Source organism: Phoenix dactylifera, chromosome 7, assembly GCF_051530095.1.
Source record: "Phoenix dactylifera cultivar Ajwa chromosome 7, Ajwa_hap1_PhDact_Kaust_v1.1, whole genome shotgun sequence".
Taxonomy (NCBI): Eukaryota; Viridiplantae; Streptophyta; class Magnoliopsida; order Arecales; family Arecaceae; genus Phoenix; species Phoenix dactylifera.
Window position 1 is genome coordinate 4,339,774 of NC_143196.1, and position 60,948 is coordinate 4,400,721.

Consider the following 60,948-nt stretch of genomic DNA (forward strand, 5'->3'; position numbering starts at 1 on the left):
CAAACCAGGGGCAGGGGGTGGTGGCGCTTTTGCAGCAGGAAGTGCAGCATGAAAAAAAAGGCGTATATAGCACCTATTTCCTTTTTTTCTTTCCATCCCTTCCCTTTTCGAGTACTTTGAGCAGCAAAAGACGTTGCATTCTTCTTCTTCTCACTCTAAAGAGACTTCCTTTATCACTGGAATTAGCGCCAGTGTCTTCTGGGAATGCTCTGTTTTCCTCTCACCAGTAGTAGCAAAAGAAGAGAACAATGAGCGGAACCAGAGCACGTAGCAAAGAGAAAAAGAGAGGCAGGGAATAACTCGGGATGCTGAGCTAGGAACCAGAGCCCGACCTGCTAAAAGAAAGTAAAAGAGAAGATCAGAAGTATTGTACTCTGGGTCAGCGTTCGCAAGACTACCCAATGGATTCTTTGCAGTACTCCCAAGAATGGCCTGGTCCGAGGCTCCTGGTAATAGATTTTCACCAGGAATCTATCAACTCTATCACGTTGGCCAGGGCAAGTAGGCTAGGAGATACCGGCCTACGAGTAGGTTGACTTGGGGAGCGTCCAATTCTTGTAGATTCAAGAGCTTTTGGAAGGATTGGATGAAATTATCTAGGCGTATGGTGCTAATCCAAAGCCGCTTTAAAGCTTACAAATTCATCAAGTTCAAATGTTTCTTACTAATTTAACATGATCAATTATGAGAGATCAGTAGTGTAATTTCAAGTACATCGGACTCCCCATAACACATTATAATAGGTATTTTTAGACATCAAACCCACGAATTGTGGTCTATGATCTATCATAGTGTTTGTCTTCTGCTTTCAAACTATTGGTTAGTGTATAGTGTGCTGCCATAAGAAATGTGACACCTAATTAAGCATATGAAAGGAGGCTACCTAGATGGTTCTGACTTCTGAGAGGCAGCGCAGGTAGTAGATTTATTGCCATAATAGTAGTTTCTATACGTGCATCCTAAAAGTATCATTATCTAATTCCATGCAATGCTTTACAAGAAAGGTTTGAGGATGAGTGACTTCAGATGACTGTAAAGGTTGAAATCTATAGGTTCCACTGTCCCAGCAAATTTGCACCATCAAACTCCAGCAGAACATTACATATACGTCAAGACTGAGAGCTAAGAAATGTAAAATTACATAGCAATGTACTTTTAGAATCCAACTAACAATATCATTTCCATCATGTGATTGATAATGAGTTCAGGTTTCTTTTCTTTTCTTTTTTTTTCCTCAAGTACAAGAGTGTGAAATTAAAAAAAAAACTATATGCATGTCCTTGTTTAAGTTTCTTATGAGCCAAATTTGCTGAACGCTTGTCTTTTTTTTTTTTTTTTTCCTATACATATATGATATACATATATCTAACAAAGTCAAAAAATAAAAGATTCGAAAGGCTTTAAGCAACTCCCCCTTTTCAACTCACAAAATACCTTTACATTAGATATCATCTAATCTATGGCTCCATTGGCTGAATACATACTTGGGGCATGAAAGGCCACATCAGGTCCGAATATTTCCAAACAGAAGGTGGCCCCACAGTGGAAACAAAAAAGAAAAGAGAGTATCATGACAAATATGTTATGATGTCTTATAATACTATGAGCTCACGTCCGGGTACTTTCACCTCCGGCAACCAGAGGCAACTCCACCTCCTCCCCCCACTCGACATATCTAGTCTCATAGTAACTCGTCTTCACCTCATTGGGAAAATAGCTCACCCACACCCTCCCCCCAATCCTCCACCTCACCACCCTCCCCTCCATCTCCCTCCCCACTCTCCAACTCACCCCCTCCGCCAGCTCGTCGCCGGCCACCACCACACCGCCGGCCTTACTAAACGCTCTCCCCGCCCCGCTGTACCTCCTCCGCATCCCCCCTCTCGGATCCCCTCCTCCTCCGCCGCCGCCCGCCGGCCTCCACGCCGCCACCTCCGCCCCTGTCGACAAGTCGCACAGCACCCCATCGAACACCCCGGCTCCCCCCTCCACCTCCTGCTCCCACCGCCAGCTCCGCCCCCGAGACCTCACCGAAGCCCGCGCCTTGGCGTTAATTCCCGGCGCTTTCGACCCACCGCCACCGAGCCGCCCTACAACGGTCCGGACCGTCTCCACCTCCCGCTCCGGGTTCCCGCTCGACCGGCCCAGGCTGGGACCGGTCGCGTAGGCCGAACCGGCCTCCGGTCCGACCCAAAGCCGGACCCTCGACGGAAAGTGCCTCTCGTCCTCCACGTCAGCGCTTTCATCCACTTCGTCCTTCCTCCCGAACCGGAGCCTCACCACGTGGAGCCTAATATTATCGACACGTACTCCAATCTTGATAAAACGTGGGTCCCGCATGCAGACCGTGTATTCTAGCTGGACCACAGCTTCCAGTTGCTGGTGGGCCAACGCATATCGGAGGACCGACCCCTTCGGCTCGAGATGGGTGCTAGAAGAACCGGTGCCAACCCGGGCCATGGCGGGGACCGGGGCGAAGCCCTTGAGGACCCAGAGACCGTGGGCTTCCGCCGCATAGGAGGGGCAGCAGGCGGCGGGGAGGCGGTGGCCGGCGGCGGGCTGGAGCTCGCGGAGGAGGCACCACTTGGCGAGCATATAGCCGAGTGAGCGCATGAAGCGCTCCTCGGCATCTGGCCCGGCGGCGAGGAGGAACTTGCGGAGGGCCCGGCGGCAGTCGAGCGCGCGCTCGAGGACCGGGCCGAGGGCCCGGAAGAAGAGGAAGCCGGCATCGGCCGGGGCGTCGCAGGCGCAGAGCCAGAATAGCCGGAGGAGGAGCGCAAGGGCGAAGAAGACCGCCGCCTCGTCTTCGGCGCCGTCGAGGGCGTCGGAGATGCGCTCCATGTCTAGCTTTATAGCGGAGTTGTCGAAGTGGAGGGAGGAGGTGGAGGGGGAGAGGGACATGACCTCGTGGAGGAGTTGGAGGAGGAAGAGGAGGCGGGAGGAGGAGGGAGAGGAGAGGGGGAAGGGATCGGAGACCCAGAGGGTGTGGACGGGGTTGGAGGGGTGGGGAAAGCCATGGAGGGTGATGGAGAAGGTGGCAAGGGCCTCAGTGTTGGAGCCGGCGGTGCGGTCGGCGGAGAGGAGGATGGAGCGGTCGGCGGAGGCTGCGAGGAGTAGGGAGGGAGGGGAGGAGGGCCAGTCGGAAGGGCTTGGGAGAAGAGTGAGCCACGACCACACGTCGTCCATCTTTTGGGCTTGCGGAGGAGAAGGCTTCGTTTGGAGTTTGGGAGTCCGGGTGATATAAAGGTGGTGAACCCCGGCCACAGGAGGAGGATGAGTGGATATAAGTTTGGCGTCGTCGTTGGTTTCTGTCTTTCTTGATTTAGAAGATAGATGCCACGTACCCAGAAAAGAGGAATTTACGAGCAATTCTACGGTAACTCAGAAACACACGCAAAAAAGTCACCCAGGTGCCTTGCACCAATCACTTCGCTTCATTTCATGGAACACTGCTTGAACCATTTCAAGGGGAACAATGAGAATGAACCGCGCCAGATGAGTAACTTTTTTAGTTACCATGTTGAGTAACATAAACAGTCAAGCATTTTTCCAGTTATTAAGTATAAACCAAGGGCTGGGGACTGAGGAGAGGTCTCGTGACTTCGGCTACGTGGCTCGTGCCGCCTACGCGTGTGGGTTTGTGGCTGCAGGTTGGGACACTTGAGCCGGGTGGAGGAGCCGGGGCATTCGGTTCACACCATGCCACGTCAAGCTACGTACCGTTACAAGATTTGCCTCGGGCCAGTGGCAACGAGATGTCCCAATCTTGCATTGTCGGCTGGTTCTTGGAATAATTACTGTTGGTGGAAAAATGGACCATCCCACAAATGCAATTATAGCACCCAAATCCGTCAGCAAGATCGAGCTCATCCAGGCCGAGCTTATGTGAGCTCATCTAAGTGATCGGGCTCTTCCGCTCTCGAGCTCATCCAAGTGCTCGGGCTCTTCCGCTCTCGAGCTCATCTAAGTGCTCGAGCTCATAGGCCGAGCCGAGCACAGCAGGCCGAGACCAGAAGGCCGAGCACAGAAGGCCGAGCACAGAAGGCTGTCGAGCACAGCAGGCCGAGACCAGAAAGCCGAGCACAGAAGGCCAAGCACAGCAGGCCGAGCACAGAAGGCCGAGCTTATGCAAGCTCATCTAAGTGCTCGGGCTCTTCCGCTCTCGAGCTCATCTAAGTGATCGGGCTCTTCCACTCTTGAGCTCATCCAAGTGCTCGGGCTCTTCCGCTCTCGAGCTCATCCAAGTGCTCGAGCTCATAGGCCGAGCCGAGCACAGCAGGCCGAGACCAGCAGGCCGAGCACAGAAGGCCGAGCACAGCAGGCCGAGACCAGAAGGCCAAGCACAGAAGGCCGAGCACAGCAGGCCGAGCACAGAAGGCCGAGCACAGCAGGCCGAGACCAGAAGGCCGAGCACAGAAGGCTAAGACCAGCAGGACGAGACCAGAAGGCTGAGCTGACCTCAGAAGGCCGACCTCGTCGTCTATATGTTGCGGCCATGCCCTGCAACTGCCTTACCGCACCATGTTTTACTTGCCGGCCACGCCACGACATATTAATCGGGAACCATACTCTGCTACGACTGTCAACGCCTCATCATTCCCAAGAATGTACTGCACTGCGCGCCTCAAGCAAGCTCTGGCTGCACGCCATCTCCTCCCATGATGGGAACGGGCCATCCACGGCAACTCATTACTTCCACGCCCACGTCCAATCGTGACGGTAACCCATTAATTCGCCTAGTCACATCACAGGTAACCCTGCCACTCTCCCTATAAAAGGGGAGCTTCTCCCTTTAAAAGAGAAGGGGGCCTCTTCCTCCCAAGGAGATTTTTCGGACTTCACATACAGTCCCTCTCTCTTCTCCAAAATTAAGCCCCCCTCTGACTTAGGCATCGGAGGGCCGGCGCCGGAAAAGCCCGGCCACCGGCTTCTTGCAGGTCCCCCGGAGGACGCCGCTCGCCGACGGATCGCCGTCCGCCAGTGTTCGCCGGAGCTCCTCCTCCTCGGTTCGCGGCCGCCCCCGGGTCCAATTTCCAGCAATAGTTGGCGCTAGAGGAAGGGCCCGAGTTGCGGCCATGAAACTAAGGAGCAGAGGAGTCTTTAACGCCTCTCAGCATCATGCTCCAAGTTCCAAACGCTCAGTCCAGAATTCACCACCAAGATCTCCGGTAGATCAAGTTCCACAAGTCCAACTCGAGCACTTCGATGCGCTAGTGCAGCAAGTCCGAGCGCTAGCCATTGCAGCCCAAAGCCTGCAACAAGTGGAGGCCCCTCCTGTGCCGCCTCCACGGGATCATGTTAAGCAGAGGAAGAAACTTTCTCCCGACTCCCGAGCCATCTCGAATCAGGCATGGCTCCCGCTGCAACGACGTATGTGAGGGCAACCAGTGAGAAGTAGTAGTCTAAGTCTCACGTCAACGAGTTGGGGGGAAAGAGAAATAAAAGCTGAGGTCTGGAGAAGGAGAGTTATGGAGCTTTAAAATGGGATTGTAAGCCTCTGTGACAAAGGGTACAGCCCCATTAAATCCCATTGTCTTTCTAAGTCTTCTGTCTTCCGGCAGCAAGCAAGAAACCAGCATGTACTCCCTCCTCACGGGCGTAAGTTCTTAGGATAGCGCCCGCGACGTTGCTCCCCTTCAGAGCGTCGCCATCACAGAAGCCCCCGCCGAGCTCATACAGGCCGAGCTCATGCAGACCGAGCTCAGAAGACCGAGCTCATGCAGGTTGCTAAGCTCAGAAGGCCGCCGAGCTCATCCAGGCCGAGCTCATGCAGGCTGCCGAGGTCAGAATGCCGAGCTCAGAAGGCCGCCGAGCACAGAAGGCCAAGCTCAACAGGCCGTCGAGCTCAGAAGCCCGAGCGCAGAACACCTCCCAGAAAATCGAGCCAAAGAAGGCCGGTGCTGAGCCAAGTCCTGAGAGACTTTGGAGCTCATGAGCCATCAATATATTTCCAAAAGGTACAGGACGCCACTTTGGCTTCAAATAATTTCAATATTTTATCTATTTTCAGGTCGGAGAATCCAAAAAACGACCTACGGGTATCTCTATCTCCAACGTCGCCCCGCTCCAAATAAGGGCGCACGATCGCCAACGAATGAAGTCCATCTCCCGTATGTCTCCAAGATCGGATTCCCGACCAAGCTCGGATCCCCTAGTTAAAGGATTAACGTCATGCTACATCAACTATCGAGCTCGGCTCGATCTCCATCGACTATCGAGCTCGGGTCGATCTCCATCGACTAATCGAGCTCGGCTCGATCTCCATCCACTATCGAGCTCGGCTCGATCTCCATCGACTATCGAGCTCGGCTCGATCTCCATCGACTAATCGAGCTCGGCTCGATCTCCATCGACTAATCGAGCTCGGCTCGATCTCCATCGACTATCGAGCTCGGCTCGATCTCCATCGACTATTCGAGCTCGGCTCGATCTCCATCGACTATTCGAGCTCGGCTCGATCTCCATCGACTATCGAGCTCGGCTCGATTTCGGCTTGATCGCCAACAGACAAGGCCAAAGAAGGCCGCTGAGTCAACCTGGAGCACTTAACTCCAACTGCATGAGAGGTACACCCTACTTGGCACGTACATCTCTATACATATTTGGCTATATTACAGGATGATCGACGACTGGACTACTTCCTTCGTCCGAGCCAAAAAGCAGCTCGAACTCGGAAGTCGGGGGGTAGTGTTGGTGGAAAAATGGACCACCCCACAAATGCAATTATAGCATCCAAATCCGTCAGCAAGATCGAGCTCATCCAGGCCGAGCTTATGTGAGCTCATCTAAGTGATCGGGCTCTTCCGCTCTCGAGCTCATCTAAGTGATCGGGCTCTTCCACTCTCGAGCTCATCTAAGTGCTCGGGCTCTTCCGCTCTCGAGCTCATCCAAGTGCTCGGGCTCTTCCGCTCTCGAGCTCATCTAAGTGCTCGAGCTCATAGGCCGAGCCGAGCACAACAGGCCGAGACCAGAAGGCCGAGCACAGAAGGCCGAGCACAGCAGGCCGAGCACAGAAGGCTGTCGAGCACAGCAGGCCGAGACCAGAAAGCCAAGCACAGAAGGCCGAGCACAGCAGGCCGAGCACAGAAGGTCGAGCTTATGCAAGCTCATCTAAGTGCTCGGGCTCTTCCGCTCTCGAGCTCATCTAAGTGATCGGGCTCTTCCACTCTCGAGCTCATCTAAGTGCTCGGGCTCTTCCGCTCTCGAGCTCATCCAAGTGCTCGGGCTCTTCCGCTCTCGAGCTCATCCAAGTGCTCGAGCTCATAGGCCGAGCCGAGCACAGCAGGCCGAGCACAGCAGGCCGAGACCAGAAGGCCGAGCACAGCAGGCCGAGCACAGAAGGCCGAGCACAGCAGGCCGAGCACAGCAGGCCGAGACCAGAAGGCCGAGCACAGAAGGCCGAGCACAGAAGGCTAAGACCAGCAGGACGAGACCAGAAGGCTGAGCTGACCTCAGAAGGCCGACCTCGTCGTCTATATGCTGCGGCCATGCCCTGCAACCGCCTTACCGCACCATGTTTTACTTGCCGGCCACGCCACGACATATTAATCGGAAACCATACTCTGCTACGACTGTCAACGCCTCATCATTCCCAAGAATGTACTGCACTGCGCGCCTCAAGCAAGCTCTGGCTGCACGCCATCTCCTCCTATGATGGGAACGGGCCATCCACGGCAACTCATTACTTCCGCGCCCACGTCCAATCGTGACGGTAACCCATTAATTCGCCCAGTCACATCACAGGTAACCCTGCCACTCTCCCTATAAAAGGGGAGCTTCTCCCTCTAAAAGAGAAGAGGCTTCTTCCTCCCAAGGGGATTTTTCGGACTTCACATACAGTCCCTCTCTCTTCTCCAAAATTAAGCCCTCCTCTGACTTAGGCATTGGAGGGCCGGCGCCGGAAAAGCCCGGCCACCGGCTTCTTGCAGGTCCCCAGGAGGACGCCGCTCGCCGACGGATCGCCGTCCGCCAGTGTTCGCCGGAGCTCCTCCTCCTCGGTTCGCGGCCGCCCCCGGGTCCAATTTCCAGCAACAATTACCATCCCCGAAACTGCCGACCGGGTCCGAACTTGGGCTCCGAACTTGGATCATGGATATGGATATGAGACTCCATCATCTAATTCAATATATATATATATATATATATATACAGGAGATATTATGAATATTTGTATAGAATTAAAAAATTCAAATAATAATTTTTAGTTAGACTTTTTAGATAATATTTGGAGATATTAAAAGTAATATCAATGCAGACTCAATCCAAAGCTCATGTAGACTAAGAAATAATGTAGCATGGAAATTTTTAGGATTGACAATAGACCAATCATGGTATTTGTAATTAGATTTGATAGAATTTTGATACTTCGGCTGCAAAAAATATTGAGACTTAAATGAAATCGTGCAAGCATTTGTGATTGGATTTAATTAGAATTAGATGCTTAGACATGCATTGATTGCATATGGGTCCTTAACTTGGCAAGGATGCTAAGCTTAAATAGACCTATGAGAGTATTTGTTTAATTCCATAGGGTTTTAATTTGATTTAAATCTTTAGCTTAGCGAAGACACCGGATTTGAAAAGCACTTATGCGAGTAACGGCTTAGGCCCTGTTTGGGGGAGCTTTTGGAGGGCCAAAAAGCACTTTCTGGCCCTCCAAAAGTACTTTTAGATAAAAAATTGTGTTTGGTAAAATTTTTGGAAAGCTGTTTCAGCTTTTGAAGGAAGCTGAAAACAGCTTTTGGGGAGAAGTTTCAATTTGGAGCTTTCCGAAAACGTTGTTTTCAGCTTTGTCGGAAAGCTGTTTTTTGCACCAAAATACCCCCATTTAAATCACACTTTTTTCCTCCAAAACCCTCATCCCGCCTCTTCCTCTCTCACCCATCCTCTCCCTCTCCCTCTCCCTCTCCCTCTCTATCTTCTTCTTTCTCTCAAAGCCGCCGCCTGTGTTCCTTCTTCCTCTTTTTTTTTTTCTTTTTTGTTTTTGTTTTGGGAGCTCATGGCTGCCCACGGTGGCAGCCACCATGCCGGTCACCACCCATGGCCGGCGACCCCTCTATATTTCAATAAAATAAAATAATAAATAAATAAAAGAAAAAGAAAATAATGAGTGAGTGGCAAATAATTTGATCTAAATAAATAAATAAATAAATAAATAAAAATATTAGTAAATATTTAACCAATTTTATCACCTAGCTAGAAAATTTGTTAGAAAGATAAATGGTCAATAAAAGGATGAAAAATTAGTTTACACTAATAAATATAATATTTTATATATTTATTATTGTATTATACTATAAATATAATATTATATTACATTATATCATAATACATTGATATGTTATGTTAAATAATTTAATATTATATTAAATTATTATTCTATAATACATAATGTTATAGTACTATATTATAATAATATTATATTATATTACATTAATATTATACTATATCATATATTTATGTATTAATACATATTATATTTTATTATGCTCTGTTATATAATACTGGTAATGTCCTTTATGGTCATTTTGTCACACAAAAGTACTTTCTCAATTTGTTTACCAAATACATATTAAAGTGTCACAGTACTTTAGAAATGTAGTTACCAAACAGCAAACAGCTTTTTATAAACACTCTGCTTCAGACTGCTCTACTTCCAACATCTCTACTTCCAAAAGCTCTACTACTAACAGCTCCCCCAAACAGGGTTTTAGTCCTGTAGGTATTTATTGGATTTGGAGTCTTAACTTGGAGAGCATGCCGAGGCTTATGTGGAGCCATACAAGAGTGAACTCTTAACCTAATGGATGCCTAGTATATGGACCTTTAACCTGATAAGGATATCTAGGCCCAAACATGTTTGATTGAAACTAGACTCTTAACCTAAGGGTGATCTTGATTCCAATGAATTTGTTGATTGAATTTGGAATCATGACAAGGCGCCCCAAATCTCAACTTTGTCAAGGATGACAAGGTGTAAGCATGTTGATTGAACCTGGATTGCTAACCTGATGTGAATGCCCTAAATATGGACTTCAACTCTTTAACATGATAGGAATGCCCTGGACTCTTAACCTGACTAGGTGTTCGTTCAATCACGCATATGTTGATTGAATCTTGACTCTTAACTTGATGATGATGCCAGACTTAAACGTGTCAATTGAATATGATCTTGACCTGATGAGGATGCCTTGAAAATGGATTCTTAACATGAGGAGGATTTTTAGTCCCACATTGGTTGGTTGTGCAGATCTTGAGCTCCCCCCCCCCCCCCCCCAAATAAAAAAAAAGAAGAAAAAAGCAGAGAGAGATCCCTCCAGCTCCCGTTTGTAAAACAGAGTAAGAAAACCATGCCTCTCAAAACCGTCGGTGCGACCGTCTCCAATTTCGAGGAAGTGTTCGAGCGACTCAAATCGGAGAACTTGCGAAATCAACTGAAATTCCTGCGCTTTTCTTGGCGAACAAAGACCCTCCAGCTCTCGTAGCTGGTACCCTGGTACTCTCTTTTGCTCCAATCCCCTTTTATCCATGTATTTAATCCTTCAGTTTGTGCCTTTTTCATGGATTTAGATCTTGTTTCTGCATGAAAGAGAGTCTGCAATTGTTTGATAGGAGTTTTCATGTCATATTTTGCTCGAGCATTGTATAACATGGGCTCGTGGCCATCTTTGCATGATGTGTGCAAATTGTTGTAAAGCACAATGTGGATTAATTGAATAAATTCACTGTCAATTTTTTTTTATGGAGGTTCTTAAATTAGCACTGGGGTAATAATAGTGATTACTCTAAACAATAGAATCTGTGCATAGTTTAAATTGCTCTTAAAATTAGCACTGTGGTATATGGCTTTGGTTGGGAAGGAGCCAATATCTCTAAGGGCTCGTTTGGTTCGCGGGAAAAGAAGGGGGGAAAGTGTGGTCAACGGGAAAGTAATGAAATGCCTCTTGTTTGGTTGGAGTTTTCAAAGGAGAGAGAAGGAAAATTTATATTTCCATGGGAATGTGATTCCCATATTTCATGGGAAAGTCTTTCCCATGAGAAACATGGGAAAGTTACTTTCCCATGAGGCAGGAATCGCTCCATTTTTACTTTTTCCCAAAAAGTCCCTTCAGCATTAAAGAAGCATTAAAGAGGCATTAAAAACTTAATTTTTATTAAGGGCATAATAGGAATTATATATAACTTTCCTAGGAAAGTGGATGGCCAACCAAACATAAGCATCTTGGAAATTTGTCACTTTCCCATGGTCAACCAAACATGCCAAAAGTATTTTCCTAGGCATCCTCTTCCTAGGAATTTGTTTTCCAGGAATCATATTCCTAGGAAGGAAAATGCTTCCTGCGAATCAAACGAGCCCTAAATCATGCATTGGCCTATTTTGATAGGAACGGAAATAAAAATTAAGTTCAGATCAAATTGATGGCCACAGAAAAGTCGGTATGATAATTGCCTCTTAATTGGATCTGTTGTATAGAATAATGAACAGATAGACAAAGGAATCACAGTATAGTTGGACTAATGTGGATGAAGTGGAGAGTTGCCTCTGCTCACTAGATGTTATGAGAACACCACAAAACCTTAAAAGACTTTGTGTAATATAAATAGTAAGTTATGTAATGTTGCCAAGTTTTAGATGACAAGGGTCTAGCCATATAGAATGCATCATGTAGAACTTTGAAGAGGTGGATGCATGGTAAAATTAGGACAATTACAAAAATAATCACCTTTATCATTGTTGGGGGAAAAGTGTTGCCGCGTCCTCGGCCGAGCGCCTTCCCCGAGCAGGAGCGAGTTCCGCCGAGCAGAGGCCAGCCGAGCAGGCAAACCCCCGCGCAGGAGCCGGCCGAGCGCCTCCCTCCGAGCGGGAACCGCCCGAGCGCATGCCTCCGAGCAGGAGCCGGCCGAGCGCCTCCCTCCGAGCGGGAACCACCCGAGCGCGTTCCTCCGAGCAGGAGCCGGCTGAGCGTGTTCCTCTGAGGAGGGGCTAGCCGAGCGGACCCTCTGGGCGGGGACCGACCAAGCAATACTTAGCCTGGCCAACCCAAGAACGCCCAAACCACATCCTGAGGCCACGTCCTCCCGCAGCTTAGTTGGGAGATTACGTGTTGACTTCACCAACAGCCGATGAATACGAGTCGTGCAGACTCCCGTTTCACTCGACAATCAAAGCGCATGGCATTTGCAGGCCCTCAGCTTACTCAACAATTAAGGCGTATGGCTTCCATCGCCTACGGACACCAAGCCTTTCACGGCAAACTCACATGACGGCATGGCTCCATGACGACTTGGGCTCCGGCCTAATCTCCTGCAATGATGGCATTGACTTACATGATCGGGCATTAAAAGATTGATCGTACGACAGGTTCTGTCACATCACAGGTGAACTAGCCCCTCCTATAAAAGGAGTACTCCTCCACCTAAAGGGGGGCTCTCCCCTCTGGCTCTAATCTCTCTCTCGCTCCCCCCCTCCTTCCTCATATAGACTTCTTGCTGACTTAAGCATCGGAGGGCCGGTGCCGGACGGCCCGGCCACCGGCTTCTTGCAGGCCTCTGGGAAGACGCAGCTCGCCGACAAGCCGCCGTCCGCCACTCAGGCACCGGAGCCTCCCCCTTCCAGCCGACGGTCGCCCCCGGGTCCAATTTCCAGCAACAGTTGGCGCTAGAGGAAGGGCCCGAGTCGCGACCATGAAACTGAGAAGCAAGGGAGCTTCCAATGCCTCCCGGCGTCCTCCACCAAGCCCTGGACACTCTGTCCAGAACTCGCCGCCTCCGGAAGACCCGGCTCCCCAAGTTCGGCCGGAGCAGTTCGATGCCCTGGTGCAGCAGGTTCAGGCTTTGGCCGCCGCTATCCAGGGCCTGCAACCCAGGGGCGTCCCGACAGTGCCGCCCCCTCCGGCCCTAGTTCAACCGGTGCTCCCCGCGAGTGGACCGCCTCTCCCAAGCCAAGATCACCGTATTCCGGCCTCCCCCTGGGGGGAACACCCGGTGAGGGGTCCTGGAGACTGGCCACAGCCGTCAGAAGCCAAGTTAGTCCCAGGACAACTTGCGCCGGGGCGGACCGCCGCAGCGGTCCCTCCAAGTGATGAGCTCGACAAAAAGGTCGAGAACCTGGAGCGTCAGATTGAGGCGCTCCGTGGCAGGAAGACGGGACGCGATGGTGACTTCGAGTTCACCACGAGATCCCCCTTCTCCCAGCAAATCGAAGACGAGCCGGTCCCGCCAAGGTTCAAGATGCCCCAGGTGGAGCCCTACAACGGCAGGACCGACCCCCTCGACCACCTGGAAAGCTATCGGGCTTTAATGGCCCTGCAGGGAGCCTCGGAGGCTCTGCTTTGTAAAGCCTTCCCAGCAACCCTCCGAGGAGCAGCCCGGCTCTGGTTCACTGGGCTAAGGCCTAGCACCGTCTCCTCCTTCGAACAGCTTGGCAGGCAGTTTGCCAGCACCTTTGCTGCCAGCTGACCCCAGCGGCGGACCTCCGACTCCCTCCTCGACATAAAGCAAAAGGAGGGAGAATCTCTCAGGGACTACCTGGACCGTTTCATTGCTGCAACATGGGAGGTCTGGGAGCTCGACCAGTCAATCGCCATGTCGGCACTAAAGACTGGGGCCCGATCTTATAGATTCCTCTTCTCCATCGAGAAGAATTTCCCCGCTGACTTCACGGAGATGTTGGTTCGGGCGCGAAAGTACGCAAAAGCCGAGGAAGCGGTGGCCTTTAGGCGGAGCGGGGTCGAGCAGACTTCTAAGAAACAGAAAAGGCGTCGCGAGGACCGCGGCCGCCCCAGAAGCCCGTCCCCGCACCGAGCTGAGCGCCCGCCTCGCCTGAAGCACCTACCCCGGCTGCAAGGACCGCCTCGGCAGAGATCCCCTTCTCGCTTGAGGCCACCACAACGGCCCCGCACACCCAACGGGAGGTACGAAAATTACACTCCCCTCACTGCTCTCCGGACCGAGATCCTTATGGAGATCAAGGGCCGGGACTACTTCCGACTCCCGCCCCCGAGGCGGGATCCCGGGGCCTGGCGGAACCCCCGGAAGTACTGCCGCTTCCACCGGGACCACGGCCATGATACGGAGGAGTGCTTCCAGCTCCGGGACGAGATTGAAGCACTCATTCGCCGAGGAGTGCTTGACCGGTTCGTGCGGAACCGGCCCGCAGAAAGGCCAGTGGAGAATCCCCCACAGTCCGAAGATCCAAATGCCAACAGGCCCATCGCCGGCACCATCAACACCATCCGAGGCAGGGCCTCGGCTGGAGGAGCTCCAGAGGGACCCACCCCAAAATGCTTGTGCGCCTCGGAGGCCATCTCATTCTCAAATGAGGACCTGGAGGGAGTTGAAACTCCCCATGACGATGCTGTGGTCGTCTCCATGGTTGTGAACAAATTTGATGCAAAGCGTGTTTTGATTGATAATGGAAGCTCGGCGAACGTTTTGTATTTTGATGCCTATTCCAGAATGGGAATGACGGGAAATCAACTGCGGAGGATGAACGCCCCGCTGGTCGGCTTCACTGGGGACTCGGTCCCAGTGGAGGGTGAGGTCAACCTTCTGGTCACGGTCGGACTCGCCCCCCGAGAGAGCACCGTGAAGATGAATTTCCTCGTGGTGCGCCTGCCCTCGGCTTACAATGCCATTCTCGGGCGACCAGGACTCAACGCTCTCCGAGCCATAGTCTCAACCCGCCACTTGCTCATGCGGTTCCCCACCAGCCAAGGGATCGGCGAAGTTCGTGGAGACTAGATGGTAGCCAGACGGTGCTACATGGCGACCCATGAGGAAAGGCAGCCGGCAGAGGCGTCGACCACGACGAAAGACGAACTCCTGGCCGAAACCTTAGAGGCGCGGGTCGGCCCGCAGAAGAATCGGGTGGAGCCTGGTGAGCTGCTCATTCGAGTTCCCCTCCAAGAAAATTTTCCCGAGCTAACCATGCAGGTCGGCTCCGGCCTTGACGCCCGCGAGAGGGATCGCCTCATTAACTTCCTGCGGGGCAACGCGGACGTCTTCGCCTGGTCGCCAGCAGACATGCCGGGGATAGATCCGGAGGTCGCGGTCCACCGACTCCAAGTGAACCCCAGCAAGCCCGTGCGGCAAAAAAAGCGAAGTGCCGCTCCAGAGCGACAACGAGCGATAGCCGAGGAGGTTGACAAACTCCTCGAGGCTGGCTTCATCTGGGAGATATCCTATCTGGAGTGGCTCGCCAACGTGGTCCTCGTCAAAAAGGCCAGCGGGAAATGGTGCATGTGCGTGAACTACACCGACCTGAACAAGGCCTGCCCGAAGGATAGCTTTCCACTCCCTAGCATCGACCGGCTCGTGGACTCCACCTCGGGACACGAGCTGCTGACATTCATGGACGCCTTTTCCGGATACAACCAAATCCGGATGGCGCTGGAGGATGAGGAAAAGACGGCCTTCATCACTGATGGGGGCACCTATTGTTACAAGGTGATGCCCTTCGGCTTAAAGAATGCTGGTGCGACTTATCAGAGGCTGGTCAGTCGAATCTTCAAAGATCAAATAGGTCGAAACATGGAGGTCTATGTAGACGACATGTTAGTAAAGAGCAAAATGGCGCAAGACCATGTGACCGACCTCAGCGAAGCATTCTCCATACTCCGAAGGTACCAAATGAAACTCAACCCGGCCAAATGTGCATTCGGAGTCACCTCGGGCAAGTTCCTTGGCTTCGTGATCTCTCAGCGGGGAATCGAGGCCAACCCCGAGAAAATCCGAGCGCTCCAGGAGATGACACCGCCAAGGACAGTGAAGGAAGTGCAGCGGCTTACGGGCCGGGTCGCAGCCCTCGGAAGATTCGTCTCCCGATCGGCCGAGCGCTGCCTCCCGTTCTTTGCAGCCCTCAAGAAGCCGAAAGACTTCCTATGGTCGGCCCAATGTCAGCAAGCCTTTGAGGAGCTCAAGCATCTCCTCGCCTCTCCTCCCCTGCTCACAAAGCCTCAGCAGGGTGAGCTCCTCTACTTGTACTTAGCTGTTTCTCCTGTAGCAGTGAGCTCGGTCCTGGTCCGGGAGGAGAGCAAGCTCCAGAAGCCGGTATATTATACAAGCCGGGTCTTGAGGGGTGCTGAGACCCGATATTCCAAGCTGGAGAAGACCGCCTACGCCTTGGTCGTCTCAGCCCGGAGGCTTCGGCCCTATTTTCAAGCTCACACGGTGGTCGTGCTGACCGACCAACCGGTGAAGCAGATCCTGCAGCGATCAGATCGAGCCGGACGAGTCACCAAGTGGGCTATCGAGCTTGGGGAGTTCGACCTCGAGTATCGACCCAGGCAGGCGATCAAGGCACAGGCACTCGCCGACTTCATAGTCGAGTGCACCGTGCCGGACGAGCCTGAGCTCGAGCCAGCGCCGGCGGAGCAGATTCCGAGCCGACATGGACCTTGCATGTTGACGGCTCTTCGAACTCGGGGGGTAGCAGAGCAGGCCTCGTCCTCACCAGTCCAGATGGAGTGGTCGCCGAGCAGGCCTTGCGCTTCGAATTCCCCACCTCCAACAATGCAGCAGAGTATGAAGCACTTGTCGCTGGGCTCAAGTTGGCCAACGAGCTGGGAGTGAAGGACCTAAGGGCCTTCAGTGACTCCCAGTTGGTCGTGAACCAAATCTTGGGTGATTTTGAGGCCAGAGAGCCCACTATACAGGAATATTTTCGGAAGGTGCGGGATCTCGCCTCGGCTCTGAACTCCTTCCACATCCAACACATCGCCAGAACGGTGAACTTCAGAGCAGATCAACTATCGAAGCTGGCGTCCTCCCGCATGAGCGAACTTCCGAAGGCAGCAACGCTGGAGTACCTACAAAGACCCAGCACGGAGGAGCCCGAGCCGGCCCTTTGCATCGAGATTGAGCCGAGCTGGATGGATGAGCTCGTCAACTATTTGCGAGATGAAGTCCTCCCCAGCGACGAACGCGAGGCTCGCCGGGTCAAGCGCTTGGCCGCCCGGTACACATTGTACGAAGGTAAACTCTATCGGAGATCTTTTACCTCTCCCCTCCTCAGGTGCCTCCGTCCGTCCGAGGCGGAATATGCAATGCGCGAAGTCCACGAGGGAATTTGTGGAAGCCATATGGGGGGACGAGCATTGGCACACAAGATTCTGCGCCAAGGATACTACAGGCCGACGCTCCAGAAGGATACCCTGGGCTTCGTCCAGAGGTGCGACCGGTGTCAGAGGAACGCCAACATCCAACGACGACCCTCGGCCCTGCTAACCTCGATCAGTTCCCCCTGGCCATTTGCCCAGTGGGGAATCGACATCTTGGGACCGTTCCCTTTGGCGACCGGACAAAGGAAGTTTATAGTTGTCACCATCGACTATTTTACGAAGTGGGTGGAGGCCGAGCCGCTTGCCCGGATCACCGAGCAGAAGATGCGGGACTTCGTCTGGAAGTCGATCATTTGTAGGTTCGGGCTCCCCCGCATCCTTATATCAGATAACGGTCGCCAGTTCGACAACGCCCGTTTTAGGGAATTCTGCTCCGAACTTGGCATCGACCATCGCTTCACCTCGGTTGCACATCCACAAAAAAATGGAGAAACCGAGGTAACAAATCGAACCATCTTGCAGGGGCTCAAGGCCAGGCTCGATCGGTCCAAAGGACAGTGGGTCGAAGACCTGTACCACGTCCTCTGGGCCTACCGGACCACGTTCCGGGTGCCCACTGGCGAAACTCCCTTCAATTTGACGTACGGGACAGAAGCCGTCATTCCTCTGGAGATCGGACTCCCTTCTTCGAGGGTAGAACATTTTGACGCCAGCTCCAGCTCGTCGCAGCTCAGAAATAATCTTGACTTAGTCGAGGAAGTAAGAGAAGCCGCCCGAGTTCGCATGGCAAAGTACCAGCAAAGGACGGCGCAGTACTACAACGCCAGAGTCAAGATCAAATCCTTCAAAGAGGGGGACCTTGTTCTCAGAAAGGCGGAAGCCTCCCAGCCGACCGAGCAAGGGAAGTTGGCCCCGAATTGGGAAGGACCCTACCGGATCGCACGTGTCCAGCGACCCGGAGCTTACAAGCTAAAATCTCTTGACGGGACTCCCATTCCACGGAGTTGGAGCTCCAAAAACCTTCGGGTGTACTACCAATAATGCCCCGAAGGGTCCTCCACGCCCTTTGTAAATCTTATTTGCAGTTATTTTAACTCTGCTAAATTTCTCCTGGTGTCCACATACTCCCAGATGACCCGGCTCAGCTCGTATATACGACCCTGCTCGGATGCAAATAGAGTCGGGCAAAGCCGGGCGCCGCAGCGAGAAACTCGAAACGCCGATGCCTCCATCGATCCCCGTTGACCAACGAGCTCGGCTCGATCTCCATCGACCATTGAGCTCGGCTCGATCTCCATCAGGCATCGAGCTCGGCTCGATCTCCATCGACCATCGAGCTCGGCTCGATCTCCATCAGGCATCGAGCTCGGCTCGATCTCCATCGACCATCGAGCTCGGCTCGATCTCCATCAGGCATCGAGCTCGGCTCGATCTCCATCGACCATCGAGCTCGGCTCGATCTCCATCGACCATCGATCTCGGCTCGATCTCCATCAGGCATCGAGCTCGGCTCGATCTCCATCGACCATCGAGCTCGGCTCGATCCCCATCAGGCATCGAGCTCGGCTCGATCCCCATCGACCATCGAGCTCGGCTCGATCTCCATCGACCATCGAGCTCGGCTCGATCTCCATCAGGCATCGAGCTCGGCTCGATCTCCATCGACCATCGAGCTCGGCTCGATCTCCATCGACCATCGAGCTCGGCTCGATCTCCATCAGGCATCGAGCTCGGCTCGATCTCCATCGACCATCGAGCTCGGCTCGATCTCCATCAGGCATCGAGCTCGGCTTGATCCCCATCGACGATCGAGCTCGGCTCGATCCCCATCGACCATCGAGCTCGGCTCGATCCCCATCAGGCATCGAGCTCGGCTCGATCTCCATCGACCATCGAGCTCGGCTCGATCTCCATCAGGCATCGAGCTCGGCTCGATCTCCATCGACCATCGAGCTCGGCTCGATCTCCATCAGGCATCGAGCTCGGCTCGATCTCCATCGACCATCGAGCTCGGCTCGATCTCCATCACCTATCGAGCTCGGCTCGATCCCCATCGACCATCGAGCTCGTCTCTCCGTCAGCCTTCGGGCTCAGTTCATCCTTGCCGGCCATCAACACTTTGGTCCCGGTGTCAGATTCAAGCGATCCAGGTGTCCTGAATCCTGTGGTCGCTCCGTGCGCGAGCTCAAAAGCTACGCCATCGTGTCCCGGATTAAGCTCGGGGACGCCCTCTATGAACATTCGCGGCACGGGGCACATGGCCCCGAAAAGGTACGACCTGATAGCGCCCGCTCTGTTCGATACACATGCTCCGTACATCTTCATATTCTTATGAATGCCTCGACTGATATCGGGGTCTCCGGCCTGAAGTTCGGCCGAACGCGTCTACTTAAACCTTAGCTCGGTTCTATAGCCGCTCACTAAGGTTTGATCCTGAGCTCGGGGCTCGGTGATTAGAGCAAGGCGCTCCCTAGCTACGATTGTGAAACATCTCAGGAGCTCGGCAAGTCCGAGTCCGATCTAAAATGCCTTAGTGGCTTAGACTAAAACGTCTAAGAAGCAAAAGAAACATGTTGGAAGAAGTATATTCATTAAAAAAGACCCAGAGGCCAAGTACAAAATTGGGGATCGGCCGTGCGACAGGCGCGGACCGACCCCGAATTACAAAAAGGAAAAAATTATTATTACAAGTCAGGGCGCGGTGTGCGCGGCATCTTCAACCGGGATCTCCCCAGGCTCGACTCCAGCGCCCTCGGCCTCGGCCCTCTCGGCGGTAGCTCCGGGCTCGCCGACCTCGTTGCCTTCAGGCGCAATCTCGGGGATGGATTCCCGAGCCGCTTCTTCTCCGCGGACCTCCGGGGTCGCCTCGGCAGGCTCTGACCCGAGGCCCTCGACTCCAGCTCCGGGCTGCAGTAGATCCAGGTCGAACTCGGGGCAGAGCTGGCGCGGCTGGTTGCGGAAGTCGTCGAACCCTTGGACAAGGCCGTTCACGGCTTCCTCCTCCAGCAGCTCTTGAAACTCATCCGACTCTTTGAAGAGCCGGACAGCGTCGAAGGCCCGCTTCTGGGCCTCCTCCTCCCGGGCTCCGAGTTGAGCCTGGAGCTCCTTGATCTTGAGCTCCGCCTCTCTTATTGCTTGCTCACGCACGGCGAGCAAGGACCGCGCCTCGGCCAGGCGAGCCTCGGAGGCCCGCAGCTCCGACCTGGCCAAAGAATGGGCAGCCTTCTCCTCGTCAAGCCCCATCGTCAGGAGCTTGGCTTCATCCTCGGCAGCACCCACTCTAAGCAAGAGCTCCTCCTTTTGGAGCCCTAGTTCTCGTGCTCTCTTCTCGGCCTCTTCTTGGGCTCGCATGCACCGGCGAGCCCGTTCCTTGTAATCGGCACCCAGAGTGATCAGGGTGTCGACCTCGAGGAGATGCTGTAAGCGAAACAGGGGTCAGGTCAAGGACAAGTAAAGGGCTAGGTACAAGGAGTCGCTAAAGAAAAACTTATCCGAACGGCCGAGAGGCGGGCCGAATCCAGAAATTGATTCAGGCTCATAGCCTGAATCTTCGCCCTATCGGCGGGAAGGATTGCGACACGGAAGAGTTGCCGCGCCGTCTCGATGTTTTCGAGGGCGGAGTCGCCCTCGGATAGCCTCCACTCGACGGTGTAGGTCCGCTCCCCTCGTTCTTCCTCCTCTGGCGGGGCGGGAGAGCCGGGCCTCGCCGCCACCGGGGAAGGCGGCCTCGCAGCCCTTCTGCTGCTGCTCGGCTCGGATGCCGAGCCCCCGGGCCGGGTTGAAGGCCGGTCCGGTACTTGTGAAATAGGCGCAGGGCACGCCAGCGCCAAGACCTCACTCCCCGAGCCTCCGGGATCGGAGCTTCGACCTCCCCTCGCGCCTTCGGAAGGGCCGACTCGGGGAGCGGCGATCTTCGCCTTTTTCTTCGGCTCCAGCGGCTCCCCCGAGAGCTCGGCGGCCCTCTTACGGAACCGAGCATATATGACCTCGCTCTTTGTCACCATCTTTGCGATGTCTGCAAGGACGAGCAGAATGTGTTAGACAAAAAGAGGAGAGAGGAAAAAATAAACTTCCTACTATTACCCTTACCCTGAGGGCGCGCCGAGCTCAGGCCTACATTCACTAAAGCGTCCTCGCTTATGAGGCCGCTTAGGAGGATACCGTCCCCGAGGCTGCGAATGTCGTCGAGGATCCCCTGCTCGCGCGCAGTAAGCTTGGGAATTTTATTGGCACTGCTGAGTCGGCTCGGCCTCCACCTAGGGTCAAACCCCCATGTTCGCTCCGAGCCCAAAAAGAGGAATTTCTTCTTCCAGTCATGGATGGACGACGGAGCGCCCTGGAAGAGTGGCCGACCCGCCCGAAGGGCGATGTAGAGCCACTCCCCGTCTCCCGGATTCGACTTTAACATAAAAAGTCGCCGGAAGACGTTCACAGAGGACGGGATCCCGTACGCCAGACATAGCGATAGGAACCCGATGATGGTCCTCCATACGTTTGGAGCGAGCTGCGCCGGGACTAACTGGTACTCCGCGAGCAGCTCGTTCACAAACCCATGAAGCGGGAACCGTAGGCCGGCCCAGAGTGCCTCCAAATACACTCCGATCCGGCCTACCGGGGGATTCGTAACACGGTCCCCCAACCCGGCGGGTTCCAAACGGAACCCGTGAAGAGGGAAGAACCACTCTTCGACCATTTCCACCTCCACCTCGCTCATGACGGACGCAACGTCATTTGGACCAGAACCCATTGGAAAGGAGGGAAAGAAGGAAGGAGACTCCAGACGAAAAAAGAAAAAAGAAGAAAAGAACCTGTCAGAAGTTCGCCGAGAATCGGTTACTCCGGACTGAGAAGAAAGTAGGAGGAAGAAGAAAGGAGGTGGGAGGTGGCCCGAGAGGGACTTATATATATACACCCCTCCAACGGCCCGGATCTGCGGGACGGAACGCTGCTCGCCGATCAGATCGTGACACGTGCCAACCCTAGCAATTAAGACACCGCATTCAACCCGAACCGGCACCTCGAGTACGGGAGCGTCGCGTCGGATCGTGTGGTCTCATCATGAGCCCACGACGCGAGGACGCTTCGAGAAGCGAAAAGGGGCTGACGAAGCGACTGCCCATTATTAGCGCCTTGGAGCGCGCGGAAATTCGAAAATCCCCCTAAGCCACAATTAACACGGTCGAAACTACTTCCCGCGCTCGAACTCCCGAGTAGCTCGAGCTCGGAAGTCGGGAGGTAGTGTTGGGGAAAAAGTGTTGCCGCGTCCTCGGCCGAGCGCCTTCCCCGAGCAGGAGCGAGTTCCGCCGAGCAGAGGCCAGCCGAGCAGGCAAACCCCCGCGTAGGAGCCGGCCGAGCGCCTCCCTCCGAGCGGGAACCGCCTGAGCGCATGCCTCCGAGCAGGAGCCGGCCGAGCGCCTCCCACCGAGCGGGAACCACCCGAGCGCGTTCCTCCGAGCAGGAGCCGGCTGAGCGTGTTCCTCTGAGGAGGGGCCAGTCGAGCGGACCCTCTGGGCGGGGACCGACCAAGCAATACTTAGCCTGGCCAACCCAAGAACGCCCAAACCACATCCTGAGGCCACATCCTCCCGCAGCTTAGTCGGGAGATTACGTGTTGACTTCACCAACAGCCGATGAATACGAGTCGTGCAGACTCCCGTTTCACTCGACAATCAAAGCGCATGGCATTTGCAGGCCCTCAGCTTACTCAACAATTAAGGCGTATGGCTTCCATCGCCTACGGACACCAAGCCTTTCACGGCAAACTCACATGACGGCATGGCTCCATGACGACTTGGGCTCCGGCCTAATCTCCTGCAATGATGGCATTGACTTACATGATCGGGCATTAAAAGATTGATCGTACGACAGGTTCTGTCACATCACAGGTGAACTAGCCCCTCCTATAAAAGGAGTATTCCTCCACCTAAAGGGGGGCTCTCCCCTCTGGCTCTAATCTCTCTCTCGCTCCCCCCCTCCTTCCTCATATAGACTTCTTGCTGACTTAAGCATCGGAGGGCCGGTGCCGGACTGCCCGGCCACCGGCTTCTTGCAGGCCTCTGGGAAGATGCAGCTCGCCGACAAGCCGCCGTCCGCCACTCAGGCACCGGAGCCTCCCCCTTCCAGCCGACGGTCGCCCCCGGGTCCAATTTCCAGCAAAAATCATGATTTTCCACAATTGTGCGTGTGCGCGCAAGCCAGAGAGAGAGAGAGGACAATTTCAAAATGACCATATCTTCTGCTTCTTCTTAGGTCTGCTTATTGAGAAAACTTGTAGTTATCGACATTGTGCCACTATTCTAGATTTTCAGATTTACCTATAAATGAGTTGTAGTATGCCTTTTAAAGTTCAGCCTGCTCCAATAACTTTTTCAGTGGGCATTGCACATCAAGGAGAACGAGGATATTATCTCTGCTTAAAATTAAAGAGGACTCCCTGACCTTAGATGCATGAGACATTTTTTGAAGAATGGGGCACAATTTTCTTGTATTTGTATTGTTAGGTTTGTTCTGAAATTCTGATAGCTTAGTTGTGTGTTGTTTTTGAAAGGTCTAAGTGGCACCACTACAACCTTGTATATTACTCTGTGTGCATGTATGCACATATGGTGACTTGTTGCCAACTGAATCTATGATCCTCTGTCTATAGAAGCAACAAGCATTTGCTAGAGCTCTACAGGTCACAATGGTCTCATTCTATTATGGGGATGAACAATCCTATGACAATTCCTAATATTCTCAACTCGGAAGGCTCGAGTTAGTTTGTATAAATGTTTGGAAAAATCTGAGCATATTTGATAGCTTTGCCCATTATATGCTTTGCTACCTGCTATGATTAAGAAGTGGGTCCTTGGCAATTGGATCAAGCAACCTAGGATCAAATGCTGTCTTCATCAGTGTTTGAGGGGTTAGGGATACTTGGGAGAGTGCTATCCCCATTGTATGGCTCACTTCCTTCAGGCCCTTGTATGAAAAAAAGTAGTACGCATGCACAGATTTTACTGCCATTTCATGCTCGTTGGTAGGAAAAGCAAGTATATGAATGTCAACTGCAAATTTTCCTTACCTTATATATTTATGTATTTATTTGTTAATTGAATTTTTATTAGAATTTTTACTCAGCAAGCGTACTAGGTAATGATAACAATAGCTTGCAAATCATATTAATAATGATAACGATAATGATGACAGCTATTGTACATTGTTTTAATCAAAGGTTATTGTACTTGTTTTTGCAAGCAAATATAATATTAGATAACATTAAAAAAATAGTGATATTTTGATTTGTCACTTTCACAAATAATTACTGCAATTTAAATTATTATGGATATTTTGAATTCAAAAATATTGTTGTAGTGGTTAAAGGGCAGGAGTGACAGGATAATAAATTTCCAACTACATAAAAAAATTTTAAAACAAGAATAATAGCATTTTTTTTTGGTTTTTTAGCTGGTCGATCTTCAAAAGCATGAAACCTCGCCATCCGTTTTAGGCTCCACATCAAAGAGAGAAAAACAAAAAATTTATATGGAATTGATGTGCCTCAAGATTTTCAACATATGATCATAAGTATTTCTTGAATATGTTTTCTTTTTTAAAAAAAAATCACATGCATATTATGCAAAGACTTTGTAGCCATACTCCCTAACCCTTTTTTCATTTTTGTAGTGAGAACATGGTGCTGGGTAGATTTGATCGCATATAATATGAAAATATAATTTTTGCCATAATAATTATTATTTCACTCCCAAATATTTTAATTCTAGAAAATAAATAAATGATATATAACAACTGATATATCCTTTCAAGAGAAGACTACTTTTATGAGATCATGGTATTACTGAAATTTAAACGAAAAGTATTGTGACAATTGTTTTGGCAAATATCCAATAAGATATGCTCGAAATCGGACATACTTGTAGCAGGAGCGGCCCAATATATTTGGGAGCCTAAAACCGTTTTGTCTTTGAGGCCTTTCCTATAGTGGGCCGGCCTAAGGCGAATTCACAGGGAGCCTTTTTTTTTCATTTTGTCTTTGAGGCATTTTCTGCGGTGGGCCTTTTTTAGGCCGAGGCCTTAGACGACCGCCTCAGTTGCCTAAGGATTGGGCCGGCGCTGACTTGTAGCGTATCTTAAATATAGATCTAAGAATCTCCGAATCATGGCATGAAAATCCAAGATATATATTTAATATCTTCATTTGGGTGACACACCCAACTGCTCCCGCTTAATTTCTAGTTGGCGGCTGGTGCACGTCACGTCTTCCGCCATGCAGAGTTACCTTACAGCTCCTTACGTGGGACTCATCTTATTTAAATTTAAAAAATATAGGATAAGAAGGAAACCGCTGCTTACGTAGGTGAGGTAATGGCGAAGAAACCAACCGGTGAGTCCGTGAGTCTACATGATCAATTTTATTATAATTTGACTATAATTTTAGTATATTATTTTTGACAGCTACAGATTGAACGAATTTTTTAAAATTTTTCTTTGTTAACTATTTAAAACATTAATGCTTAGATACCTTCTCTATTTTAATATTTATTGTTGAAATCTGCCAAACTTAAATCTTATTAATATTTGTGCAGTTTCTAGTTAAATTAGAAAAAAAATATTATAATCTCATTATTCTAAATAGTGGAAGTTTTTGGCTGGACTAGGTTCTATAAATTTTTTTTTTACATTGAAAAATTTTTCATGTTAAAAAAATTGTGTTGCCTCTTAAATTGTTTGATTATTTTGTTTGTTAATTACTTGATTAAATTGTAAAAATTATTGTTGCTTAGTGAGTAATATAATTTTTTTTTTGTGGTATCATGATTATATTTTTCTAATATATAATGTAGTTCATATTGCAACCAATAATAACTATTATATTTGATGGGCCAAAATAAGACTAGTGCAGGTTCTTCTGTCTCTCTCATGAGAATTTGTCAGAATTCATTTGGTTTGCAAAAAATAAAAAGAAAAATTTATCAACAAAAAAATAAAAAAAAACTTTTTATTTAATTAGAGTTTCCAAAAGAAAAAAAAAAACCTACGAGGAACCGGTTGGAAATTAGATTTTTTTCTAAAACTATTTTTAAGCCACCAAAATTTATGGATAAAATATTTCTCTCTATTAAAAATATAACAGATAATTTATATATTTTTTTAAAAAAAGTGGTGCTCAACTAAATATAAATTATTCTGAAATATTTTTTTTATCTTTCAAAAATATCAAAACTATTTTTTAAATATTTTATTTTTGTGAATAGGCTTTTTTTTAAAAATATATTTTGATGATTTTTTTTCAGCGAATCAAATATCATATACGTGATCCCATCATAAGGCTTCCAATTGAGTAATGTCGACATCTTTTTCTTCTCATTCGTCAGCAACCACTCCATTTTCACCTCTCATTACTTCTAAACTAGCAAAAAACATGTGCGAAAAAAAAAAATATTCAAAGAAGTGAGGTATGGGAGAGATAAAAGGGCGTGGATCAGATAAAAGGTGCCATTGTTTCTATTATTCTATATCTTTTGAGGGTTTTGTCAGCCTCCACACAATGCAGTGGCCCATCAATTACGTCACCCCCTACGTATCCGTGGATGGGATCGATATGAACAAAAATCATGCAAGGCGGGCCCTATTTGGGGTGGAACGGTTCCTCTGGAGCACTTGTTAAAAAAAATCCAAAAATTAAATAAAAATATCACTCCTTCCAGCAACAGAATTCATTAATTTTATAATTTCAAAAATAAAATAAAAAAATATTATACATGCTCAAAGAGATCGCCCATGAAAAGTGACTATTTACGAAAAAAAAAACTACATGCATTTTTTTTTTCTTCTTATTAAGCGTCTCAATCTATCCTCTTCCATATCAAGTTGTCTATTCTGTTCATAAAATCCTTCTTCTCTTTTTTAATCCCTTTTTCTTCCTCCAAATTCTTCTTCTTTTTTTTTCTAGAATTTTTGCACGTAGGAGTTTGTTATCTAAAGAATCGTATGTATATAATTTCTTATTTTAAACAAAATTAGAAAACTGCATACCAATACTCATGAATAATATTTTGAAAACTATGTATTGATTTATATAAAAATATATATTGGCTTGCTAAATGATTAATTTGCTTGGTGTGTATCACCTGATTATGTAATATGTCAAGGTAAAAAATATAGTCTAAAAATTGTGTATTGATTTACCTAGAGGTATGTATTGGATTATTGTTGGGTATGAACACTACAAGAAAATGGTCAATCAACAACAAAATATTTTGTTACGAATAACAAGTTGTCGCTAATAATTAAGTACCATATATAAGGCAACAAAATAAGATATTTATCTTGAAATATCATTTAAGTAGTATTTTTAGCAATGAAATTATACTGTCGTGGCAAAAAATAATGCACATGATTCTTAGATCAAACTTTTCGCGATAAAATAGATGTTTAGGCAACGTCATTTACGCACTTTTAGCGATGAATTATTTTGTCATAAATTATGTATGTGTTAACGACAATATTTATTTCGTCACAAAATATTGAATATTTGGTGATGAATTACTAGATGACTTTTAGCCATGGAGCATTGGCCACGAATCTAGCGGCGAATTTTTTTTTGTCGCCAAATACTTTAAGCGACGAAATTATTTTTTAGCAAGAAATATTTTTTTATAGCTAAACGCATAAATTTTTATAGTGGTATCAAATATGCTTATAGTGTGTACAAGAAAATCGACCAGTATGTATCACCGACCGTGTAATGTGGATCAATTTATTTGAAGGTATATATTGAGTTGCTAGATGACTAATTTGCTAATTATGTATTATTTAATTATATATTGTGTACTAGTAAATATCATGTTCTAAAAACTTTGTATCAATTTAAATGCATATATTAGCTTACTAGATGACTAATTTGCTTGGTATATATTACTTGCCTATGTAGTATATATCAGTAAAAAGTATACAATAGAAATAAGAAAAAAAAAAGCCTTGTATGATTTTTTTTTACTTTTTAAATTATGGACTAACCACTCTATTATTAGAAAGAATCTACCATTTTTTATTTTTTTGAAAAATAGATAAAAAATAGCAAAATAAATTATTTTTTGTTTTGTTTTTAGTGTCTTTTTTTTTTTTTGATATAATAGTAACTTATATACTTAGCATGAGTACAGCCAAGCCTGCGCCGTTCCTTTTGAGGAGAATGGGAGGAAAAGTTTCTCCATAGAATTATAAAGTAATTTCCAAAAGAAAAATCTGACTACATCCACAACCACCCACGACCATATAATATAAGAAATCATTCTGATAATAATAAATGGATCCCCTCTGCCCTTCTCCCTCTCCATCCAAAACCATACCCATGGAGTCCATATGTTCCTACCTCGCCCTCTCCGTTTCGTTCCTCCTCCTTCTCCTTGTCAAAGTCTTCCTCTTCCCCTCCCCTTCTTCAAAGAAGAACCTATCACCCCCAAGCCCTCCCTCTCTTCCAATCATCGGCCATCTCCACCTCTTCAAGAAGCCCCTCCACCGCACCCTCGCCGGCCTCTCCGCCCGGTACGGCCCCGCCCTCCTCCTCCGCTTCGGCTCCCGCCCGGTTGTCGTCGTCTCCTCCGCCCCCCTCGCCGAGGAGTGCTTCACAAAGAATGACATCGCCTTCGCCAACCGCCCCCAGCTCCCCTCGAACCGCCGCCTCACCTATAACTTCACCACACTCGCCTCCGCCCCCTACGGTCCCCACTGGCGCAACCTCCGCCGCATCGCCACCGTCGAGCTCCTCTCCTCCGCCCGCCTCCAATCCCTTTCCGACATCCGAGCCGAGGAGGTCCGGGCTTTGATGAGCCGGCTGTTCCGCGAATCCTGTGGCAGGCATGCCGAGTTTGCGAAGGTGGAGCTCAAGCCGAGGCTGTTCGGGTTGACGCTGAACGTGATGATGAGGACCATCGCCGGGAAGAAGTATTATAGAGAGGACATGGCAAGCTCCGAGGAGTCGGCACAGTTCATGGAGATTGTGGAGCAGCTCTTGGCGGTGGTTGGTGCGTCGAATCTCGCCGACTTCCTTCCAATACTGAGGGTGTTAGACTTCCAGGGGCTGAACCGGAGGATCGATAGACTCGACAAGAAGAGAGATGAGATCTTGCAAGGACTGATTGATGAGCACCGAAGGAAGGGCGGCGGTGAAGGCGAAGAGAGCAGCAATAAGAAGACCATCATCGGCGTTCTGCTCTCTTTGCAAGACAAAGATCCCGAGTATTACACCGACCAGTTCATCAAGTCCTTCATCACGGTAAGCCAATCCGGCTCCCGTCTCACACACGCGTGCATACGCACGCACGCATGCACATAAGCATCGCTCTGTAGCTTTTGCTGCAAATCCCGGAAACTTCAAAACGGACACTGACCCCTTGTGTTCCTGTGAAGAAGACCTTATTCGTTGCAGGGACCGACACATCGACAGAGACATTGGAGTGGGCGATGTCGCTGCTGCTAAACAATCCGGAGGCACTGCAGAAGGCCAGGCTGGAGATTGATGCGTGGGTAGCGGAAAAGCGCTTGCTGGAAGAACATGACCTCCCCAAGCTTCCTTATCTCAACGGGATCATCAACGAAACGCTTAGATTGTGCCCTGTCGCCCCACTCCTACTACCTCACGAATCGCAGGAAGACTCCGTCCTCGGAGGCTACGACATTCCCCGTGGCGCGATACTATTGGTCAACGCATGGGCCATCCACAGGGATCCAAACGTATGGGCGGAGCCGACCAAGTTCATGCCGGAGAGATTCTTGGGAGGTAGAGTGGAGGGTGGGATGGCGCTTCCCTTTGGGATGGGGAGGAGGAAGTGTCCAGGGGAAGGGCTTGCGATGAGGGTGACGGGGTTGGCGCTGGGAGCCATGATCCAATGTTTTGAGTGGGAAAGGGTGGGAGGAGAGGAGGTGGACATGAGCGAAGGGAGCGCGGTGACGCTTCCAAAGGCTATTCCCCTCGTGGCGATGTGTCGGCCGCGTCAGAGCACGGCGGAGGTTCTTGGACGGCTTTGAGCCATGCATGTTTCAGATGACGAAGACAAACAGAATAGCAAATTGGATCGTCTTGCTTAATATTTTAAAAAAAATTTCGAACATCCACAGTAGATATATATTTTTGTTTATATTTTTTACTTTTTCGTAATTTGACAGATTGTATTGTAAAACTATATAAATTACTATTTAAAAAAAAATTATATCTAGATTGTCAACAAGAAATTTAAGAATTAGATTATAGAAATCTTGTACGAAAAGGAGGAGGTCAGAGTCTCGATGTCTGTCTAATTTTATCTAATTTCCTGGCCGAGTCGTCAGCTTGTGGTTAGCTGGAGACTTTTCTTTTAGCTTGTGGTTTCAACCTGTGTTAGTGGCATCTCTGTGGCCTTGTGATGCCCATGTCATGGATTCGAGACATATCCCTTTCCCAGCCATCAAATAATTCATGAGCTTGTTGTCTTGATTACACTTAATGAAAAAACAATTTCTTTTAAATTATTTTTTTTGACAAATATTATAGAGATATTCCTTCAATTTTGGGCTAGTTACGGTTCAATTTTAAACTTTTAAAAAAAATTTATTAGTCACCATAATTTAATTTTCTATATGGATTTTGCTGCGAATTGTTTTTTTGCTGCAAAAAAACCTCCATGAAAAAAGAAAAAAGCTACATACACTGTACCTTGGGATTTTTTTTTTCCCCCTTCCATGTGGGTTGAAATAAGGCACTTCCTGACATGATGACAGGGCACTTGGTTGGAATTAGACAACAATGTATATGCTGCAAAGTTTCAAATAACAAATAGGATTTTTTATATGAATACCCTCCTAAATATCGAATTTTACATGAATATTCTTTTAAAATTGATATTTGCATGTGTATTCTCTTAAAATACTTGTTTTGATATTCTATTCTTTTTTATTCTTATTTTTGCATATGTACCCATGTCATCTAACACCATTAAAAAATTAACGGTTTCAAATTAAAATAACTAAAATACTTTTAAATGGTAAACGTACAAACGGAAACATTTATAAGGGATCGTGATCGAGATCCCGATGGTAGGAAAAAAGACAGAGACAATAGCATAATTTCAAAATTTTATTTTATTTTTAATTAATATAAATATAATTTTTCTTAACACCGTTAAAACAACCGTTATATTAGAGACATTTGTACAATAATAGAGTTTTACGAGGGTATACATGCAAATATCAATTTTGGAAGGATATCCATGCAAAATCCGATATTTAGAAGGGTATCCATACAAAAAGCCATAACAAATATAAATTACTTGTCAATATACAAGTCATTGCACATTTAATTGCACACAACATGCAAGGTTTCAGACTAGTCCGCGGAAACACCGAGAGCTGTCTGGATGCCGGAACATTCAATCCTCGGACAATATGTCACTAATGGGATTTTGTAGTTGAAGACAATTAGCAAGAAGGAGATGAAGTTGGAGACATGGAGGTGTTTTTGTTTCCCAAATGCCGATTTTTCGGGGACAAGATAAGTCCCCTCTCTGATGAATTATCCCCATAAAATGGTAAAGAATCTAGGGATCGAGTGTTTGATTAAGGACTCCAAGTTTTGTTCTTCACCTCCTTCTCAATAGAAAGTTTAATCTGGGTGGTTCTCAAATCCAAACGGGCCTTAAAAGCTCATCGAAACTAACGAGTCTTAGATATCACTAGTAAAAGCATCTCTTTTTGCATTTGATATGCAAAAAGAAGAGAGAGAAAATTAACAGAAATTAGTGATTGATATAAGTTTCACGCATGATTGGGAAGAAATTATAATAAGCATAGAAGGCAATTAAGAGAACACATGAATTCATGTACACTGAAAGAAAGAGATATCTTAAAATTCCTTTACGGTGACTACAGTAGAATCATATTTTGGGAGCAAGCTAACCAAGGTATTTGCAGCAAGTACTTGGTTGCTGGCTTTTCTTTTATTCCAAACCCAAGACGGTCATAGATTTCTTGATACCTCTGCAAATTATGTTCTATATATGTGATCCTTGTGTTATTATTTAATGCCTCTAATATCAACTCGTACCACTCCTAACGGCTGAATTTCTTGCTCTTGGTTCCTTATATCTATGATGGCTTCATGTGCTGGAGAATCAAAGTTGGACGAGAAGAAAGATCAAGAGACTCGCCTTCTTGTTCTCATCTTTGAAGACCTTTTTTTTGGGGGACTAGAACTAGAAGTCTAGAAGGGATTAATCCTCTCCTTTTTCACCTTATACCCAACCCTATCCTTGGGGACTGATTCCAACCGTAACGTAATTTAACATTAACCCTAACTAAAAGAGGCATTCCTTCCATTAGATTACCCAGAAAAAATAAAGGTCCTCTGCATTTCATGGTAATCATCTTGCAGCCAAGATGGTTGTGACTGGGAGACTGGATCTGTTCATTTAAAAGTTCGATAAGAGAAGATAACGAGCATGAAATGGTCATGCAGGCTATACCGTGACCCTTGATATCATGCTGATGACCAATAGAACAACTGGGTGCCAACCCCCACTCAAAGTCCACCCTCTTGATCTTGAAAAGATGAAAACAAAGGCCGTCGACCCAAGATTCACTGTCTCGATACCGAACCTCGTACTGGTGCCACACTAGTATTGTTCGGTATGGTACAGAATCTTTTCAGCATATCAAAGATCAGCACGCCTTCTGTACCATATACCGGTACCGAATCAGAGCGGTATGGTACATGCTATACTGCCTGGTTTAGGTCAGTACGGCGAATCATGGTCTAACCACTTAATACATCCATCTTCTTATCAAAAGATCCACTTGGAGTATTCTCTCTCCGTCCCACAACTAAACTCATGGAGTCCATCCTTTCCTGCCTTGCCCTCTCCACATCCTCATGTCACAACCTGATGGCCCGAACTGAACGCTGCAAAACTCGGTTTATTTGCTTCCCTATCCACCCATGTAATTACTCAAGAAAGACACATTTCAGAGATGCCACTGACCTGGGCAAAAAGTCACTGCTCAGAAGAAAAACTTTAGTCTAGATTAGATCGTCATCTTGGCTGTTGGATCCCTTCCCAGTGATCCAATCAGCAATCTGTGCAATTCAAGATATGTGAATTAACATATATCATAGATAAGAAGACAGCTACTCTTTTCCACTAGAACTAGTTATGTGGAAGTGGTTCATACTGCTTCTAACTGTCAATGTTTTTTTCAGTGGTGGTTGTTACAGCCAAAAAAAAAACCCTCTAAGGAAAATACCAAAAAAAAAAAAAAAAACAGCCATAGATATCTAAGATCGACCATAAGTAGAAATAAAGAACTTCCTAACATGATCACATAGCACTTGGTTGGAATTAAACAACATGCAGCAAAGTTTCAAACATCAAATATAAATTACTTGTCCGCATACAAGCGATGCACATTTTATTAAGTACCAGAGATGCATTTTCCAAATGTCTCAGTCCACAGAGACTAAAAGCTAAGAAAACATGCTGACAAGTCTTAAATATCACTCACAGAAACATCTCCTTTTGTAACTGACCTGCAAAGAATAGACAGAGAATTAGTAGTCATGATATCAGTTTCATGCATTATCAAGCAGAAGCTTTAATAAGTGTAAAAAATAAAAGGCCAATAAGAGGAGGGGGAAATCAAGGGCACTACTTTCTTAGTTTCCACATCAATTTGCACCTCTTAGAATTAGGCCCTATTAACTTCCTGCTCACTATGTGGAAGAATTGGCACCTAACAGACTTCTTCATGCCAAAATAGTTTCATCAAAATTTCTGGAATTCTAAGAAACTCCGTCTCCAACTTACAAACTAAATCTTCCCTTTCCATAAATTCAGGGAGGGGCTCTGCTCCCTTTCCATTTACTGAAAAAAAACTAAATCTTGCTTTCAAAAAAGAACAGATGGAACAAAGTGGGTGGTTCATCCATCCTCCCTTATTGTCAAAAAACAACAACAAAAAAAAGAACAATTGGACATGCAATGTCCATTTGTTTATAACATACTGTATATCTGACAGCATTAAATGATATAGAAACACAAAATAAGAACATAGATGTATGTGATTTACATTGCCAGAAGGACCAATGTGGGTCGTCTTCCCCCTCTTTCTGCGTCCCTGCAATTTGATTAATATATTTTCCAGTTATGCTTTGTTCATAGAAGCATATATACCAATATTATATGAGATTACAATGTGTGACAACAGATCATTCAACATCATCATCCATGGGCAGACATAGGGCCTAGGAGGTCAAATGCACAGAAGGGAAAAAGGACAAAGGAGACAACATGGTTACACCAATGTCTCGATAGTGTATTAAACCAATATAAGCAATTGCAAAATCTAATATCAACAATTAACAGGATGAAATAAATAAAATATTTTTTTAAATTTGATTGTTGATGCATTATAGTAGTTACTATTGTTACCTGCAGGAGAAACTAATAGCTTTTACACCATTAACATAAATTGATAATGGTATTCTAAGAAATTTACTTTTGAATACTGTATTTCATATTTTAAATCGTGCATACTATTATCTAGTCGCAGCTATCTCAATTATATAACAAAATCACAGTGGTCATAATACATATCCAAAAATAATAATTCTTAGGCCATTTGATATATTTCAATAAGCAACAAAAGATTTTAAACTAAAAAATATGTCCTACTTTACAAGCAACAAAGATCAAACATATAAATGATAATTAATACAGGTTAAAAGTAGAAAATATCAGCTAGACAAATGTTCCAGATCAAGCATAAGAGAAGTATTATGCATGTCTCCTCCTCATTTTAACTATCTATATCATAGCATGCATGCCTAAAAGGTTTCAACAAATTAAACATGATTTAATACATTAAGATTCCCTAAAACCATCAAATTTTCATCCTTGATTCAAAGGCATACTATCGTAGTAAAATAAACTTCTTTCTAATTCTGACATTATAAAATTAAGATAATTAAGATAATGCATCATAGTATGTTAACAACAGGATGGGGATTAATAAAGCAGTGTTGCATAGACAAATACAAGAATCGGATTCAAATATATCATCCAGTGCTTGACTTAGCAAGAGGGGAAAAATGAAATACAAGAATACATGAAAAAAATAATTTGAACTCAAATATTGAAAGATATTATTTTCAGATCTCTTACATATATATTTTTTTAATCTGTTTACTGGCTAGATCAAGGATTTTACAGAAAGTGACATTTTGCAAAGTCATCTCCATCTTAATACCTACATGGCCAATATAAGAAACCAAGGTCTGCAAAACCAACACTGAGAATCGTATGGTATGTTACTGTTCGGTGGGGTAAGGTCAATATAACACGATATGCACCCAATATCGAGATAGGCTCTTAAAATTTTTTTCTCTCTCTCAGCCATCATGCTGCTTGAAACCAGATGGTTCGGGGTGATTCCGCTTGTTTGCATTAGTATGTCTCATATACCAAACAAAATCTTAGTAATGTATCGATATCTTACCAGTTACGATATGGTATAGTCGATATAAGATGGTACAGGACAGTACAACAAATCTTATGGGAAATAATTAAATGTTACTTTTAACATTCGTATAGCTGGCTGAAGTTAATGATGTACCAGTGCAACTCTAGACCAATTTCTAAAAGCTACAAACAAAAGAATATGGTAAGTATCTAAGCATCTAGTGTTATCCAATTTGAATACACTGTTGACAAGGATACCAAGAGTTGGATGCAAAAGTCTAGCTGACATAATAAGAGGAGTTATTTATGAGTCCTTGCAATGGTAGGAAAAGAATTTGGAAGAACAAGAAAGCATCTTTGTTAGTGTTGAAAATGTGATGCATGTGGTTTATTTAAGAGTTTAAGAGGAACGAGTGTGCAATAGCTAGCAATGATCCAACATTTTGGAGTGCATCTGATTAAGGTTGTTAGACGAACGAGTTCTTTGCAGGCCAGCTCATGTCCAACTTGATTTTCAGCTTGATCTCAGTTTCCTTGTTTAGTGGACAAACCGAGCATAAGCTGGATATTTGATCTCATTTATTAAATGAGCCGAGCTTCATATGAGCTTAGCTTGCTCCATTTCAACTCGAATAGCTTGAAGATTATTTTATTAATATATAATACAAATTAAATATATATAATATTATAAATAACTAATATATCATTGTTTTTATAATTAGCTGTTAGATCTTATAGATCTTAATCCAATGGTTGAAAGTTCAACGATATGATTTGGATCAAACAACCAAATTGAGAACACTAAGTGGCTCCCATAATCCCATCCTCTTAGCTCCCACCACCTTACTTTCCATTCTCGCTCACCCCTCCACCTCCTCTTTGTTTATCGCTTATTCTCCCCCTTGAACTCTATCCAATTTTCCTCTACTTCTCCACCACTGCCTCCTCGCCATCGCAAAGAAGATCATCGTTAGCCTTCCTTCCCTTCTCCCCCACCATCTCCTCGTTGTCGGCATGGAGGACAACTAGCAAGCAAAGGCCTTAAATCTCATTCCCTTCTCATCCGTTGCACCACCCACTATTGTCATGGGCTCTAGCACCGCTCAAGCCCACCTTACATAATTTCGAGCTGAGCTCAAATAGAGCCCCACTCTCTCGTGTTCAACTCATTTACCCCCCTACATCTAAGAACCATTCTCCTCTCTCTTTCTAAGAGAATTTTTTTTAAATAGGAAAATTTTGATAGGAAATATGAAGGGATGTATTTAAGGAAAAGAAGAGTAATTCAAGAAAATAAGTTAAAACACCTTTCCCTTATACAGTTCTAAAATGCTCAAGGTTAAAAAGAAAGAGAGAGAGAGAGAGAGATGAGTAAAAGCTCTAATCAAAAAAGCACGAATACTTCAAAATGCATGCCAATATCATATATGCATTGAAATACCAATACTTATTGGATACTTCTAGAAATATTTCAAATATTTATTTCAAGTATCCTATTTCAAAAGTTAAATAGGACTTCCAATACTTCTTAGACACTTGGGATACTTCCATTATATCACTAGAGATGAGGGCCAAGGCTTTATTTCTTTTTTAATGAACATTAACCTTGTTATGGTAAATGGTCAATCCTGACATTTATGACAATGATATTATTGTATGGACCATGGTCTGCCGTACCGATCGGTATGGGCTGGTACCGGACGGAACCGGTACAGTACAGCTATTTTTTTCGGTTTCGACTATTCGCAACCCGTTTCGGTCAGTATCGGCCCGTACCGGTGGGCCGGTACCGGACGGAACCGGTACGGTACAGCTATTTTTTCCGGTTCCAACTATTCGCAACCCGTATCGGTCAGTATCAGCCCGTACCAAACCGGTACTGGCCCGTACCGACCGGCCTGTACCGACCTCAATTTTTTTTGGCTTTTGGCCTGAACCAGCCGAACCGGTATGGTGCCGGTTCGGTTCGGTATGGTATCGGTACCGGTGCCCACCAATATGTCGGTACGGTCGTTACAGCGTATGGACTATAAAGTATGGATTATGGTCTATTGATTTGAATAATGACTAAATGAAGTTTGTGGATGTTAATATTATTATATAAAGCATGAATAATGTTATTTCAATAACCTACTATGCTTTATCATGCTTATTTATACATACAGTAAAAAAAATTGTTTATCCATTGATGTATTCTAGCTGCATTGTAGCCTACTTTCAAGATTTGTTAATGGGCATATCAATGCTTTATTGTATCCATTTTGCATATCAGTATCCATGCTTCATAGGCTCCGATGAATCTTAAGAGAAATGATTTGAATGGAGAGAGTGGAGATGGATATGAAATTGAAGTGAAGAAGTGAAACCTCATTTCCTTATTTGGACCAAATAAGATCAATCACCTAATTTTTAGGGAAGAATATTTCATTCATTAAGTAATTTTTTTAGGGGGTGCCATGCCTAGTGTATAAGGCCAGTCCACTTATTTTAGGAGGGCACCTCTTGCCAAACAAAGTAAGTTCGTGGACTTTAGGAGAGTTGCGGCCCCACTCACCGTCACTCCCCACCCCACCTTCAACCAACCAATTCACCTTTGACATGATCATTCTTTTAGCAAGAAACTTATAAGTGGCCGCCCCTTCTACGAATGAATGGTACGGAAATGGGCTTTCATCCCTACTTTTTTCATACGCACCCGCAGCTAAAGCTAAGCCGCCGTGCGCTAGCGCGCCCGAGGGCGAACAAGCTACGGATTAAGCGCAAGACGCAAAAGAACAAGCAACGGCTTTCGCCGTTGCGCGTTAGCGCAGCCGTTTTCTTTTTCGTAGCGCGTTAGTTTTGAAGATGCGCCCCTCCGTTTTTCACCTTCAAAAGAAGGCACCAGCGTTTTAGTAGTGACCCCTCCGGGGGTCCCGGGTTGCTTTGGCGCGCCCCACCCCGTAAGTCCTGTGTTGTACTTTACTTGACTCTCCCCCGCTTGCTACTTGTTGATCGCTGTGTTCAAAAATGACACGAGGTCTGATAAGGCAAGTCTCCTTCCCGGAGCAAAGCTACGAAACTACGCTATGAAAAGCAATCTGCCCAAGGAGGGCTCACTAATAGCTTAGATAGTGGCCCTTCCACTTTGGTGTAGTTGACCTCGTTGTCCATTGAGCCTGCTCTGAATAATCCTCCTTTTGCCCGTCGAACCCTCCCAGAACCAAAAAGAAAGACCACTCCCATAATCTATTATACCAAAAGTAGAGACAAGGGTGTTAAATTAGGCAAATGTGGCAAAGAGCATCTTTATTTTACCTTCTCTTTCTTCTTGGATAGGTTGGGGGTACTGCAAATCCTCTACAAACTTGGTTGCAAAAAATTCAAGCAGATTATGCCTTTCAACCAATAATAGACTCCCGTGCACATATATGCACAACTCATATAGGAGTTTAGAAGGATGTGGTAACATTAACGCCATCATGTGTCTACATCCCATTATCATCTCCAATATTTATTTCTTTTGGATAAAGTTCTAATTATCTCTATTTGCTTCCACCATCTTGCCGACACCAATCTCTCTTCCACTATCTTGGAGCGGATAGATCCAAACAAACTAACATCTTAATGCCCATGCTACAGCATATCTCCCCTATGCCTCATGCTATTTTGTTTTGGAAGATGGGACAGACATCCATCTTGCTCTAGTTATCCCTTGAGAGACTATCACTGAAACTCGCCAGATTAGTGTGGACACCATCACTAAAAAATCTAATTCCAAAACCCATCAACAATCAAGAAAGCATCTCTCAGAATCTTCTATTGCTTCATGATATTGATAGAGGTTTAAAATTAAATTTTCTTTCAAAACAATGAATAGATGAACGTATGAACTTAGGTAATTGCTCTAAGTTTCAAAATCAAATTAATGGACCGAAAAATCATCATGTGAATACATTTGAGTCAAATAGATCTTGTCATTCTCCTCTGGTAGGATTTCCAACCTAATCAAAATCAAGTTTCAAAATAAGGAAAGCGATGAAACCATACAGCCAAGAGTTGCAAGAACTGAGATAAAAAATCAACTTTCTCAAAAGCAGGGTCATGAAGCATAATACATTATAAGGAGAAAGAAGTTCTACAACATCCCAGGTTCGAGTCTCGTGATCCCCTCAATAACATATGAGAGAGACAAACTAGAAGTAGTTTACCTCCATTCTAATTGATTCTTTTCCTCATGAGCAATAGGTGAAGATCTGTAGGATAGAATGGAACTTCAGGGATACCATAAGGCATAGGCATTGATCATGTTACAGTGAGTTTTCATGATGGACTCCAACAAGAGTGTGGTACAAAGACCGGTGCTAGCTAGATGGAGAGAAGAGAAAAAATCCAAAAAAAAAATTCTTTATTTTTTGAGAATTTATATTTATTTATTGATAAAATAAAATATAAGAAAGGGTAGTGAGATGGGGTAACTGGATGGAGATGTGTAATAGCATCGAATTTTAAATTATCATGTTTGTATAGGCTTCTTGGCATTTCTAAACTCTTACTAGGACTGCATGTAATATGTGCCACGTGCAAGTCTATTATTAGTTAAAAGGCATGGCTGCAGAAATTTCCTACAATCAGGGTCATTGAGGATTCATAGCCGAGTCAAAGGAGTTTCATAATTATAACAGTGAACGCGATGGTATAGATTAATATCTCCTACATTCCTGCTAAATTTGCCAGTGTCATTCTATATTGGTCCACATTGCTCGATACTACTTTGTCCCTTCAGTATCGGTTCATGAAATCCTATTACGCTGAACCCTTTAAACACCATAATAGTCTCAACTCCAAACAAAAAAACCACTAAAACAACATCCCAAGTACTTTTAGATCTTGCTCCCTAATCACATCCCTACTTTTCTTTCTTTTTTTCTAGATGGAAAGGGAGGGGGTCCACCCATTTATTAAATAAAAATAAAAAAGACACAATATATAAAATAATGAAGGAAGAAGGTAGGAGTAGTACAAGAATGGGAGGTGCCATGTATTAAGAAGCAAAGGAGTTAAAGAAGATGTTAGAAACAACATAATAACTAAGACAATATTTTATAGAACAATGGAAGGCCACTCTTTGAGGACTAATACAGAGGCGAAATTGGCATCCTATGAAGTTGCCTTCTTAAGGAAAAGGAATGTATTACATTCCTTCCAAATACACCAACAAATAGCCAAAATCAACTAGTTCCAAGCATGCTTAAGTTGCCATTTTTCAATTCTTGATTTCTCCAAACTGTCTAGAGGTAAATCCATTTTTTCTTGCAAACATATGCCAGTGTTAAGCCTGTTGTCGAGGGCCACCCGCATGAAGATATGGACCTTTTCCATAATATTGCTTTTCAAAGTGCAGTGAAGACGAGATGAATATTTCCACCCTTCCTAAGGAAGGTATGGAAAGAATATACATAGTAGAAAACAGAAGAAACTCATCAACAAAGTTTGGAAGTGAACCAATTATAAGTCTTCCCCGAAGATGAGGGCACTTCTTAGTTTCACATACCAGCAACTGAGCCACCCATTCCATTGAGAAAGCATTGTAACATTCTGCTTTAGAAAAGTAGCATAAAGAAGCAGGAAGAGGGATCCAAGGTGAAGGTGGCCCCGCCAATCATCTTTCCAAAATCTAATAGATAGCCCTCCTTCAAGAGACAAAGGGAGACCACACCAGAAGGCATCCAAGATTAAGCTAAGACTTTCCATATAGGAGAAGCAACTTGAGTTCTTCTAGTCCTTGGACCAAAACAGCAGTAGTTGTAGTAGTTCAGTCAAGCCATTGTTTTCCCAATATAATTATCATTTGAGTGAATCTCCAGCACCATTTTGCAAGCATGGCTTTGTTCGTATTAGTCAAGTTTTTCACTCCTAACCCCGTCCTCCTTGGCTTCACAGACTTTACCCTAATAAAGAAGCATATAACTACTAGTGATCCTTTCCAAAGAAAGCTTCATGAAGTCTATCAATATGTTTTACTACCAAACAATGAACTTGAAGACTAATAAGTAGTAGCTGTGAAGAATAGATAAAACAGAGTTTATTCAAGTTAGTTGACCCCCAAAAGAAAGGTAAGTCCCTTTCCAACTGGCCAAGCATTAATCAAATCTCTCAACAAGAAAACCAGTCTAATTTAAAGAATCTTGAATCGAAAAGGAGAAGTCCCAGATAACAAAATGAAAGGGACCCTGTTTATAGTTGAGCATTTAGGGAAAAGAAACTCCTATATATATTAGTGCCAAGAGAAAAAAAATCTTTCAGAAATATTAAACTTGGAGTTTGGAAGAAACTCAAAAGAGTAGAGGATTGGCTTTTAATGATCAAACTTGTTCAACCTCATGTTGATAGAAGAGGAGAGTGTTGTTCACAAATTGTAGGTTGCAAATTTCATGCTCAAATATAGGTGGCCCAAGACACTATATAACTCTAGTTTCATGTTCAACCTTGCTAAGAACATTCACTGCTAAGGTAAAGAGAAAGGAGGAAAGTGGATCTCCTTGCCTAGAACCTCAGCAACATTTTATCCAATTACCATCCTCTCCATTAACAAGCACTGCCACCTTTCAAGTGCAGGTGAGAGTTTAAACAAGATATCCAAACTCCAAAGAGTATAAAGTATACATAGAGAGAAAAGTTAAAAGGAACTCAAAGCTTAGAAAATCAAAGGCTCTTTCACAATTTAACTTGCTAGGATGCCCTCTATTTTGTGAATTTAACAATAAGATAATAATTCATGGGCACCAAGAAAATTGTGGAGAATCGAGCCCCCTTTATAAAAGCAAATTTTGCAGGATCAACAAGATCAAATAGAAGAGAAGCCAACCTATTAGCTAAGATATTGGAAATGATTTTAACATCATCATGGATCAAATTGATACATTTGTAGTCTTTGAGAGTAGATAATCAAATTGATATGTCTTGGGATCTGGAGAGTTGAAGGCAATAATCAGTATTGAAACATACTAGAAGCCATTAAAGATAGTCAGGAATCAGATTTGAGGAGGTTCCAATATCTTTGAAATAAGAGAAGGGGAAGGTTGTCAGGGCCAGGGAAGTTTTCACTTCCCAAAGAGAAGATGGCCTTTTGAATTTCTTTCATAGTGAAAGGGTCTACAAGATGATCTAGTGCAAGATGCTGCACAAGAAAAGAATTTTCCCAATCTACAGAGGTTGGTGCCTACTCAGCTTCAAGAAAAATGGATTTAAAGAAAGAAGTGAACATAAAAGGTAAGTCCGCTTGTGAGGAATATTCAATGCCATCAAAATGATGGAAAAGATAAAAAAAATTCCCATTGTTTACTTGCATTTTGCGAAAGGAGATGTTCGAATCATCTTCCTAATATCCGAGCTCTTGACACCGATAGATTTCTTCTTCGGAAGAATCAAACTGAATTCTGCTTTATATGACCTTGTGTTGTCAAGTAAAGAACGGATATGTAGAAGGCACATGACATGTCTTGAAAGACTCATCGTACCTTCCATATGCTCTCTCTTGATCTATTTTAATGAACTCAATTGCAGGATTTTTTCAGAGGCACATGATGGAATTCAGATCATAAAACAATACTTTCTATGAAATATTTATCATGTAAGACTATTTAAGAGTGATGGTTGTGCCTAAGGGATTAGATTTCCCAGAATACACAAGGTTAAAATTTACAGATTCCATTAAAGGGTCCAAGCATGAGAACCAACCTCCATTCTCTCCCTAAAAATAGTTGTTTTTTTTTTTTGATGTAAAACTTAGTCACAATTTAGGTTCTTGAAAGAGCCCTAAAGCTTAACCCAAAAAAGGAGGCTGATCACTTTAGCATCCCCTTTTACAGAAACTTGAACCCAAGGTTTGTCGGACCGACCATACCGGCGTACTGGTGAGCACCGGTATTGGTACAGTACCGGTTCGGTTCGAACCGGAGAGGCGTGCGCAGATGCGACCGCGCGCGGACGTCAACAAAAAAAGAAAAGAAAAAAAAAGACGCGTCCGCGCGCGGATGAGTTAAAAGCCAGTGCCACTTTGTGGCATTAAATGGCCCATGCCGGCTGGCAGCCCCTGTGGGCGCGCTGCTCGTGCGCAGTTCCCAAAAAACAAACAACTACGCGTCTGTGTGCGGATGCGTTAAATGGGCACCCCGTGTGGGCGCTCTTCCCCATGCACAAGCGCGCGGGAAAAATTCGCTCGGGATGGCCCGGTTCGCACCGGTACAAGTATGGAACCGATTTCATATGCTGTACCGTACTATTGTCTGTCGGCACCGGTTCGGTCCGGCATACCTTGCTTGAACCAATAAAAGGGGATCATGGCAGCTTAAAAAAGTATCTTAAATAAAGTATTTGATAAAACAAAGGACACAAGGAACTACATCAATAAAATAACAAATAAGAAGGCTCAATAAGAGAATGTCCAATAAATGCCATAGTGTTCATATTTGATGAAATTTCTATTAGAATTGTTAAGAAAAATCTTATCAGTTGCAAAATAGAGAGGCTTACATTTTACCCCAAAAAAAGAGGCTGATCACTGCTGCATCCCCTTTTACAGAAACTTGAACCAATAAAAGGGGATCTTGGTAGCTTAAAAAAGGTACCTTAAGCTAAGTATTTGATAAAAGAAAGGACCCAAAAAACTAAATCAATAAAACAACAAATAAGAAGGATCAGTAAGAGAATGCCCAATAAATACCATAGTGTTCATTAAGGTTCGCCATCTCGGTACCGAACCCCCTATTGGCGCCATCCTATTATTGTGTTAGTACGTCTGGTACAGAGATCGGTTCGGCATACCAACACTCAGCATGCCTCCTGTACTGCATACCGGTTTAATACGGGTACAGTACGGTCGGTACACACCGATACCAACTAGTACAGCAAATCTTACTGTTCACATTTGATAAGATTTCTATGAGAATTCTTAAAAAAAATCTTATTAGTTGCAAGACAGCAACCTTGATGGACATAAGAAACAACCATCACTTGGCATAGAAATGGAAGCTAACCAAAACTTAAAATAGAGCCAAGTTAGGAAATTTGTCTCAGTAGAAGTATCTCTCGTAGGCCAAGTATGGTACTTCAATTTTACAACTATTGCTATAGAAAAGAAATTAATTTGACATGGTGAAACAAAGATCTAAAGGCTTTCACATTGGAGCTTATTGTATTGGACAACACAAACTGATATATCCTGAGATATCAGCTGTTATGGTATCACTCTATAGTTTTTCTTTATATATATTAAATGGGTTTTTTAGTTACTACATGTGAAAATTCAGGCCCAAAACTGTGGTTAATATTTCTTAACTATTAAATGATAATTTGATATCTTGGTCATTAAATAATAGCTGAGATCTCAGAATATATTGGTCTTTCTGAAATTCTCCAACCTTCCATCTTGGCCAAGAGAAACTGGTATCTTAGTTAACCTAGGTATCAATCACCTGCTGAGATGGCTGACATATCAGCCTTCATAAACCTTGATATAAAAGGAACCAGTTCACTGAAGGTCTAGTACTAATGTTAGAACTAAGGTGAACATAACTGTCTTTTGAAAATTTGAACATAAACAAAACCCCAGTTTGCAAGGGACATGATTAAAAGAAAAACCTTCTAATTGCAGTTAAAGAGATCAACATCAAGGAGAAAAAGAGTAACCAATGTGAAAATAAGTGATCAAACTCAAGTTACAGAAGAAAAATAAATTCCATAGCAATAAAAGTTATATTTTTCAAAACCTACATAATTGTTTCTTCTGAAAAATAGTCACCTGCACAGGTGCAATGGCATGACCAGAAGATGACAGTACTACCTGATGTTGTAAAACTTCAGGATCATTAGGAGCCCCAGGACACTGTCATTAAGCAATAGAAAATATGTATTACATTCAGATGCATAATTTTGTGTTTGAGTCCAATCAGAAATTACCTGTCTGGTTTCTTGTGTCTCTGCATCATCAGATGGGCGTCCCTCGGGGGACCTTTGTGTTGGACCACACCTTGCCAAGACCTCAGCAACTTGAGCTTGAAGTAACTCGCATTTCTGTTCGATGAACTCTAACCGGTTCATGAACATATTCTTCTGCTCTTCCCAGGTCCTTCTAGCTTCTATGATTTCCATCATAGGCTCTATGTTTTGAATGCTATTTCGCACAGCAGTCAAAAGAGCACCAGGTGGAATCAAATTATCCTCAAAATTAAATTTCTTAATCCCAGACTCATATTCGAAAGCAAATGCGGCATTTGTGAAGCCTTACAGAAACAGGATACATCATATATGTTAGCATTCCACATCACACTACATATAACTAGTGTCAGATGGATGTAATGTAACATTCAAAAATACATTGGAAAAAAAAGCTTAGGACTGAACTAAAGAAAGACATGAATAAAGAACATGGAGAGGCAAGGCAAACAAGCACTTTGGATCGATAGAACAAATAACAATCAAGTATTTGAAAGGAATGATAAGCTGCCTTTAAGAAATGAACCATCATTGAGGTTACCAAATAACACCTTTTACAAATAAATTAAAGCATTGCAAATGCTTATCAGACAAATTAATTTGTGATGAAACTCATGAAATCAAATATTCCAAAGGGTCACAAAGTTCAAGACATAAGTGCAAAATGTTTAAAGAGTATGGTTGCAAAACCAACCAAAACAGAAAACAATTCAGGCCTGATTTATATTCTTCCAAGCCAATTCCTCTGGCTGACCATATCAAAAATTTATATAATCAGCTATACCCAACCCTGGCCCAGCCTATTTGCATCTCTTACAAGTCTCGAAGACCAACCTCAGAAGAAAGAAATAATGATAAAAATAGAAATATATAAAGTTGTTAGCTATATGAGACACCAGGCCTCTGATACTCTAGAAAGAGAAAACATGTGAAACCTTCCACACCTCCCTTTTTTTCAATAGTCGTGCAGGTGTGTAGGCAGATCTGGATCCAACCAGTACTTGCCCAATTTGGACCAAACTCACACCTCAAGTTCAAACATATGGCTCTGGTATAATCCCAAACTGAGAACTAACTTATATCCGGGTCAGTATGAATCTTGCAAAACTGTATCTAACCAAAATGACAAAAATAAGATCAACTGTCTGGGTCTAAGCTTTTGATGTTAGACCTAATCTAAGATCAACCTGAAAAAGGGAACCGGCCAAACCTGACCTGAATGGATCAAATCTAGATCTAAATCTAAGGTCCAAAGCATGTTAAGTCTAAGCTCAATCTGGATCTAACACAACCTAGCTCATATGCAACTGTACTTTGATGCAATCAGGGGGGCCCAAGTATGCTCTCCATCCTGCTTAGGCATCATCATTACAAAAACTAAAGATAACCTGTTAGCTATAATTGACTTCTAGATCACAGACATAAGAAAACCACAGGCAATTTCCTAATAGCATAATTTTAAATTACTATTACAAGAAAAAAATAAATTGACAAGATTCAATTGTCCATGCTATAACAACTGAGTTTGGACAGAGTTTGGAATGAATCGCACCTGGATCATGCAAGGCAGAATGCTAGCTGAAGTATAGCTTAAAAAGATTCAGCTTATGGCATGGGGATGTGGGTTTGGGCTAAGACATATTGAGGCTAATTGCAGCAAAAGCTTGGAAGAAAGCTTTATAATGTGGCCTAAATTCAAGACTCTCTAGCCTAGCCCAATCTACCCAACATACACCTTGGATAGTTGGTCACATGTTCGACTCATGTTCTATAATGTTTAATTAGAAAACTTCCCCAAATTCACACTCAAGAAGGAAACAAGCATTATATTTAACTCATGGTGGACAAAAAACAGAGAGGAAAGATCTAACATAGAGCTCTGCCACAAGCTGTCATCCCCATATGGCCAAGAGAGTCTAGGGGTGCAAATTAGCCATGCCAGCCGAGTATCAGGTTGCTCGGCTCAGCTTGGTACATCAAAGGAGCTTCTCAAGCTTGGCTTGAGCTCAAGCCAAGCTTTATATGGAGTGTTCAAGCTCGACTTGACTAAGCTTTGAGACAAGATTTAGTCGAGCTAAGCCGAGCTTTCCCATTGGTTGTTGCTTAGCTCGTCTCTAAAAAAATGTTTGAGCTTGGCACATTTTTTATCCCAGCCGAGCTCAAATGAGTAATTATCCACTGCTCGGTTTGTTTGCAATCCTAGCCAAGACCCCCTAATGTTCAATGTTCCTCCATTCTTAACCCCCCCCTAATGTTCTCTCTCCCCCTCGTCAGCCAAAACTATAAGCCCCCTCTCCGAACGAGTGACTTCCAAACCAAAAAAGAGTTACAAAAAATCTAGAAATTTTAAGCCTCAAGCTTCCAACTAAAAGAAACCCCTTTGTTGGAAAAAATAAAGGAAAAGAAAATTGACTGGCAACCCTTGCTAAACATAAGACTATAGAAAATAGATTAAAACTGCCTGCACCTAAGTCTCAACCCTTCAGCCAGTTCTGCATGATGTTCTAAAAAACACACCATGAATCCTCTCCAATATGTTCTATCCTTTTCCTATGCTTCTAACTAGATGGACTAAATAATTTCTTTTATGAACTAGAATTCGGCCGTTACTTTATAGAACAATAATCTGGCCACTTAGTGTATTTCAGGTAAGTGAGGACCTTGAAAAAACATCACCCAAATATGTGCAGTTTTAAGTGTTTGTTTATGTTAAGTGAGCGTGGACTGGGAGAGTGTGGTTTTTTGGCAGCCCCAAAATACTAAACCTGACCTCAGCCAAGGCAAAGTCAAATTCAGAGGAAGCAAGTCAGCTATTAATCATAAATTAGGCATGTCATACGTATTTGAACCTGTTTTACTAAGACCAGAGCCAATCAAACTTAACTAGACGACCTGTTCCTGCCCAACGCAACTGAATCACCTTTAACCTGATCCAACTAAATCAATTTTGACCAGAATCAAGCTAACCCAGCTTAGTTCAGTTAGACCTGGCTTAAGCCAATCTACCATGACTTCCATGTCTATCTTACTATGAAACAAACATCCAAATGATGGTTCAGTTCCAACAACTAAAACACTGCTTTCTGGAGCTGTAGTTCATTGAACTGCAGCACCGCAAACCATACTTCCATGAAGTCTTACATTTCCTGCAAAAATAGAAAAACACAGAACAAAACTAAAAGAGCCAGTCCCCTGCCTTCCTCCATTTCTTTCATGCAATTTCACATAGGATTCTGGCAAAATTCATTGCCATCATATGACATTTTCTTTCCAGCATTAAAAGTGCAGCATATGCTAAGGTCCTACAGAGCAAGGAATAATATGTAATTGCAATTATACTCCGCGTACTGCTTAAGATAAATTCCTTTGACAGCCAATCCTTCAAGCCCTTCAACCCAAGTTTTCGGCTTCAAGGGAAAGTGAATTTCAAGTAGCTGTTGGGCAAGACAATAAAAGGATTTGCTGCCTGTTTGGTACTGCTTTTATTCTCTGTTTTTGTTTCAAAACCCCAAGAAGAAAACTAAACTAGACTGAACAACACGTATAATGAGACCCTTCCATTTTTTCTGAAATCGTTTGAAAAATCAAAAACTGCATTTGGTTTAGAAATAAGAAAAATGGGAATAGTGAAAGGTATGCCTATGGGAATAGTTATGTCATAAGCTATGCCAATTTTATCTGGCTCCACTTTCAATAGAAAAAGGCACATTTTTGAATATTTAACTTTTGGATGATGACTTTTTTGTCTATAAAATAGTAAAAAAATAGGCATAAAAGGTTCCTTTAGGCCAAGGAATAGATTATGACAGCTCTCCCTAGAATAGTTATGACTGTCATAAACAAGTTTGATCGGCAAAACTATTCCTCAGTTATGCCTTCTTCCAAATGCTATTTGGCAGGCATAAGACTTTATGGCTGAATCAAACGCCGACTTTTTGCAGCAATGATTTTTTTTTTTTGATTGCTTCAAAAGAAAGTTGAAAATAAAGCATGAAATAGCAAAAGATTTGTGCACAGTACTGTCTTCAGCATCAATCTCCATGCGGTATTTCACTAATTTTTCCAGAAGCAAAAAGTACAAAAGCAACAACAATATCAAGCAGGCCCCAAGCTTTTCATTCCTATTTTTCCTGCGAACATTCTCATCTGGTCTAGATCTAGTCAATGTGGCCAAATCAAATTCTACGAGGTGTTCAGCCATTTTATTTAATCTACTTCTTCCAGTCGTTCTTTTTTCCAATGTACCATCTAATTTCTTTCTCTTCAAGATAGAACACTACCTATCTCAATCTAACATGCACCCCTCAAAAGATAGAAAACGGGAGAAACCGGATTCCAAAACCTTTGAAACAAAACCTGAAGTGTACAAAGACCCTACGAAAGTTCTTTAATCTACTTTTTCCATATGTTCTTCGTTCAGAGTTCGGAAAACCAAAAACCTGCGACTATCATATCTAAAATTCACCACTAAAACTGGCAAAACGGCAAAACGGCAAAAAGCGAGAGATCGGATTCTAGAACCCTTGAAACAAAAACTCTCGTACATCAAAAAACAAAAACAGAAGCGTATAAAGACCTCAAAAAGGTTCTTTAGCGACAATAAACCCTAAAAAGATTAGAAAGTGAATGGAAAACATAAAGGAATACGAGATGATGAAGATAAAAGGAGAGAGAGAATTTTCGATGGGAAATAGTGGTGAAAGACGTCGGACCAGACTCTTGGAGGTAGCGGGAGACGAGGAAGTTGAGCTCGTCGGTGGTGACGGGTCGGGACAGGAACGACAGCGGGGGTGACGGGGGAGAGTCGTCGCTCGCCATCCCGAGGCCAAGGAGAGAGAGAGCGAGCGGAGGGAGGTTGAGGGTTGGAACTTGTAACGCCTCCCTGAAAGCGAGTCTCGCGTGGCAACGGACAGCGCTGACACGCGGTGGGGGCCAGCAATCTCATCCCGCATGCACGGCGTGAGCGAGACCTGTGGGTGGGACCATGGCCACGGCCCACAGGATAGCCCCAGTACGCTGATTTTTTTTAATACGAATACAATAAAAAAAATAAAAAATAGCAAGTCTTGAATGCTCTAAACAATTTTTTTTTTTTTTTAATTCGGCTCCCCTGGCGTTCCAATTCAGAGCTCCATTAGCCTCTCGTTCAGTTTGTGACCTTTAATCTATCTATAAATATGCCCGCAGAAGCTCTTGGGAAGCGACATGGCTGTGCATAGGATCTCAATATTGCACGCTGTTTGGGTCCCCAGACTTGAAAGACTCTTGGAGGTAGTAGGAGACGAGGAAGTTGAGCTCATCAATGGTGACGGGTTGGGACAAGAACGACTACGGAAGAGACAGAGAAGAGTCGTCACTCGTCATCTGGATGTCAGGGCGAAAGTGAGGTTGAGAGTTAGAACTTGTAACGCCTCCCTAAAAGCGAGTCTCGCGTGGCAACGGACTACGCTGACACGCGGTGGGGGCCAGCAATCTGAGTTGCATCCCACATGCACAGTGTGAGCGAGACCTGTGCGTGGGACCATGGCCATGGCCCACAAGATTGCCCCTGTGATTTTTTTTTTTTTTAAACTATGACCGATGGGCCATGGCTCAGATATTTTTAGTACGAATATATTTAAAAAAATTAAAAAATAATATCTTCAAATACTCTAGGCAACTTCGCCTATCGAGTGATCGGCCACATATGAGGCCACCCAATTTACGGCTTCATTAGCCTCTCTATAAACATATCCGGATTGTGATTATTAGCCGCTCTATAAATATGCTTGTAGAAGCTATTATGTGGGAAGTGACATGGCTGCACATAGGTTGTCATTGTACACCGGTCGGGTCCTCAGACTTGAAAATAGCAATTGGAGCCAGTTGGGTGCACCCAAAAAGTTCATCAAGTTTTAATTGTAGTTTAGTTAATGACTAATAAATATTGTGGGCTCTTATAACTCTTTTCCTGTGCACACCGCAGGCATCCCAGAAAATTCTCCTAATAATAATTATTATTGTGGTTACATGGTCACAGCAGCCATTACAACAATTCCAATCCCCCTTTCATTGTATTACTTCATGATGGAAAAAAGATAATTGCCATTATTAGTGTTATAATGGTCCATTAATACAATAACAACTATTATTTGTCACTTGGCTATTCATTTAATAAAATAATGTTTTAAAGTTCAATTATTTTACAAAACTTTTCTTTTGAAAAGGTTTCCATTGCATGCACGAGGTTGAACTAGAGCAACAAAACTAAGGCTAGAACGAGAATAAAATTGTACGAGTCAAACCTTGGCTTTACAAACATGCCATTAGTTTTGTCCACTACTTGAATATTTCTTATCAAATGTTATATATATGGTAATGCTATTTTACGAACAAATAGCACTTGGAGTAACAAACAGAGTCCATTATGTGCTTCTCCCTTATCCCACCATTGTTGCAACTAATTTGTAGAAAAATTGGATAGGTGAAAGGTATTCTTGGGAATATTTTTCTAACTTGTGCACTAGCAAGTTATTTAGATAAAACTTACTTGAAAAATCAACAGTAATATTAGTAGAAAAACTTGATTGATAAGTGGGATTAACTCTAAATTGTGGTTCTTTTTTTTTCTTTTTTATTTTCCTTGTGGTTACAACTCAAACATTGAAATTATATATAAGTAACTAGCATTACCTTGTTAAATACTATACTCAAATACATTATATATATTTAAAATGGAGGCTCCCTTGTGTAGAGCTCTCCAATGTTATATGACACCATTATGAATGATGTCAATATTAATATATTTGGTCGTCATTAAAATTTATTACTTAATATGTAACAAATATTAATGACATGGTATTAATATGTTGCCATCCTTAAAGCTCGTTACTTAAAGTGTAATAGAAATTTGGTTATTGAATCCTTTTATGTATTATAATTTGTTAAGCTATTATATCATATTTTCCTTTTCTAGCTTTCGTTTCACTCAAGGGGTTCATCTAAGTAGTTAAAAAGAAAAAAAATATATATTCATGCACGGTTGGTGCTATTAATGGCGTGAGTTTCTGCATAGACACTCTCATGCAAAGTTCTATATCACATGAAGACTAGTATTAATTATAGGAGTTTCTGCTCGACCATCATTAAAGTTCATTATTTAATATGTAATAAAAATTTAGCTATTAAAATTTTCTATTTTATTATAATTTATTATATTATTATATTATATTTTAAGAATAGTAAAAAAAAGAAAAAATTGCATACCCAGGATCCATATTTATAATGCTAATAACAATGACAAGAATTTTTCCGCAGAGGCTCAACTTATGTAGAATTCTTCGCTTACCATATTGTATAATTATCAACAAGAGTTTCATCTCAGCTATCATTAAAAATTATTGCTTAATATTATCAAAGATTTATCCTTATTATAACGTGTTACATTGCTATGTTGCATTTCAAGAGCAGTCAGAAAAGAAGAAAATAAAATGGCATCTTGTGCATCATGAAATATATGCTAGTTTTATTTTAAAACTAGAGCTTTTAATCTTTTATCGACTGCTACACTTCATCTTGACCTAGATGGTAGACCTTGCTTGGAGCTTTCTAGATGTACTAGACAACAAAAATGCAAACAGCTTGCAAATTTTTGTCCCGAACATGCAGTATGTTTTAAAAAGTTATTCATGATGTTTGAAAAAAAAATGTCGACGTATAGAGTCATCAACTTATTTTCTTCGTTACAGTGCAGATATAGTTATCGCTAAATGAGCCAAGAGAGGATACTTGAACTCGAGACAAGCTTGATAAATGATATGTGTTTAAATGCGGGTCGACTGTGAGTTAAGCCAAGTTTGAATAAGATTCTTAGCTGCTATTGAGCCGCATCAAGCTTCTATTTATTTATTTATTTATTTATTATTATTTTTTTTAAATATACCGGCGACTTACTACATCAGTCGTGAGTACGCTCAGAGTGATCACAATATAAAATACATTCTAGTGCCACCGGCATATGCTCCAATTTCCCTCAGAGGACACCTCCAGAGTAGTGTGCTGCAAAAGAGATAATATAGTCTGCCGCACTGTTTGCCTTCCGAAAGATATACGTAACTCGAAATAGGTCCAGCTCCCCTACAAGAAAGCAAATATCATAAACAAGAGGGTGCAGGTCTGGCCTGACACGCCGCTCCGAATCCAGTCGACCATTATAGTCGAGTCTCTCTCTAGTAGGACTCGCCGAGCACTCAGGTGCACTCTGGCCTGAACGAGGCCCTTTCATGCCATTTGCAGCTCCGCTACCGGGACGGACTCAAAGCTTCCATTTATTTTTTGCAAGGTTGGTGAGAGCTCTAATTTATCAACCAGACTGGCGAGTTGGGCTTCATAACGGAAGCCGAGCCAGGTCTCACACGCTCACCCTGCTCGCCCCCAACCCCGAGTCACCGATCCCGCGCGACTCGGTGCCCCGTCAAAAATTCTCTCTGAAACCGTCGCGAGGCGTCGGCACTCGACGAGCACCATACAGCGGCCAGACCGGGAGCTTATCGGTCACGCCCGGAACCACGAGCGCCCGCCGGAAGTGCGCTGTGGCGAGGGATCCCATGGCCTTCAACTCGGTCACCCCCGTCGAGCTCGACTTCCTCGTCTATCGCTACCTCCAGGACAAAGGTCAAGAATCTCTCTTCCTTCTCTTAGCCACTATTTCCATCATTTAGTCTTGGTTTCTGCTTTGATTTCACTTTCTTTAGCTTTCTAGGGTTTGCTGTGGCCATGAGTTTTTGTACCTCCTTTTTGAGGCAAGCCCGGGGTTTTGTTGTGTGAAGGTTTTTGAATTCGATGTCTGTCTGCTTTGATTGTTAATTTTGACGGCTAGTGTTGAAGAGATGCAGTATCAGCAGCCTCTTGCTATGTAGATATACCTTGTAATGTATCTCTTCTTGTACATTCTTTTCTTCTTTTTTTTTTCTACAGCAAAACTGATGGGAACCTCAACATATCTCAATTTAAGCCCAGCTTGCCATTGGCATAAGTTGAACTCGTGGGGTGATCCAAGTGTAACTTCATCCCAAACCCTATTAAATTTTAGCACAGGAAATTTAGCAATGTTGATTATTATTTTCACTAGTTTAAATTTATTCCAATATGTAATCTTTGTAGGTCTCATACATTTGCCACAAGTTGATTACAACTATAAATTCATCCTCTCTTTTGGTAAAATTTATGCCTAAAAATAAGATGGAGATCATACTTGTTGACTAATTGTGCAAACGCGAGGCCATGGAGCATGGTTGTCATGACCTTATGATTTACATTTCAGATGTTACAATGTGAATCAGAAAAGACCTGAATAATCTAATCTCATAGTTGGATTGGAATCATAGAGGATATGAAAATCTTGACCTTATTAGATCATTTACCTCACTTGGATGATAAGCTTGAACTGGATCATGTTTTGTACGTTTAAGAAGAAACTCCATCTTTATGATGTTATTTGATATCTTGCCTTTTAGAATGCCTATTTGAACTATTGGCTTCTAGAGTTAATTGTCATTAGCAAGAACTCTAGCTCGTAAAATCAGCAATTCCTTCGAACACTTTAACCCGGAAATTTTAGAGCACAAGGAAGTGGCAAATCAATATACTTTTGCAGCCATTTGTTGAAACTTGATTCCTTTTTGCCTAAAATATTCTATCATCAAGGATGATTGTGTCTCCTGTTCTTTGTTGAGTATATATAAACTTATTGCTTACTTGGTATGTAGGAACATGAAGATCAATTTGTGATGCCTTATAAAGGTTCTGCTGTAGGATGTACAAGAAGCTTTTCCTCCTTCCTTTTGTGTCGTAGTTCCTCACTTCCTTAGAAACAGAAGAAATAATGGTGGTTTAGCATATCAAATCCAGTAGTTTTTTTTTCCCCTGGGAAAACAAGTATGATAAGATATACTCTAGTCTTTTTATGGAAAATCGATCAACTTCTTGAGATATCATATGGGCATATATTGATGTGACTCAGAATCTACGAATTGGGGAAAATGAACTATCAAGAGTCATATCCAAGGGCTATTATTTGCTGCAAACAAAGCTTTGTCTCTCCCTTCCTCCTTCCTCCCTCCCCCTCCCTCTCTAAGTAAGAGCCTGTCAGTTTCTAATTTGAAGAGGAGAGTAATAAAAGCAGGTTTTTTACAGAGAATAATAAGATATAGAAAAGAGGAACAACAAAAGAAGAATAGATATAGAGGAGGAAAAGTGGCCTGCTGCCCTTGAGCTATTGTCCATCAGAACCTTGTAGAACACCACCATGAAATTACCGACCTAGTACCCTTTTAAAAGGCTCGATCAGCCACAATTATGCATGTAGTATGACCCTTAAGGAAATAATAAGTCTTTAGACAAGCCAACTGTTATCTCCTAAATTTAAATAGTTTGTGACATAAATTTCATAATTGAATGATGCTGGTACAATGGTGCTCCAACTCCACTTCAAACCATGAAGGTTAAAAAATCAAATTGTTCTAGGGTTTTGTGTTCAGCCCTTCCTTTGTACTCAGGTCTCTGATCTGAGATAACCATTTCATCATCTATGAATACCCACCATTTTCCTTCAGAAAAAAATTCCTTAGTTTTTTGGGGACTACATTTCGGTCAATCTAGAATCCACTTGGATTTGGACACCTAAAGATTCCTAGAATGATTTAGAAGTGACAGATTTCATGAGAGATTTAATAATAACCTGCATTTCAAAAGCAAAAGACCAGCCAAGTATATCTTCAACTGCAGTGATTAGGGAACCAGCAGGGCCTGAATGGACCAGTCTTCTTTCTGTTTTGACTGCACTATATATGGCACCATATAAACAGATTGAATTGCCAGGTATGGTGTTTGTTCATTGGATATGCTATATGTGGGTTATTTTTGTAGAAAACTAAATTAAGATGTTAGTGCATACTAATTTTGTATTCTTTCCTTTAAAAGGTAACTGCATATTCATTATGTAGTGAACAAGATGATACAATTTCAAGTTTTGGTGCACTACCTCCCATACCCATCACCTCCAATAATGAAGGTAACTGCCCCAAGGGTAGCAAAATATGCAACAAATTTTTCTTTCTTGAAAGTGCTAGCAGATGATGTTAGCCAAAATATCTGCAACATGCTCTCCCTCTTGCCGTATACATGTGACATGAGAGTCATCCAAAGAGGTCAGATTATTTCATTAATTTGGCAAGTACATGGGGAAAATCCGAGTATAATTCACATCTTTCATTGATCAACTCCACGTCTTTCATCTCTGGTCCAATTTGACCCATCATTTTAGGTGGTTCAAGTGTTGTCAAAGGCATGCCTAGGCGCAAGGTGCAAACAAAGCCAACCCTAAACACCTCACTTATTTCAATGCTATTCCCCTTTTCAAATTAAAAAAGACACCTTTTTTGCGCCTTGAACCAAGCCCAGGTTCACAAAAGCACCCCTTTACTCTTTTCAGTCAGAATTGTTTGATTTTTATCAGATTTTTAGGAATTCTTGGCCTGAAAAAAGAAAAGACTAAAAGAGATAAAGGGGATGAGATCTAGGGCTCCAAAGGAGAGCAACAAGGACAACAACAAGGGACAGATACAAGGTCTAGGGCTGACAAATAGGCCTCTTCCTCATCCTTCTTGTCCTCCTGCTGCTGCTGCCGCCGCCGCCGCCGTTCCTCTCCTATTTCTCCTTCGCCCTGCTCCCAGTCCATCAGAAAGCCCATCCCCTGCTGCCAGTCCTTTAGAAACAGGTCATTGCAGCTTCTATTATGTTGGTCCATCAAAAACAGAACACAACAAAGCATGTTTAATTAGATTGATTGGTCCTGTATTAAGAATTCTTTTAATTTATTCTATCTCATACTAGTTAGCTTGTCTAAGTTCTAACATTAGGGTTATTGATTTAGATGGCTTTATATACTAGAAGTTATTTTGCTATTGTCAGTTATTGTCTTATTATATTTGACTTTTCAATATTTGACATGCAATGCCCTTTGTATATGTATAAATTTTAATTTCAATGCTTCTTTATTTACATTGTGTTCATAAATTGATAATTCTTATTTGATGTGTTTACAGACATGTATTATTATTTATATGTTTATTGATATTTTTGCACCTCACTTCATTAAGGCGTGCAACCTTGCATTGCGCCTTGCTCCTAGGCTCCAAGATACTATAGCACCTTAGTTTGCCTTGAGCCTTTGGCAACTTGGATAGGTAAAGGTCTATGTGGAAGGTGTAAAGGTCAAGCAGGGTATAGTAATGAAATTTCCCAGCTTCATCCCTAGTCTTCCATTAGAATCATTTGGCTGATAAATTTAACCATTGAAAATTAACTTCCAACTTTTTTAACAATTTTAAAATTTCTGAGTACAATAAGAAAAGCATAATTTGATCTACTCTGAACCCTGCTATGATTTATGACTTTATCTTATTTTTAATAACATTTAGTAGATTTGCTTATAGTTAGTTGGGTTGGTGTATAACTTAATCTTCATATGATTCAACAAGGTTTGGGCTGCAGATCTAAACCTATATCTCACCTGTCTGGGTCAGGTTGAGACAGGCCCTTCCTGGATTGGCTATTGGCTAGGTTTGAAGCAAAAAGATCTGACCTATGTATTTGATCTGTCATGTCTAATTAGGTTCTACCAAGTCCAGTCAGTTAGGTCTAATTGTCTGAGTTGAATCTTAGTTTGGGGTCTTTACAGGAGGCGTTTTCTGAACTTCAACCACTTGCACAACTATTCAAAGAAAGGTGTAAGAGGATTCTTATGCATTCTTTTTTTGGTTGGAGGCTACGTGTCTCTTTATAGCTAACAGCTTCATGCATTTCTCTTTTATCATATTTCTTCTTAAGTGATAGCAGTGACTAATAATGGGGGGTAAGGGCCAGTGAATGCTGAGCTTATCCAAATTTTGATAGCGCTAGCTTAATAGCCCAACTCAAATTAATGGAAATAAGGTCTAAAGATGCTTTTGATCCAATCCTTTTGCATATCTTACTTTTTTGAAGTCCATTTGTTTTCCTTTTGCTTCACGGTGCCTAAAATTAATGCTCTTGTATCATCTATGTCATCAAACTCTGAATTTATAAGCAATTTGGAGATCCCGATGTACATAGCTAATTTGAACATTTTTCATTTATGTTTGTTTCATGAACCTTGTGGCGTAGAGCACTTAAGTCTCTTAAGCATCAGACAAATATTTCATCTTACATGCAGTACTAAATGCTAAATTTCGTTTTGTATAGGGTTTAATTTGGTTACCTCAATATTGTGTTCATTTCTTAAAGACATGCTATTTCTTTCAGACACCTGGTAGAAAAATGTGGTATTAATTGTCAAGTGCCTAGTAGCGTTGCCCTCTTGTGCTCCTACAGAGCAAGTGTTTCTCTTGTTTTGAATGGAGTTTGTCATGTATTTTCAGCACTAATCATATCTAGGATGCTGCGCCACATGATTGTAAGGTTCATGCTACATGAAATGCTTATACATATATTGTTTCTATTAGGTTACACACATGCAGCATTTGCTTTTGATTATGAGTCAGGGATCAACAAAATACCTATTGAGAATGATTTGGTTCTGTCGGGCTCTCTTGTCGCACTTGTGGAGAAAGGCCTTGAAAATTTGAAATTGGAAGCAAACCTGGGCAAGCAGATGCCCTTGGAGGCTGAAAGAAATGGAGTTCCAATGGAAGTTGATGAGATGCAGAGCATGTGGAGAGAGAAAATGCAGGAAATAGATGGGTACATCAAGTTAGGAAAAAGGTACAGTGAGCTAGAGCAGAGGATCAAAGATATAAAACTCCAGTTGGTTGCGCTTCTTAGGAGTGGGGATGCCATGGAGGAGGTGCCCCACCAGGACCACCTGCATGACATCATAGGATGGGGTGAGCCATGATATAGCATGCACGTAAGTTTTATTTGTTCTTGTGTTTGGTTACAAAATTATTCGTATGAATGTAATACTTAGTTGCTTCTTTCTTATGTACAGGTTCCTCCTAGCCCTGACAACATCAGTCATTCCGAGGATTCGCTGTAGAAATCATACTTGTCATCATTTCCTCATATGGCTCCATTCTGTTAAGTGATTGTCATATCATTCTACAGAAGCATGATGTTTCAGCTTATCAGACCCCTCTTTCCCTCATGGAAAAATCATAAATGAATAATGGAAAAAAACATAAATAAATAAATAAAATAAGATATCAGTTTGAAGGATCTGGTATCAGTAACTTTTTCCTCCTAATTTTAGCTTGCGTCCTGCAGGTAGTGGACTTGGTTTGTCATAAGTTACAGAAGTTGTTGCTACACTCTAGTACTTGGCTCGAGCTAGCATTTCTGGTAGTTTTGTTAGATTGTGCCCTGGCTTTTCGGGGTCATTGTTGGTCCAGTTTAGACCCAAATCAGGGATTTAGGTGTCGTATGATTTTGACTTTTATCCTGCCTTGTCTGGCTTATCCACAAATTTAGTGATGCTTTTAGTTCACCCTCTCTTAAATCTCAATTTCTATATAATGCATTTTAGTAATTTTGTTGCTCTTGCAATGAGGAAAAGCATTTGAACATTGTAACATTCAACTTCCTCAATTATGCACAGTAGGCTTGGTTGTTTAATGTAGATTATTTCATAGCTTGTGCAACTATCAACAGGATTTTACATGGTGTTGAAAGATGATGTACTTTAGATAGCCATTGGTTGTTCTTTCTTTCAAAAAGAGAGAAGAAATCATTTAAATGCTGTGCGAGTCATTTGCTTCTATGTTATGTTAGTACCACATTTTTCAGTATTTCAGGTCAGAAAACTGTGGGTTACATTGAGAATAGGTGGTTTTCACTTGCATTTTGCATTCAGGTTTAGTATTCTCTATGTGAAATAAATGCATCCGTTATTTTTCTTTTACAGGAATCTGCATAAGCACAAATATAAACACAGTTACTGTAACAAATTTTGAATGACCAGCTACCATGGCTGGCTAAGAAACAAGAAGAGCCAAGGAGCCCATCTTAGATCAACCAAAGGACCACCTATACTAGGCTCAATCATATGCCTCAAAGACCAAGTTCAATCAAAGCAATGTCTTATGTTAAATCTAAAGCTTGTGTATAACTTCCAGACTAAGCATATTTTCATAGAGGCAAATAGGGCCATGGACTGGATGGCTAGTCACTCTGGAGACACTCTGTGTTAGAGAATGGGAGCTACCTAGAGCGCTTCGGGACATGTTGTTTTCTGACTTTATTGGATGTATCCGTATTAAAACCGTATGAATCATTCGTTTCAGCAAAAAAAAAAAGCTTGTGTATGACGCTATTGTTTTTGTTAGAGCAAGAAAATAACTGCGTCCCGACCAGAGGTATTGTCTGCTTTGGGGAAATGCGTACGTATCGCACGACGTGTGTCGTCTACAACTCTT

General features: G+C 43.8%; 4 protein-coding genes across 7 annotated transcripts; 2 read left to right on the forward strand and 2 right to left on the reverse strand.

Moving 5' to 3' along the window:
- Positions 1–1,399: 1,399 nt before the first annotated feature.
- On the reverse strand, positions 1,400–3,312 carry LOC103705328 (uncharacterized). Its single transcript, XM_017842312.5, has one exon. The coding sequence runs from the start codon at positions 3,184–3,186 to the stop codon at positions 1,609–1,611; it is 1,578 nt and encodes a 525-aa protein (XP_017697801.5). The 5' UTR covers positions 3,187–3,312; the 3' UTR covers positions 1,400–1,608.
- Positions 3,313–28,351: 25,039 nt separating this feature from the next.
- LOC103705246 (cytochrome P450 81Q32-like) lies at positions 28,352–30,328 on the forward strand. Of its 2 annotated transcripts, none has more exons than XM_026803931.4 (2): positions 28,352–29,337; positions 29,472–30,328. In XM_026803931.4, exons 1-2 carry the CDS (start codon positions 28,369–28,371, stop codon positions 30,087–30,089), a joined length of 1,587 nt encoding a protein of 528 aa, XP_026659732.4. In that variant the 5' UTR covers positions 28,352–28,368; the 3' UTR covers positions 30,090–30,328. The 2 variants fall into 2 exon arrangements, with proteins under 2 accessions (XP_026659732.4, XP_088557166.2); XM_088701040.2 differs by having other exon boundaries at positions 28,353–29,337; positions 29,475–30,328.
- A 3,073-nt stretch (positions 30,329–33,401) lies between these two features.
- LOC103705247 (uncharacterized) lies at positions 33,402–50,359 on the reverse strand. 3 transcript variants are annotated; one of them, XM_039127504.2, is made up of 5 exons: positions 50,233–50,359; positions 45,485–45,807; positions 45,369–45,410; positions 34,158–34,205; positions 33,402–33,618 (listed from the first exon to the last, which is right to left on the reverse strand). In XM_039127504.2, the coding sequence occupies exons 1-5, from the start codon at positions 50,336–50,338 to the stop codon at positions 33,586–33,588; spliced, it is 552 nt and encodes a 183-aa protein (XP_038983432.2). In that variant the 5' UTR covers positions 50,339–50,359; the 3' UTR covers positions 33,402–33,585. The 3 variants fall into 3 exon arrangements, with proteins under 3 accessions (XP_038983432.2, XP_008787117.3, XP_038983431.2); XM_008788895.4 differs by having other exon boundaries at positions 45,327–45,410; XM_039127503.2 differs by lacking the exons at positions 33,402–33,618; positions 34,158–34,205 and adding an exon at positions 40,250–41,475 and having other exon boundaries at positions 45,327–45,410.
- A 3,548-nt stretch (positions 50,360–53,907) lies between these two features.
- Positions 53,908–60,741, forward strand: LOC103705248 (WD40 repeat-containing protein HOS15-like). Its single transcript, XM_008788899.6, has 3 exons — positions 53,908–54,172; positions 59,041–59,444; positions 59,526–60,741. Exons 1-2 carry the CDS (start codon positions 54,106–54,108, stop codon positions 59,430–59,432), a joined length of 459 nt encoding a protein of 152 aa, XP_008787121.3. The 5' UTR covers positions 53,908–54,105; the 3' UTR covers positions 59,433–59,444; positions 59,526–60,741.
- The last annotated feature ends 207 nt before the right edge of the window (positions 60,742–60,948 follow it).

What these genes read in the sequence shown, in the direction of transcription:
- LOC103705247 (XM_008788895.4), bottom strand. Translation starts at nt 50,338, where the DNA reads ATGGCGAGCGACGACTCTCCCCCGTCACCCCCGCTGTCGTTCCTGTCC. An exon ending in CCGCTACCTCCAAGAGTCTG is followed by an intron (nt 45,808 to 50,232) that starts GTCCGACGTCTT and finishes TGTTTCTGTAAG; the next exon opens with GCTTCACAAATGCCGCATTT. An exon ending in ACATTGGTCCTTCTGGCAAT is followed by an intron (nt 33,619 to 34,157) that starts GTAAATCACATA and finishes TATTCTTTGCAG; the next exon opens with GTCAGTTACAAAAGGAGATG.
- LOC103705248 (XM_008788899.6), top strand. Translation starts at nt 54,106, where the DNA reads ATGGCCTTCAACTCGGTCACCCCCGTCGAGCTCGACTTCCTCGTCTAT. An exon ending in TCGCTACCTCCAGGACAAAG is followed by an intron (nt 54,173 to 59,040) that starts GTCAAGAATCTC and finishes TGTTTCTATTAG; the next exon opens with GTTACACACATGCAGCATTT.
- LOC103705246 (XM_026803931.4), top strand. Translation starts at nt 28,369, where the DNA reads ATGGATCCCCTCTGCCCTTCTCCCTCTCCATCCAAAACCATACCCATG. An exon ending in TCATCAAGTCCTTCATCACG is followed by an intron (nt 29,338 to 29,471) that starts GTAAGCCAATCC and finishes GTTCCTGTGAAG; the next exon opens with AAGACCTTATTCGTTGCAGG.
- LOC103705328 (XM_017842312.5), bottom strand. Translation starts at nt 3,186, where the DNA reads ATGGACGACGTGTGGTCGTGGCTCACTCTTCTCCCAAGCCCTTCCGAC.